Source organism: Pygocentrus nattereri, chromosome 9, assembly GCF_015220715.1.
Source record: "Pygocentrus nattereri isolate fPygNat1 chromosome 9, fPygNat1.pri, whole genome shotgun sequence".
NCBI classification, from domain to species: Eukaryota; Metazoa; Chordata; class Actinopteri; order Characiformes; family Serrasalmidae; genus Pygocentrus; species Pygocentrus nattereri.
The window spans coordinates 40124744-40196832 of NC_051219.1; the positions used below are offsets into that span (position 1 = coordinate 40124744).

At 40.2% G+C, this 72089-nt stretch overlaps 4 protein-coding genes across 4 annotated transcripts in view; 2 read left to right on the plus strand and 2 right to left on the minus strand.

Moving 5' to 3' along the window:
• Positions 1 to 6397: 6397 nt before the first annotated feature.
• On the minus strand, positions 6398 to 22748 carry slc17a9b (solute carrier family 17 member 9b). Its single transcript, XM_017710924.2, has 13 exons — positions 22618 to 22748; positions 21437 to 21634; positions 19522 to 19661; positions 18647 to 18746; positions 17395 to 17525; positions 14137 to 14233; positions 12866 to 12962; positions 11190 to 11277; positions 10844 to 10878; positions 10633 to 10748; positions 10472 to 10527; positions 10330 to 10359; positions 6398 to 9028 (listed from the first exon to the last, which is right to left on the minus strand). The coding sequence occupies exons 1-13, from the start codon at positions 22746 to 22748 to the stop codon at positions 8850 to 8852; spliced, it is 1398 nt and encodes a 465-aa protein (XP_017566413.1). The 3' UTR covers positions 6398 to 8849.
• Positions 22749 to 23654: 906 nt separating this feature from the next.
• On the minus strand, positions 23655 to 27601 carry gid8b (GID complex subunit 8 homolog b (S. cerevisiae)). Its single transcript, XM_017710925.1, has 5 exons — positions 27529 to 27601; positions 26812 to 26939; positions 26517 to 26713; positions 26040 to 26237; positions 23655 to 24664 (listed from the first exon to the last, which is right to left on the minus strand). The coding sequence occupies exons 2-5, from the start codon at positions 26930 to 26932 to the stop codon at positions 24491 to 24493; spliced, it is 690 nt and encodes a 229-aa protein (XP_017566414.1). The 5' UTR covers positions 26933 to 26939; positions 27529 to 27601; the 3' UTR covers positions 23655 to 24490.
• A 2362-nt stretch (positions 27602 to 29963) lies between these two features.
• dnajc5ab (DnaJ (Hsp40) homolog, subfamily C, member 5ab) lies at positions 29964 to 52087 on the plus strand. Its single transcript, XM_017710922.2, has 5 exons — positions 29964 to 30124; positions 46515 to 46688; positions 47486 to 47699; positions 48197 to 48368; positions 50722 to 52087. Exons 2-5 carry the CDS (start codon positions 46579 to 46581, stop codon positions 50823 to 50825), a joined length of 600 nt encoding a protein of 199 aa, XP_017566411.1. The 5' UTR covers positions 29964 to 30124; positions 46515 to 46578; the 3' UTR covers positions 50826 to 52087.
• Positions 52088 to 60288: 8201 nt separating this feature from the next.
• trim101 (tripartite motif containing 101) overlaps positions 60289 to 72089 on the plus strand; it is a 16871-nt gene continuing 5070 nt past the window's right edge. Inside the window, exons 1-5 of the mRNA XM_017710884.2 lie at positions 60289 to 60586; positions 67856 to 68004; positions 68188 to 68362; positions 68453 to 68548; positions 70270 to 70503. Of these exons, the coding sequence (XP_017566373.1) occupies positions 60422 to 60586; positions 67856 to 68004; positions 68188 to 68362; positions 68453 to 68548; positions 70270 to 70503 (819 nt within the window). The 5' untranslated portion in view covers positions 60289 to 60421. The remainder of the gene's footprint in view (positions 60587 to 67855; positions 68005 to 68187; positions 68363 to 68452; positions 68549 to 70269; positions 70504 to 72089) is intronic.

Consider the following 72089-nt stretch of genomic DNA (forward strand, 5'->3'; position numbering starts at 1 on the left):
TTCACGTTCGACCTTAAGTGGTGCAAAAGTTAGCTACAATCTGCCGCCTCAGGCGTCATTTAAGGTGGAATAATTTGCACAAGAAGCTGGCGGATGAGAAGCTGCCTTCAGCTTCGTAAAAAGTCCAATGTTGAAAGACATTTTACAAGGAACTGTTCTACTTCTGAGGGAAAGCGGCTATAGCTGAGCTAAAGCTTAACGCAGAGCAAAGTAAGTCTGCGCCTTCGTTTATATTATATCTTTAGCCTGTACTAGTATATCAGCACATACTGAATTACTCTTCTTAACATTTAGGTTGCTGACACTTGCACTTGACACTATGTTGGAATATCTGGATCACTACAATCGCTGTTGTCAGGACAAAACCTCATAACTCCGTTTCTGCTGTTTTTTCAATTTTTTGACAGAAACTGGAAATGCCTGTCGGCCTTTACATTGTGTGTAAATTTCATTATGAACGGACCAAAAGAAGCGGCCCAAAAATACATGGAAAAAGTCTGGTTCCATTGACTTACATTAAAAGTGAAGTAGCTTTTTCCGTTCTCCTGTAAAGTTACCATTTTGTCCACTATAGCAACTGAGTTTGACTGCACACATGAGAAGAGCTCACTTCCATCTGTAACAGGTCTGGAGAGAGCTCAGTGGAGACGCTGCCATTGTAGCTGGGATGCACTATGGGATGGTGTATCTACTGCATGTTTTTAGACACCATTATAAAACAGCGGAACCCCAAAATAGTGCACTATATAGTGAATAGGGTACAGCTACATATTAGCGTAATAGCTAGTGTTCTGGACGCACTAGCTTCAGTTTGCTGTGTTCCTCCACCTGAGCGGAAGGAATATGGAAAGCGTGACCTGTAGAAACGCATCACTAACTACAGAAGCAGTTCAGTCGCAGGCAGGTTATGAGATCACATGTGTTCAGTTCTTTATCAGGACTTATGAGATTTTAATCAGAGTACAAACGATAGAGAACACTGTGTTAGTGTATTAGAACTATAGTGTTTAAAACAGCTTTCCCATGAGACGTAGCAGTTTTCCCACTATTAAATACTACTGGACAAGTCTTTTGAAGATGAACTCAACTTTACATGTAAAGAATCCTTTTCGCAGCAGAAGTCCAATGGGACCGTATGTGTGTTTGGTTCATTAACATGCAGCTCACTCTGCGCAAGGAAAGGACATTGGCTGAGACGGCGGCGACACAGTGACACTGTCATTAGCTTGATGTTAATTAGTAATTAACGAGGCTGTTTCTTTCACACGCATCTTCCGTTCCTCTGACAGGCTCTTTACTGCTCCATCTCACTGAAAACCAATAATGTTCGATGGGGGGGTGTGCGGGGGGGAGGGGGGGCGTTCTGTCCCTTTTTCATTTCCCTGGCTGGCTAATTAAGTGCTTCTCCATCACTTTAAGGATGTTTAAGGGGCACAGAGTTATGATGTCATAGCGAGCCAGCTGTGTCCACTAATCTAAAAAAGTTGAAGAGGAATTCCACCCATTTATCAAACTCTCTGCCTAGCTCAATGGTCCAGATGTTAAAGTTATTCAGAGTGGCTTGGTTTGAAATGGCTCACTGTAGAGAACCCTACCGGCTCGGATTGGTGGTGATGGGAACCAGGAGTTACAGTGTTTACACTGCAAATATGGTGATTTCATTTCCTATCCAAAAACCACTATTGAACCATTTCAGTATTTGAATGCAACAATAAATGATGGTAAAATAGAGGTAAAGCTGGAAAACAAGGTTATCACAAAACTATCACAAAACAATTCCTCAGATATCTCACCATTGTAATTACTTGCTGTGTGGGAGCTGTGGAGGAGATAAACTCTTCAGATGTCTGGTTCCTTTTAAAACTGCTCATCAAGTTTCTCTACAACAGAACATTTAAATTGCCCTTTAAGGTGGAAGTTAGCTTAGCCTAGCCAGGGGTTGGCAACATGCAGCTCTTTTATTGTCCCGTTGCAGCTCCACAGCAGAATTCGATTTTTAGGTAAAATTAAAATAATCCTCCTTTGCAGGAAAATAAAGCTTTGCTGATTGTTCAACAGCGTTGGTCTTAAATGCTGGAACTAATGTATAATGTACAGTACTGAGCGAAAGTTTTAGGCATCTAAGCAATGTTTTAATACTGTACCTCAGCAGTGAGTTTATCACAATATACATTAGAATAAAGTCGTATTCATAATTCAAATAAACATAACAATAAAAAGTAGCAAGAATTTCTTGGGTCCATATTTTTCCTGGACACCTTCACAGTCGCCACAGAGACTCGTTAATATCATCAATTACATCATGAGCTCAGTTTACTGAGCTCTGATTGGTCGAACCAGGAGCTGCTTTTTAACTACATATAATACTGGGCTTCCTCGAGTAGAGGCTTGGAAATGGGTAAACAAACACACAAACATCCAGAAAATCATATATATATATGAGATAGATAGATAGATAGATAGATAGATAGATAGATAGATAGATAGATAGATAGATAGATAGATAGATAGATAGATAGATAGATCATATGAAATCTGTTAGCCTACCCTAGTACATTAACACATACTGAGACATATTTACAGCCTTAAGTGGCTCTTAAGATGGTTTGATTGTTGCTGAAATCAAAACGCAAAACGGCTCTTCTTAACATCTGGGTTGCTGACCACTGGCCTAGCATGACTGGACAAACATTGTCATTAGCCTACAAGACAGAGAGGTTAGTCTGGGTTTAGTTTGATGTGTGCAGCTATCAAAGCTCTCATTTTAATGCAGATAAATTAATCTTAGCATCTTGTCCATGAGGCAGTCTCAATGGCACGCTGTAATGGGTATTTATGCTGACCACAGTCTAGGTTACAGCATTCAGAAGGAGGGAAAAAAAAGACTTTTGTCCACGTTTGACCTCCGCGTTGGCCTACTGCAGTAATCCTCCTGGCACAGTTTATTTATAAAATCAACTGTGCTGGCATGAAGACCATGACAGAAGTGTGGGCCTGGTCTGAGGGATGTGAGTCAGTGAGCATGTCCACACCAGACGCTTATTCACCATCCATACTGGCCCTTTTAACCTGAATCCTTGCGACTATTCTTAGTTATCTGCTATTTCTGACCACTATCTGCAAAAAAATCTAAATTTGTCTTCAGGTCCCCTTTTATGTGCTCAGCTATGATGATCTTATTCTCCTGGCAGTGCTTTTACTTCAGATAGTGAGTCTAATATGCCTGGACTGCTGGAATGCACCCATTTTAGCAGTACACACACACACACAGACACAGATACAGACACACACACACCTGTGTCAGGAGAGGTCTGGATATTGTCGCCTGTCCATCAAAAATCGCCGGGGACGTTAACCACATCAGACTCAGAAGGCCTGGGGAAGTTCTTTTCCACAGCAATTCCTTTAACGTCAACTCGAGAGCGAGACACAGCCGAAGAGAGAGAGGGAGAGTGAGAAGACAAGCATGGCAAGATGAGTGTGAGAGTGTGTGGTGTACAACAGCTTGCTAGCCTTGAGGGCAGCTGAAGACCTATGAATACCTCTCTTCTCTTTCTCCACCGCTCCGTCCCTCTCTCCCTCTTTCACACCTTCTGCTGATTTATGCTTAGTGGTTCTCATCTTATTATTGGCCTGCTGTTCTTAACTTACATCACTGGAGTGGGTGTTTGGGTGCATGGTTTTAGAGCTTTCTGGAACACTAATTGTCCGCACACCTATTAACCACAGTTTACTGGCCAACGTGACGTCTTCTATATTATTAGACATTTTAACACTTATTAGCAAAACCAGTGCAAATGCAGGTGTGACACGAAGTTGACTTGAAGTGCTTCTGGCATTGCTCTACACTGTTAGAAATAAAGGTTCTTTGCAGGTACATTTTTAGCTCATCAAGGAACAAACACTGTAAATGTTCCCTCAAAAGTACAACAATGGTTATAAGGTCCAATTGTGCACCTTAACTAATTTTTTCCAGGTGAAAAGTTCATATTTGTACCTTTTCATAGCCGAATGTTTTCAAACGACATAGACGAGACGGGGTGTGTGGAGTCAGTACAGCTTAGAAAATATCATTTCAGTGGACTATGGTTCAGTTCCGTTCCCTGACTGAAGGTACTGAGATGTACCCTTGAGGGTCCCACCCCAGTGACAAGAGGGGTACTACCTCAGTGACAGCGTAGTACCTTTATTTCTGAAGTGTAGGATTTCTGGGAGTTTCACTCCAGTTTTTAATATTGCCGTTCTGCCCTTAACTTGCATCATATCTGGAAGTGTGTGCTTCTGAAGTTTCTGGACATCCTTTTAAATACTGATTTTCCATCTATTTACCACACTTTTATTGGCCACAGTGACATCTCTCCTATAAATTTTATACATTTTAATTCTAAAGTAAAACTTACACCGGGGTGCCCATCCTTTTTGTCTTGGGGGACCAAAGTGCAATGTTTGTCATAGGCTGAGGGGCCAAAAAGGCAAAACTACACACAAATAAAGAATTGTTTTAAATGAATTTTAATAATGCATTTTATAACATTGCATTTGAGATTGTTGAGATTGTTCTGTTATTAAAATACTTGAAAGCACATTTCTAAATGATATTAATAATCATGTACGTAATTTTTTTTTTAATTATGAAAAGATGCTTACAAATGATGTATAGTACAAAAATTGTTTGATGGGGTGCATTTAAGGTTTGGGCTCACTTTGGGCAGCCCTGACTTAAGCACTTTCCCTATTAAAGCTTATGTAAACAAATAGCTCATTTACAGCTGTTTAGAAATATGTAATAACTTATTGATTACAGCTTCTTTTAAACCATATAAAACCTATGAAGCAGCATCATATCAGAATAATTGATTTTATTTATATTCAAAATTGATTTATATAGTTGAATACAATGACATGACTTTTAAGCAGTAGTAAAGCTTTAACTGTCTTACCAGGTACTTCAAGTTAGATCATCAACATGATTTAATTCCAGTGTATACCTGCATACTTTTTTGCAAGTCTGACAGCAATAATTCTGGAGTGAATTACTCTGTGACGCTTCCACACAGAGTGGCCTGTGTAGTACCTATGTTTAACACTAGGATCCCACAGAATAGAAAGTGCTCATTTTTCTATATGACAGCTCATTATCAAAAATATAATGGAAATGTTATGTCATGTTTTGATTTTTTTGCATTTTAGTTACTGCTTCCTGTCTAATCCGGACTGTTACAACATTTTGTAATATGCAGAACCTGAAGCTCACTCAGTAACCATAGACATAAGTGATATTTCAAAGCAGAATTTCTCAGAGAATCAGACAACTCCAGTCAAGAGTCAAGCCTGTACAATTAGAAAAAGTAAGGAAGATTCCTAGACTGTGCTCACTTTGGGCCTTAGTTATCCAGCTTTAGTGAGAGCTTTGTGAGCATGACTGCTGTGTGACCTTACAGCAATGTAACAAGAAGATCTGTTAATAGACACAGACATGCTCTGTGTTTTTATTGTTATTGAGCACTGCGCCCATGGCGCAAAACAATGTTCATGCACACTTTATCCTGTACAAAATCCCTTACAAATTACAATATAAAGGCTCCCCTGGTAGAACTAATCCATTTTCAACAGTGCTAATGTCAGAACCTGGTCCTCAATGCCAGTGTCTCTGCTTGTCTTGGGTGATGACACAGGTTTGCCCGTTCTGCCCTGGACTCCTGATCTCGCCCCCCCTGCCTGCCGTTACGGTAACGGCCACGGCCATCTGTCTTCACGCTAACCTGAGCGAGTCCCGTGAGAGGGGTGACTGACGCCTGGCCCGTGGCACACTTGCCCACTGCCAGCTCACCAGCATGGCACACAGCGGCCTGCCATATGGTGCCACCCCATACGTCCAGAGAGTGAGAGGGAGAGATGGAAAAGGGGAGACCTGCCTGCCCATTCACACTGATATGGATCGTGTATAGTGGTACAGTGAGGCTGCATAGTTCTGCATAAGGGGGTACAGGTTATTACCTACGATGAGGTCGCATCACCCACTGCCCAGAGGTGGAGGAGAAGACAGCAGGACCATCACTAAAGAATCAAACGGCAATAGCAAACATATATAATGCACATACACAAATGCACGCACACACATGAATAGCATTTGTTGAGATTATTGGATAAAAGCTTATTTAAAACCTTTCCACAATAAGGGTTTAGTTTTTTGGGACATAACAGTTGTTGGTAGTTCATGAACTCTTCATGAACCGCTGAACTACAAATCTAGCACACTGCTGCCACTATGTGGTAGATGCTCAACACTTCACCCTCAGTGTCCACTTGCTTCACTGTTACTACATGAATAAACTGGAGGCACAATCGCTATAGTACACATAGGTAGTCTCTCGATGATGAAAGCAAGTCAAAGAAATTCTTAGGCTTGATAAAATATAGTTTTTATTCTTCAACAAAATATGTTTACAAATATCTGGTTCTACAGCAAGAGAAAACTGCATTCACCATTCCATTCTTTTTGAGACAAATTAAACATGGTTTTCTTTTCAAAAACAAGAATACAATCAGTACAGTTTTCCCAAGACTTCAGAAAATTGTACTGGTATAATCAGGATGGTGTAACGGGTTAAAGCTATGCTGATTCATATTTACTTTGCATTATCTGTGAATTAAGAGATCATTCACGTGATCACTTCTACAGTGAAATGAATATTGTAATTACTCACTGCTGCAGGGACAGAACCTTCCACCCAAATCTCCAAACCCCAAACAATCCTCACAATCACCATAAACAGTTAATCAAATTCAGACATACCACTAATTATGATTTGGTAATGAGTAATTCCAAAACTACTGTCACTGTAACGGAGTAGTTGGAAGTAACAGCAGGGTAACATGAATTCACATAAATGTTTGCAGTACTACACTAGCTAAGGCAGATGGATAGGCTGTGAGAAAGACGGTCCTCCTGTGTGAGCCTGAAGCTGAGAAAAGAGAAATATCTAGGGCCTGTGCCAGTCGCTTCTCAAAACATTTGAGCACTTGTAAGTGAAAATACTTCGCCAATGTAAAAACTATTATTGACATTATTATTAACTAATCTGGCATATAATATCTCTATATAACACACGCCCGAAGACTGCTGGGATAGGCTCCAGCATCCCCCCACGACCCTGTCGGAGAAGCGGCTTAGAAAATGGATGGATGGATGGATATAACACACAATCATGTCTAATCTATATATAAAACTAAAAGACTGCATTTAAAGGTCTCTGTGAACAATGCACGTTTACATTAAATAAGTATAACAATATTAATGATGTCCATCGCAATGCACAGTATTTAAAGCAGAATTCAAGTTATTTCTTATTTCCTGCCTTGTCTAAAACCTGCACTGGCACTAAGCAGTGAAATTTGCGCCATGGGTTGTAACACAACAAGAATAATGCTTTTCAGGACTACAGCCCTACTAATGAAATGAGTCACTGACCTCTCTGTCCACAGGAATGCTCCTTTTCTTCCCTACAAGCTAAGCCATAAAAGAACCAAAAATGTTGCTGAGATGTCTCACTTCTGGCATCATGTAGCATATAAATAAAGTGATTATCAGAGATCTCGGAGAAACTGTTCATTTGACAGTTCTTGGCTAAACGTGATCCCTTTGGTCCATTTTCTTCCACTGATTATTATTATAAATAAGTCCAGTCGCTAATCACCTAAGTAATAAATACGTCAGGCCGGAATACATTCAAAATATATTTGGTCTTAACAGGTGGCTCATTATAAAGCTCATCACTGACATACAGGATATTTACAGTTCTCACACTACTAAACTAAGTCCCAGTGCTGAGACTTAACTCTCTCCATCAACAGTAACTTTACCAGAGTAACACAGAAGTGAATTTAGAATGAACTTTAACAGTAACTTTAAGAGATCTTCATAGCTCAATCACTGGTGCATCCCTCGCTATCCTAGAAGGACAACAGTAGGACCTCAAACTGATTCCTCTCCAAACAGCATTGTAATATCAGGGTTGTTGGCTGTAGCATTGTAATATCAGGGTTCTGAACCCAGTGGCAATCTCTGAGGCCAATGTTGCCAGACCTCTATAAATGGTAGGAACAAGTAGAGCAAAACATGATGGAACTGCTTAAACCAATGGTCACCAACTCTCCTCCTGGAGATCTACTTTCCTGCAGATTTTAGTTCCAATCTGCACCTAACATGTCAGCCCCCCTTGCCTAACACTCGTGTACCTGATCCAGTCAAGCAAGGACTTCTGAGGATGTGAATTACCTGGAGCAGGTGGCACAGACGATGGTTAGAACTAGACCATGCAGGAACGTAGACCCCCCCCCCCTCCTCAGGATAAGGCTTAGGAGACCTCAGGATACCTCCAGGATAAGGCTAAGGAGACCACTGGCTTAGACAGTTATGATGACGATAATGAAGATGATGACCATGTTCAACAACAAACTGTGAATGTAATGAAGGAAATCATTGCATTCAGACCAGGCATCCTTACATGAAGTACAGACGTTACATAGCTAAAGATTTTGCCCACTGCTGGACTAATGTATGGCCACAGCCAACAATCTTAACACGTTCTCTAACTGGTCCTATTTCAACTGCAAACCACTCAATGTGGTGGTAGAACATGAAGAGTTAATACTGATGGGTTCTGAACCCAGTGGCAATCTCTGAGGCCAATGTTGCCAGACCCCGGTGGACACAGTCACCTTGACAACAAAATGGAAGTACAGGCGTACGTGTTTCTCTCACTTCCACAGACATTACCAAAAGTCCATAGTGTTCTCATCTGTGGAAAAGGCTCATCAGTAAATGTTTATTGTACTTCACTCGAAGCTCAGATGTGGATGTTGTGATAGCGCCCCTTTGTGACGTCGATGTCCACCCTGCGCGCCTCTGCGAAAGTCAGGAACGTTCCCAACCCCAGCAGGTTCACCACAGTGATGAGGGCAAAAACGGACGCCCATGAACCAGTGGCCTCGATCAGGTAGCCCGAGAAATACACCATAATCACTCCTACAGAGCACACAAAATATATATAATCAACACACTGCGCATATTACATACCACACAGGCACATCCAGTGGCTCCAATAAGTATTAGGACATTTGAGGTTACTTCTTAAAAGTTTTACCAAATTTTTTTTTTTTTTCAGAGAAAACAATTTAAATATAACAGCAAACTGACGGTACACTCTGTGTCACGAAAGCCTTGAGAAGAATTCCAATCACACTGCACTGATACTGTAAAGGGTACTGTAAAATCACAGTGGTGGAAACCAAAGTCTGGTGTTGTACTTCTTACTCTGAAGCATTTTGGATGAAAACTTGCAGACGTCTGCAGAGAACCTGCTCAAATGACAGGGGTGTATCATTCAGGAGGAAAACTATCTGAAACTTATCAGCTGCCTTTGGAAAGGACTTGGAATGGTCTGTTTAAAATGAATGCCACCAAGTTTGAGGTTTTCCTAACATAACAAACTTACTATGTATTTTAATTATGGCCAATTACTGTTTGGGGTCACTGTACATGCATAAAACACAAACACATAATCAAAGAGCAAAGCTGGTCCACATTATTTGAGACGGTGATTATTTGATATATGTACCACAATTTAGTTTCTGTGCAAACAAGCTGGAACAGGCAAAATGCACCAGCATTACAGTGGAGCCATTCTGCAAGAATTGATCAAAATAAATCAGTAGAATTAGATAAAGGCTACTTGTTACTGTGCAGTTTACACAGTTATTATAAACCCGTTGTTTACAGGCTCTTTTCTCATGATGCGCGCAGTTGTTCACTCAAAAGAAGCCCTGAATATTCTGTAATAACTCTCTCTAGGACAAAGCAATCTGAATGAAACGACATGCAAAGTGCTCAGGAGCTGCTTTTTAACTACATATAATACTGGGCTTCCTCGAGGAGAGACATCCACAAAATCACTATTTATTATTTATATGACTTATATATATATATATATATATATATATATATATATATATATATATATATTCAAATATTAACACTTTTCTCAGCAAATAAAAACACAAACTACACAAATAAATAAATTTTGAAAATGTGTCTTGGGTGCCTAAGACTTTCACGCAGTACTGTACATCAAGGTATGTAGCTGATTTTTTTGGTTCGGATTCTAACGGTAGTTACAACAGAATATTCAGGGCCTCTTTCAAGAGACTCCCTGTAGAATACAGGTAGAGAAGCAGGGATGCACTGACTTAAGCTTGCATTACTCCAGAAAAGTATATTGTCACACATAACATATATTGCCCACCCATAACCAATAGGCTTATTTTTACCTGTAAATGCACCACAGGTGTTCATCACACCTACAAGACACAAACATAACAGTATTATTACAACACCCTATGCTTGTACCTTTCAATTGTCAGTACAGGTTGTCTGGCTGCGAGTGTGAGAAAGTAAGAGAATATTACACACCAAACAGGGCCCCCGCACACGATGGCGCAAGATCCTGGACATTCACCGATACCCCACTGCAGAGACAAAACAGTTATGTTTCCATGTGACGTAAATCCTTAATATTTTAAAGTACGTGCATATAAGAGTTGCTAACAGCTTAAACAGAAGAGCAACCTTACCTATGGCTAAAGGTGGTGAGGCCCATAGTAGCAGAGACGAAGGCAACAGCCATCGAGAAAGTGGTGGTTCCACACAGAAACAGAGTAAACACACTGGATACACCCATAGAAAAGAACTGAGAAGAGGGAAAGAGAAATCACGTATAAAAATAGTGCCTTTTTACTATTTTACTCAGTGCCAAGTGTATAGGCGACAGTGTGCGAGGCCTACCTGCATTAGTTTCCTCACTACAGCAGTATCGAAACCTACAACAAACACAGAGAGAGGACAGAGGGGGAAAGAATGAGCCAATGGATTATGAGAGGCATATTTAACACCTTTATGAGACTATTAAATTCACAGCATTTACAGCACAATAAAAGTCAACCAGACTCTTACTATTAGTCGAAAAGGCCTACAGTCAGCTGAACAATGTGGGCCACATATTTAATGCTAATTACAAACCACAACACTGACACAGCACAGAAGGAATGACACAAACAAAGTGTGTTGATCTTCTGCTCCAGCTGAACTGACACATGGCACTGTGTGTGTGTGTGTGTGTGTGGTCTCGTACCCTGACTGATGAGATGATCGGACAGGCAACCGCTGAACAGTGAGGAGGGAATAGCCACAAACCACGGGATCACGTTAAACACCCAACCCTAGGCATACAAACACACACGGGTCTTACATTTGGAGATGAAATAGTGGACATGGAGGATCAAGAGCACAGAGAAGAGCTTTAAAAGATTTAGTGATACTGTAACTGTGTGAAAAGGGTGTAAATAAGCTGAGGTCTTCTGCTGGACCCTGAGCCATATAAACCCGCCACACTAGAGCTGGGAGCACCTAGCAATTTATCAAACTCGACACTGCTAGCAGTAGCCATGTTTACATGCAGCCTAACCCGTTGATAATCAGACTAACCGCTGAAATGGAATAGAATACATCGTCTGTGGTTTTTATCATAATTTAACATTTTTTGTCATAATTTAACATTTTTGTCCCAAAACTGCTCATCGTCCCAGCCCTAACACACATACACACACTTCAGATGGCCTGTATAAGGATTCTTGCACTTTTGGAATTAAAGGAAGTATAAATACTGCATAATATACTAATTCTCTCCCTAGTCCAGTCCATTGAGCCCAGTGCTGCTACTTTTGTCCTGTGTTGGTAAATGTTAACATATCAAATGACCTTAAAGGAGACACTTTGACAGAGGCACTTTTTCAATTTTTTATTATTTTTACATCCCGCTCTGTTAATAGGGGCGGGGTCAGCAGCAGCTTTGGGCATGCGCAGTTCATTTGCAGTGTGGCCGTGTAGCGGCGTGGGTCTGCTCTGACCGTGAGACCGAGCACTGAGTGCTGTGGGACGGGGCTCACGGCAGCGCCCGCTGCTCGCTGAGGACAGTAACTGAAGAACATGTGTTCACCTCAGAGTCTCCATCATGGTTGTGAGGTTACACCCATTAACACATTTACATATGATGACAGTTTAGCCTAACAGTTTAGCCTATTCAGATTAAAGTAATAAGGATCATTTACATGCACTAGTCTTACAGGCAGAGTAACAGAAACAGTCTGTTTAATTCTAAGAGATAAAGAGATGAGCTATTTTGGTAGATAAAATCACAAACCTTGTAAGTGGATCTCGGGGAAATTTAAAAATATTGAATTCGCTTCAGAACACTTACATAACGTAAGCAAAATGCCTAATTCACTAGCACTGAAGTGATGGGTCCCCCTGCTGGCACCTGATTAAAACTGCACTTCTGATATGTGACCCTCCGTCTCTGCTTTTGCAAGAATGATAGTTCTCCAGTTTTATAGATCCAAGTTTATGTCCTCACCACCAGGAGAACATTTCTGACTGAAAAATAATGATTTTAATACACTATGGTAGAATTTTGATTTGAACTAGCTACCAATGCAGGCAAGGTTCCTGGAGAACAATGTCTGGAAGATAAAAGTTTAATGGTACTTCAAAAATTGAGCTAGCAGTGTGAGTAATAGCAAAGAGTTTACTGGGACAAAAAATGGCTGTAATATGTCTCTTAACTTGATTTTAACTACCCTTTTTTCACAAAGCCTAAATATCTCGATTGTACTGGACAGAGCAGCAGTGAATCATCCCTAAAGGGAAGAGACGTACAGCATTGTGTGGAGAACAAAGAAGGATCGCTACTACTATTACAACATGTCATGTTTTCTCCCCTCAGGGCATCACGGTTTACCCACAACTTACCTTGGAATCAGGGAAGGTGTCCTTGAAGAATGTTGGTAGCCATGACAACAGGGTGAAGAAGGTGCTTGCAGTGCACAGGTGTGTAATAATGACCGCACTGATGGACAGACATTAAAGGGAAAGAGAGAGATAGATTAAGAATCCCTGTGTAATCTATCAATCACATTAGAAATGAGCAACGGAGCTACTGCTGAGGAGCTATCTGTTCAGACGAGGGCATTGAATGTTTTGAGGTGACCACCAATTGAGAGTCCTTAACGTCAACCAAAGTTACTTTTGTTTAGTATAAATAACTACAGGAACACAACATTAATAATAACATATTTTTGTGTATTATTGTGTATTTTTCAAGAAGTCAGAAGTTCAGAAAGAAATAAAAGATTCTAAAAAGACGTCAGAGTCACTGCTGGACTGAGAATAGTCCACCAACCAAAAATATCCAGTCAACAGCGTCTTGTGACCACTGATGAAGTACTAGAAGATGACCAGCACAAACTGTTCAGCAACAGATGAGCTATTATCTCTGACTTCACATCTATGAGGTGGAAAGACAAGGTAGGAGTGTCTAATAGAGTGGACAATAAGTGGACACAGTGTTTAAAATCTCCAGCAGCACTGCTGTGTCTGATCCACTCATACCAGCGCAACACACACTAACAGACGGTGTCACTGCAGTGCTGAGAGTAAATAATACCTGCTCAGTAGTGGCCCTGTACAGGTCCTGACCAATGAAGAACAAGGTGAAATGAGGCTAAGCAGTTGGAACCAAATGGACTACAGTCTGTAATGTAAGTGCACCTATACAGTAAGTGGAGTTTTAAAACAGGCGATGAGTGTAGATGTGTACCTATGGATGTGTACCTAATGAAGTGGCTGACTGGTGGATAGGAACACCCGAACATGCACAGTGTATATATTGTGAACGTATGAGAAAAAGTAATGTGGCTAGCACTTCTTTTTTCCTAGAAAGCAAGAGAGATCTGTAAATAAACTCTGGGAGGAAGTGACTAAAGCCTTTGAAGCAACACAGGCACTTTTATACCGAGCCTCCACACTCAGCAGCTGCCTGAACTAAAGATCTCTCTCACACACAACATAAATGTTGGCAGTTGGGGATTTTTAGCTATTTCTTGCAGGATCATAGCTGCTGTGTGCTGAATCACACTGATAGATGTCCTCTCTCTCTCTCTCTCACACACACACACACACACACACACACACACACACACACACACACACACACACAATCATTGTTCAGGTTCTTATCTCACCACACAGCTGGTTGTCTAAGGAGGCGCAGCCAGTTTCTGCGGGACATTTTGGACTGGGTTCCAGCGCTGCCCAGAGACTCCAGAGTGATGATGGGCCCTAAACACACACACACACACACACACACACACACACACACAGGAAACATCTACAGTTAATCCTAAACTAGGCCATTTTCAGTCTTTTAACAGATAACTGATTACCACTGGTCTGCAATTAATTATTAGCCAAAATGCCAAAAAACAAGGATGCAAACCATCAAAATATCAATTACAAGCCAAACAGTTCCACTTTGATATCTACTTGTCTGAGGTATGTTTGAAGGTGTTCTAAATGACTTGATACACACACACACACACACACACACACACACACACACACACACACACACACACACATCAGCTAATTTCTGCTTTAATGCACTGTGGACTACTGGAATACTATGGACTACTGAAATAGTACTGATAAATGAGGCCAGGCATAAGCATGATTTGGCTAGCTTTGTCTCAGTGTGTCTCAAAAGCCCTCACTGTCCATCACGTCTTTCAATAACGCTACTCGATGTGTGACTTCCTCAAACCAGCATGCATCACACTTTCTTTCAGTCTGTCTAATCGCTTGAGGAGCTTTGCTTTCACTATGGCACATTGTCGTAGTTGTGCTATCATCCTCCTGAAATATTTTTGGGCAGCATGCTTCATTTTCTAGTAGGCCTATCTAGCAGAGGTAGAACTTAAGAAAATGCCTAATTAAACAGGAAGTGCTGTTTATTGGAAATTAAGTTCAATTAAATACATTTTTAACCAATAGCACTGGTTGAACAATTGCTTGTTATTACACCAATTAATTAGTTAATCACCGACATCCCTACCCTAAACTAAACTATTATAACTGCTAGATTAGTTTTACAAATGACTTTATTTTTTAATATCATTTCCCCCAAATGACCACAAACAGCCAGGAGTGAAACGTTACAAAGCCCAGCTGTACACATCAGCATTACGTGACACATGCCACATTCAGGGCAAAACCAGACTTGTAAAAACGACAGATGTTGCAGTTTAATGGATCTTCTTGCTTATCACTTACGTTACAATACTTCCCCAGGTAAAAGTAATCCAGTTTAAAGGGATTAAGTTTGCCAAGTGGAAACGATAAAGGAAAGGTGCTATTTACTGCGTTCCCAGATTCTGAACACAATCTCCTTTACAGAATCGTCATTCACCACAGCACCTCAACAACAACATAAATTCATTAAATAATATGCTCCATGTGTTGCACTGGGGTTCAGGTCCACAGGCATCTCTCCAAATGACCATCTCACTGAATCAGACCCAGAACAGACACCTAAATACCTAAACCATACACACACACACACACACACACACACACACACACAAGGTCATCTATGTACCTACAAGTGTTTACAGTACACTGACATTATAAGCACTGTCAACACACATGTATACTGTACACTTCGGTATTTAGAGACACATGGCCTCCATGAGCACATGCAAGTAACACTGTTTGCTGTCATTAATGTACATATGGTTACATTTTAAACTACAAACTAACGTTTCCTGACAAAACACAAAACAACGATTACACTCAGTGTCACCTAAACAGATCACAGAATCCGAAATCACAGCATTAAGATTATTTTACAGGTGTAGGGCAGACAGCCAAACTCATTCCCTGGAGAGCCACATCAAAGCCTACAAACTGTCCCCATGTTAACACATTTGTTTCAATCAAGATGTTCTGGAAGATACAATGATCTTGATCTGGGTTCCAATAAAGTGCTCATTGATAACACTAGCCACATTTACATGCAGTCTAATAATCCATTGATAATCTGATTAATAGCTCATTCGGAATGGAACACGTCCATGTAAACACCAGAACAGTCCAGTCTGACTGAGGCCATTCGGAATACATTTCTATCTGATTGAATGAGGTGGCTAATCCTGTAAATAATCTGTTAAATAGAAGAATAATATCCATGTAAACCCCTGTATCCGAACAGATTCCCAATCAGAAGTTTAAGTACGTCCTGCGCATGTTCATTGCATCATAGTGAACGTTTGTAATGTTGAAACTGGTCTGCAGAGGAGACGAAGTTTATGCTATGATCATTAAAAGACGGCGGTGGGACGAACGTCCAGCTTGTGTGTCTCAGAACACGACGTCTTCCTCTCGGCCGACATGTGAAGCATATTTTGAAAGTAATTAAAAGCACAAGCGCTGCTCACTGCTGCTCATCTCACTCCGACTGGACTCGTGATGCTCGTTGTCATGGTAATGTTTACACTAAAAAGTTCTCTATGCATGCATATAATTTTGAATCAAGATTACTTGTAGTGCGTGTGTAAACAGAGACTTTCATCAGATGTTGAATAGAGTGAGCAGATAAACGGTGGAAGGTATTCATTCAATCGGATTGGCAACAATCTTTCCATGTAAACACAGCCAATGACACGCTTGAGGTATTCCGTTTAGATAAACTCATCGTTTTTGTTGTAATTATCAAATAGACAACATTTTCAGCACATCAAACAGCTCACAGAATAACACACAAGCCAATCATGGTGCACACTGCTGAACTGCACAACCCATTCAGAACAATCACACTGCAAATAACATAAACATGGTTATTAAATGAAACAGAAAGTGGTACAGAAGGATGTTTCTTCTTACATTGATGTATTTTTGATTAAACGATTATGCTGTTATTCGCTCTAACCTCATTTTGGCAGCTAAGGCTTGATTCCTTCTTCAGTACACTTGGTTTTCCTTGATAGTGGCAAGACAAGTCTAGCCATTCACTCACAACAGACCACCCAGTGTAGCAGTTAGGAAATATAGCCAACTATTCTCACTGCTGAAATTTTGACTTGGGTGTGTTTGGACAGCACCGTGGCACTCCAGGACTAGGACTAGTTTGACATATTCGAGGAAACGGGGTAGAAAAGCAGCATAAATAATGCACAAGCATAATTATCACAAGTGTAATGATAAACTTGCTTTCTGTTTATTCTGTAATTTGTCAGTAGGCAAGAGGAAGGAGAGACTTCTGAAGAGGTACTTTAGAAGAACAAGAGCTACGGTGATGAATTATTAAGAATTCCTTCTGAAGATGCCAGCCCCTGTATCAGAGAGCATGTTCAAAGCTTTACTCTTTCGGCTTAGACGAAGCTCTGAGCTGTGACTTTTTGAGCTGCAGTGTGGAAAACATGACGGTGAACCAGGCATCAACTCACCTTCTCCCTTGAGCAGGTACTTCCACATGCAGTAGGCCCACAGCACAGACAGGAGACCAGAGACGTAGAACACACTCTCCCAACCATACATGTCCAACATGAGCGAACCCACTCCTCCTATCACCAGCGTCCTGCACACAGACGGACACAATAAAGCCAAGACATGTTTGGTGTCTGAATTTTGCTTCTCAAGTATCAAACTAGAGTAGTAAATTAAATGAAGCTTACAAGTAATGAAGATAACAGCCTCACATTAACACAGTTTGCTTGTCAGTGTATGACATGTTGTGTGTTTGACAGTGTATGACATATTCTTATCTTTGAAAATAGCCAGTGTGACATATATAACAGCACGTCATACAACCTCAGAAACCACACAAATAGGTGTGTACACCTTGGTGATGTAGAAGTTCTCAGTACTTGTTTTTTTGGGGCATCATTGGGCAGTGCAGCATTTAAGACTCTTTCCATTACAGTATAATGGAAACAGGCATAACATTATGTCCTTGTTTCTACGCTCATTGTCCATTTTATCAGCTCCACTTACTCCAGTGCTGCTGGAGTTTTTAAACACTGTGTCCACTCTATTAGACACTCCTACCTGGTCAGTCCACCTTGTAGATGTAAAGTCAGAGACGACAGCTCATCTGCTGCTGCACAGTTTGTGTTGGTCATCCTCTAGTCCTTCATCAGTGGTCACAGGACGCTGTTGACGCGATATTTTTGGTTGGTGGACTGTTCTCAGTCCAGCAGTGATTTAAAAACTTCAGCAGCACTGCTGTGTCTGATCCACTCATACCAGCACAACACACTGACAACACCACCACCACGTTAGTGTTACTGCAGTGCTGAGAATGATCCACCACCCAAATAGTACCTGCCCTGTGAGGGTCCATGGGGGTCCTGACCACTGAAGAACAGGGTAAAAGGGAGCTAACAAAGTACCAGAGAAACAGATGGACTACAGTCTGTAACTGTAGAACTACAAAGTGCAGCTATACAGTAAGTGGAGCTGATACAATGGACAATGAGTGTAGAAACAAGGAGGTGGTCATCATGTTATGCCTGATTAGGAACAGGAAAGTTGAATAATTAACAAATTTGTCAAATCCAAAGTCATTTGTCTCATATGTGAGTCTACATTATCTGATGCGGCTGACAGAATCCTGCAGCTATTACTTTAAGGGATTTGCTGCATTTATTAAGAACCCCTTTTCTGAAATCCTGAATTTGCCCAGGACCAGCCACTTACCCCAGATATGAGCCACTCCCTACAGTGCTCATAAGGAAGCCCCGCTCACTTTCCACCACCTTCTGAGAGCACAGGCTGGCCAGAGATGGGTAATGCACACCTGAAGAAAAGACAAAAACGGAAAGAAAAAAAACAAAACAAAACAAACCAGTGATCCAGGAGTCTACACTAGCATCTGGACAAAAAGACCAGCCCAGATGGTATAGTCACTTCCTGACAACAAACATCTATCAGATGTGGGCCAATTTACAGAATGTAGCTGCAAATGCTTTCACAGCACAGAGGTGCTTGATGAAAGACAACCTAAGAAAGAAGAAGCATTTGGTACTTGCAACTGGGCCAATGTTTCATTATATCATTAGCAAGCAACCACAGAGCATCAGAAAGACTGGACTTCCACAGCTAAACCAACTCTCCAGAGAAAAAGAGCAATGTCACAACAATGTCACTCATTAGCCCTCCACAAACACCCTCCTCAGAGAGAGCAAACCATTTCTCATTTGCAGGGAATCTTCAGCTATTTGCTCACAATCTGGAAACAATCTTTCACGGTTAGAAGCAGCTTTGCTGTAACAACAAGACCTTCAAATAATTCAGAACACTTGAAAAACATACTGGATAAGACTGTATTGTTTTCCCACAAAGAGGATTTTCAGTTTCTGCTTCTGCTAAAAAATATATTATTTCATAACTGCTAGCATTATTCCTCTGGGTACTCTTCAAGGAAACGGTGCCTCAATGGCACTGATGCATTAAAAAGTTGGAACTTTGCTGAAGAATAAAAACTCTATTAACAGTATACCAGATGTCAGCTGTGCAGTGGGGTGGCATGCTGAGAGACTCACAGACATCTGACCTTCATCAAATCCACTCACCCTGAAGGAGGCCCATGAGAAAACGGGAGATGGTCATGGAGACGATAGGCTGAGAGCCGAAATGAGCCAGGATTGGCGTGAACGCGGTCATTGCTCCCCATGCTGCGGCTGACAGCAACATCACTTTTTCTCCTCCAACCCTGAACATAAACAACATAAACAAACCATCAAGACAGTCCACCCAGAAGACTGTTAGGGCCTCTGAGATTTATATTTAGGTAGAATGAATGGTAGACTCTAAGTGTTACCAATACAGCACTAACCGGAAGAAGATAATAAACTTAAACAGGTTTAAATGGTCAGATGTGACAGATGCACATTTAATGCTGTTTTTAGTCAAAGTTGTTATGAAAGTGCAATTTTATTTACAATCATAGCCTGTCACAATTATTACATAATGGCGTGAGCATAGTTATTTCAGCTGGTCACAGTTATGTCAGCTTTCACAGTCATATGTCACAAACAGAATGTCTACTGGGAACATTGCCATGTCCATGTTCATGCATGTAAATAAGGGGAAGCAGAAATAGTGTTTATTGAGACTTGTCCATGAGTCTTTTAAAAAAAAAATTATATATATATATATATATATATATATATATATATATATATGGGGGGGCGTGGCCAGTGAATAATGTTGTTGGTTTTTTTTTTTTAAAAGGTCTTCTCTTCACTTAGAGAATCAACAATTATTGTGGTGCCCAAACTTAGGCAGACAACTGTAACTAAATGGTTGATTTGGTTACGCAAGGCTTTACATGGTGAACAAAAAAAGCACAATTTAAGTGTGAATCACAATTATTTATATGGCAATTCATCATCAGCTAAAATTCATTTAAAAATTATTGTTAGGGCTCATTATAAACCTTCTAAAACAATACCATTAAAAACTGTATAGTCCTAAAGAAGAAAATCTAGTGCATCATCATCTTTGCTATACCTGGGTTTATGTACTCATGTACCTTGCCAGCACAAAACACGAGTGCTTTGGCAGACAACTGGCATCAGATCGGTACCCTGTGTTCAGATGCTGGAATCAGCATCAGGAAGGCTGGATTGGTTAGTTCCTAATGTGTTGTATGTTTCTAGTGCAAACATGTAAAGGCTAAACTGACTAACGTGCCTTTAGAAGGATTCACTGTGAACCAGGACAAACAGAGCTAAGTTCAGATGCATTTGCTTAAAGCAGCTGAAACTCATCTTTGTTTGCACAGCCTTGGAAAGGTCTTGACAAATATTCAACCAATCAGATGGTCTTGCACTCTTGTGCAGACAGCTGACTGGCTGGCAGGCACTAAGTCAATGTTATATACTTCACCTATTTAATTGATTTCTCTCCTTTCTCTTCAGCCATGGGTCAAACCCAAAACTCTCCTTCAGTGGAGATGCACAACAAATCAGCAACAACACAGAAAAACTCAGCTGGCCTACCAAACTTTGTCAAGGCTGCACAAGCACTTGATTTATTCCAGAAACTTGTCCTACACCTCTATGTCAACTCCTTAGACTAGTTCAGCTTGTTTTTCCTTGGAAAAAGTTAGGATATAGCAAACCTGCTTACTTATAGTGAACCAAACTGTCGCCAGCCTACATCCTTTTCACTAGCTGAATTTGCAAAACATTCAAGACATACAAACTTTCTCAGAACAGGGAGCCACACCCTTTGTTCATGCCCTGTCCTGTCTATGCCAAAATGGATCTCATAAACCTACGTAGGTGCCAGGAGTTACAAGCTGTCAGTTACAATTACCACCCCAGAACACAACTTGTTCCAATTCATACCTTGTGATTACAGGAGAAATGGGTCCAGCCTTTGACCAAAGACTAGACGGATGAAAAACATCAGGCACTCCCTTTTAATTTACCACTGTAACACCACCACCCCAGGGGTCTGTCTGACCACCACTGCGCTGACCTGTCACTGACGTAGCCTCCAAGGACCTGAGTGAAGCAGTAGCCCCAGAAGAAGCTGCCCAGCACCATACCCGACTCCCTCTTCGACCAGCCGAAGCGCTCTGCCATGCTTACCGCGCAGATAGGCATGGCCACGCGGGCGCAGTAAAGCAGGCACGTCCCCAGTAGCAGCACCACCGTCCATACCCGCGCTACTGGCCTGTAGATGAACAAGGAGAGAGACTTAGACTTGTGGACAGCACTGGTTGTACATACACCTAATATGAGCTTATAAGGTAGGGGACTGGATGGGACGACAGCTGTTTCTTCCCTCCATTAGTGTTGTCACAGCACCCATCAAGATGTGGTTTGTAAAACTTTGACATCGAAGTTGCGTCATACAAGAAGGAATGACAATTATAGTTGGTCAAACCCTCCGCCTACATGCCAGCAACCAGTTTATGATGCCTGTGAGCCAAAGGGGTTGAGTTTCTGCTTTGTGCATTCTTCATCTGAAGTTCATGGGAAGGGCTGCTCAACAAAATCAGAAGATCCAGCGCAAATGAAAAGTTCCTTTTATCAGTAAACAAAGTCACTGGCATTGGCAATGATCAGTAAGCTGGAAATCTAGTCTGTACTTGGTCAGAGTGGGCTGTAAACCTTGGGACAAAAAAAGTCTTGTGCGACTAAGACTGATCACCTGACACACAACTGATGCAGTTAAAGGACTTTAGCAGATTTATTTGAAGCGCTGGCAGTTGACGGGTAGGATAAAAGTAGCAGAAACTCAGAGACAGTTAAGAAGCCATGTGTTTGGCTGAAAAACGGTCCTTGTTCAATTATACAGGCAAAGTCATACATCATTTGAAAGTTGGGTTTAGCATCAACATTCCCTTTCAGCATGACAGATAGTGATGAAAACAGAGGCTGAGAAGAAGATAAGATCCTGGGATCATTCAGGCCAGCACCTTTTTTTATGGTGATCACATTTAAGCACACAGTGGGGAGTCTAACATGACTCCTCTACCTAGTTGAACATTACCCAACTCCCTCTCAGCGTTAGACTTCCAGATCTGAGAGTTCATCAGTAAATAACGAGCTTTTTAATGAGAAAACTCTACAACAGGGCTACGGCGGGGTCGAGACTGGCGTAGGCGAAGTTAACTTCTCTGAAGAAGTAGAACAGAGCAGCAAAACACTCACCTTGACCAGCTCTGACTGGACTCTGACCACTTTTTCTGAGCGCCCACCGGTCCGAAATGGTCTGTTGGACTGTCTTTAATACTTGCCAGGTCCGCACTGGGGTTCTTCCCATGTTTTTGTAGAATTGCCATTCAACGACAAATGACTGGCTTGGTTTTCCTGGAGTCTAGAAGAGGTTTGTTCGCTGAAGCGTGACAGGCGAAAAGACGAGAAGACGAGAAAGTAGCTCCTATCTCGCAGAAGCATCTCCTCCCGGACGGCTACGCGGCGCTCACTGGATCCTGGGCCAGCAGAAAAAGGACCCGGGACGAAACGGCTTGGCCGCTGGAAGGCTGGAGGCGAAATTCAAGCTTTTCCTGCTTCAAGTGATGATAATCCACGTGTCAGTTTTTTTCACCCCCCTTCTTCTTCTTACAGCCACGCAGTTCCTCCGACCGACGCTAGGCTACATCAGGAAGTAACGTGACTCAGCCTCTTTCAACCAAAACAATGCAATAATCCGCCCGAATTAGCCAAACGTGGCTCTGCGCATTATATCTGTTTCCGCGGATTGAAAGCGTTAGAAACGAAGTGTTAGAAGAGCCGAACGAACATTTTTGAAGCCAGAAAGGCGACTTAAGGACGGCAAAGGCAACGCGACTCCTTCCTGTGTTGATAAACTAGACGCCAATCCAGGTTCAGTCACAAACGCTAAGCTTAAGTACGGGAGCATCCCTACAGCAGACGCAGGCGACTATAATCCGAAGTTATATCTCGCCCAGCAAGTCCATAACAAATGAACCCGGTATCTGCTGCCATGCCATCCATCGATGAACGTGCTGCTTGGGCTGGAGCATCGCAGGGTTTGTTTCTCTCCACGTGTCTGGAGGTTGTGTGTGAGAAACGCAACAGCAGTCCAGCATTATGTAAGACCAGCTTTTGGCCTTCCTCATCACTAATCATTCCTTATGACCCTAAATGATGGATGTGGCATGAGCAGAGGTGCTCTGTCTTACATCAGGGCATCACCCTTCAAATAAAAAGGGATGTACAAGAACTTCCAAAAAGTATTTAATACCTTTGTAAAGCATCCGACTTCAAAAAAACTCACTAATTCAGCTCTGCATGGCCTATAAATCACATTATCGAGTATGTCAACGTTAGCAGGGTAACTACGGTAAGATGCAACAGCAGAAAACAAACATTACATTGCAAATGACATTCACAGAGCATATGATCAACACCTTGCACTCCCTCTAGCACATTTACAAAATGGTTATCGTTTTTTTGCACTGCAAATAAAAAGTGGAAGCGAACACAGTTCCACCCAGTCAGTCCACTGTTTGGCTGAAACTCGGATGTGTACAAGGCATCACGATCCAACGGACGCAGACCCTCAGAACGAGATGTCAAGCCTAAAGAGACAGTTTTCTTACACTTAAATCGTGCCGTTTAAAGAAGATGCACCTTAAAGTCCCAGGCTAGGCTTGAACTACATCCAAACCTGGCCCACAGCCTTGACCGCTTTATATAGTTTCCGAACAAAACAAAAGACGAAAATAGACATGAAAGTAATTCTCTGCAAAACACAATGGAAAAATTCAATCCACCAAGTCAAATATAGAGGTAACAAAACCGTAAAATTTTCTCTGCATTAAAAAGTGTTCTTATTTTGGCCATAAATAACTTTTAAAATTCAAAACATTCCCATTTGCACAACCCATTTAATGCAAAAAGTCTCTGATAAGCAATAACAATTATGCTAAACAACAAAAAAAAAAGTATATTTAAGTGTCAGTCACTGACTGAGTATAAATAGTGAAAGGAGGAAAGGGGAAAATGTCCGTGTCGTTTCCCACAGAACACTAGCGGCGAGCTGCTCTGGTGTTCCTCTTCACTTGGGGTCCTCGATGGTGCCCTTGCTGAGATCAGTCATTTTAGGGTACTTGACTTTCTTTTGGTCCAGTTCATTCTGAGCCCACAGCAGAAGTTTCAGGAGCTTAGCCAGTTTAGGTGTCGACTCTCTGTTCTCATAGTCCAGCACTGCTTGGTTTACCTCACTCCATACCTTATTTAAAAAAAAAAAAAAAAAAAAAAAAAAAAAAAAAAAAAAAAAAAAAAAAAAAAACACACAACAGGTGGTGAATCAGTGTTAACTCAAGTCACGGCAAGCACATTTTCCTAAAGTGACAGTTCAGTGAAAAAGTTAATCTTCCTTTTACCCCAAATGTGTTTATTCAGCCAAGACTTTGCTATGCTGGTTTTGAACTGGAGCTATTAAAGCTAATGTGGCTGACAATGAATGGAAGCTTATACCTCACTAATCACCATCCTGCAAACTGCATGCCTCAGAAATGAAAACTCTACAGAAGTCATTTTTTTAAAAAAAAGAAAAAAGCAGGGTCCAGCTGCACTGCTCCTAAGAAAAAACTTGCCAATGTAGCATTCTTGTGCATGATATTAAAATACAAGGGTAACTACTATGAAATCATTTAGTTAATTGAGTTCTATGCAAACACAAGTTGTGCCCAGATACACTGTTCTCTAGGTATTTTGCTTAAAATATGTGTCAGTGTGTACGAAATCTGGCAAACGTCTCATTTTGAGATCCCATGTTTATTATACTTTTCCCCCATAATTTGTGTTCTGCTGGCTCCACAATGTTTCGTAATACTTGGACTCTGATGATCAATATTTCTGCCATAATTTGTTGACAGCTGCTAAGTTCTCACAGCAGTTATAGTCCACAAAAATCGACTTTGCCTTCTTCAATTTTAGACAAACTTTGTCTAGGTTGCCAACAATACTAATACTAAAGAAACAGGAGTGCAAAAGAAGCCAACCTCACCACTTGGGAAATGCAGCCCTCTTTTCATGTTATTCTAATTCTGATCAGCCTACAAAAATAAATGATTACATCTGTGGGTTGGCTGAAATATGACCATGAGCTGCTGCCCCACCTTTTCTAAAACGAACAACAAATCTACACAATTTACATGAACGGCTTATTCAGCATTTAAAATGGTGAATTTGGCCAATTTTGCTTTAATCCTCACACACTTGCCTCAAACCACATCAAGCTGTTAAATAATCACAAACAGACTTGTTTGTGTGGACTCTGAGATGGCGTGGCATACTACTGTTGTCCATATATGAGCACAAAAATATCGAATAAAATATGATTTTTTTTTTTTTGCTATGTGACATGGTCACCAAACAAGCCTTGACCACATCCATCGAAAATTGTGACTACATTTTTGAACACTGAACTACAAAACACGCTACAACATGTACAGAGCGCAATGTTATTTCTCAGCACTTGTCACAGAGGAACCGTTTAAGGCTGTAATAGATGTGGCCTCAAATTTATCCGCTATTGTCATCTGTTTGTGAGCAGCCATGAACCACAGAAGCAGTTTTCTCCATGCAAACGAACAACCTACCTTCTGTCGCTGCATCATATTGAGGAGGTCTCCGAAAGGCGACTCCTCTGGGTTGTCAAACGCCAGCAGCGCCAGCGTGCGCTCCATCTCAGTCAAGCACTCTCGACTCTCCTCGCCCTGCTCCGCCAGCTGTGTCTGCGCAAACTCCAGCGCTGCCTCCGTCTCCCGCAGACGGATCAACTCAATCAGGTGCTGCTGCTGCAAAGGGAACAGAAGGTGGTGTTCATTTCATAAAAATTCTAGACTGGGAATGTTTTCAGATGTGGAATCTGGTGAGTGGTACCGCATGTCACCTTACATGAATCAGCTGTTAATGTTTTGATGTCAATTTTTTTTGCAGTGAAATGTGAAAGTGAAGGACAGTCTCCTTAGAAAACAGTTTTAAAGTGCAGCTTCCATAACTTCACTCATAACCTGTTCACATACATGCGATGAGACTTCCTCTTATAATAATAATAATAATATTTATTTTTTTACCTGGAGGTGGAAGTAAAGGTAGCGATTAGTGTCTAACAGTTCCGGATGCAGGCTGTTGATCAGTGCGATGGCCTCCTGAATCTGTCCTTTCAGAATCATCTCTCTGATCTTTATCCTCTCATCAAGCGAGTCCAAGTCCACACTCGGTTCGATGCCCGATTCCAGCCTAAACTTTTCTGCTGCTTCCTTAAAACCTTCTAAACAAACAAACATGCACGGATTCAATCTACAGAACATCTATTCTTCAGCAGACCACCACGGCAGACAGCGAATGAATGCAAGCAGTACTGCGTACCTGTCACCAGGTAGTTCATGATGAGCCGGTTCATGTCTGCACGTTGAATGTGAACATTGTTGAGCTTCTCCATCCACTCCTCTCGAGTTATATCCTCTGGCTTTTCAGCATAACTCATCATGAAGTGTCTTGAAGAACAAAGAAATAAACAAGCAGGCAAAAGTTGCATATTCTCCTGAGCTGTCTTCCACAGTTCTTCTACCCTAGTGGTCATGACATTTTTGGGAAGGATGCATATATGAATATGGACCTTTTTTTCACGTTTGTCACACCACGGACACAGTTATAGTGCATTATAAGTCACGAAGCAGTGCTGGCTTATGGGAACATTTCCAAGTTTTATAACTGAAGCACCGTTTCCATTAACATTATAAGCTGCCTGCGTTCGTTTGTGTGTTAAGAAGAGTCTAGCACAAAGTCTGGAAGAAACAAAAGCTGTCATAATGTGAAGAAAAACGTTAACAGAGCTAAACTGGGAGTCAGACTTTAATTCAGTGAACGCTGAGGATGAGGACCAAAACGAGCTAATTATTCAGGCCTGCCCGAAAACCACAACACTGAAGCCTAAACGTTCAGCAAAGAAACACACAACGCATTTCTCACGCTGGACCGACTAAATACTGACGACTAATGTGCTGACCGTGCACTGGCCATGCGGACAGTCATCCAGAAACTCAAAAAAAAGTCATTTACGAACGGAGTGTGAGCAAATTTTACCTGAAACAGTCACTGCTTAACAGCAGCTTGCAGTACGGGCGAGCAGGGCCGCAGAATGTATAGTCTCGCGATACTTCACGACAAACGAGGATTCCGTTGTTGCCAGATGCGTGTTTTTTACCCCCAACTGGTGCACTAAAATCCCTCATTTCAGGATTGCATAGGATTTTATTTGTTTGTTTGTTTGTTTGTTTACAGATTTCAAACATGAAATATTTGCTTTCTTTATTTGTTTATTTAACAAAAAAACACACTTATCAATAGCATTATTTTATGATGTAACATCAAATGTGCCAGCCAAGTTAGCTAAATGGCTCATGTTCACCTGCAGTCGCTGGACAGCGCCGCTCACACTAAAACTAAAACCACAAGACACCATTAAAGGGTACATACAGGTGACAGGGCACATAATATAAACGCGTAAACGCATTTATTTAGAATAAAACAGTCGGGTCGTATTCAGCGGGTAGTGCGTTCTCTTCATGTACACACAGAGAAAATGAGCACACACCAAATAGAGCGCGGTTCCTGTTCCTTAATGGTATTACGGTCACCTCTTGTAATGGCCCTAGTCAACCTATTTAGTGCTTTATGTGTTTAACTTGCTCACTTCACCATCGCTACAACCTCACTGGCAAAAGCTTGTATGTGTAGGCATGATTACTGGCCCCGTTTCAGTAAGGGCTTTTTAACATGTGCTTGACGACTTTGGCTCTCCTCTTATGTTAGCCACGCAAACTTTGCAACTCAAAACATTTGTTTAGTAAGTCTAACATACATACACTTAAGTGATTTGTCTGGCTTGGTTTAGAAACGTGGTATATGTCATTAATTCATTCATTTATTTTTTGGTGTTGGTGGTTGTTGTTGTTGGTGCTGTCGCCTCACAGCCAGTAGGGCCTGGGTTCGATTCCCCGGATAGGTGTCCAGGGTCCCTGGTCAGAAAGTGTGGAGTTTGCATGTTGTCCGCTTGGGTTTCGACCCACAGTGCAAAGACATGCTGTCTTTCTGCTATGCGATGGACTGACGATCTGTCCACAGTGTTGCCAACTCCTCAGTAAGGAAAGTAGCTATTGGCTGTCCTACAAGTCGCTAAATGACGCCATCGCCTACTTTGCATAACTGTCCATTTGCGTGTATTTGAAGCAGTAGAATAAAGGAATGACGTTGTGGGAGAGAAAAAAGTGAGTAAAAACCACCCTGAATATGTTAGAACTACAAATGAACTCTGAATAAATGAACTTCTTCTGTTGATTCTTTTCTCTTTTTTGCCTTTGAAATAGGCCGTCACTTCTCAAAATAACTTCATGACTTTAATGCTTTGTCTAGACCTACATTGCATAAATCATTTTTACGTAAATTACATAAATCAATTTTGTCCTGTGTTGTTAAATGTTAGCATATCAATTTTAATCAAAAGACTGCTGCTCTACGCTCAACCCTCCTCCTTTATCCGGGCTTGGGACGGCACACTGATCTTAAAGGAGACACTTTGACAGAGGCACTTAGTTTTTCTGTTTTGTCTTTTTTCAGCTTTTTAAAAAAAAAAATTTAATATATTTTTTAATTTATATTTACATCCCGCTCTGTAAATAGGGGCGGGGTCAGCGGCGGCTTCGGGCATGCGCAGTTCATTTGCAGTGTGTCCGTGTAGCGGCGTGGGTCTGCTCTGACCGTGAGACCGAGCACTGAGTGCTGTGGGACGGGGCTCACGGCAGCGCCCGCTGCTCGCTGAGGACAGTAACTGAAGAGCATGTGTGTTCACCTCAGAGTCTCCAGATGTCTCCAGTAACACCAGAAAAAGTCGCTAGATTTGTCGCTAGTCGCTTAAAAAAGTCGCTAGAGGGGTCTGAAAACTCGCTAAATAAAGCGACAAAGTCGCTAAGTTGGCAACACTGCCTGTCCTGCCTTCCTCCCGACGATGACCGATGGGATAGGCTCCCGCACCCGCCACGACCCAGAAGGAGAAGCGGTTTAGATGTGTGTGTGTGTGTGTGTGTGTGTGTGTGTGTGTGTGTGTGTGTGTGTGTTAGCTGTGCGCCCTTTAGCAAAGTAATGAGGTTGTATTAATTGCATGGACTAGTTCGTTACCTAAAACCTATGTGAGCATAGCAAACCTTATGGGTTTGAAATATTAAGCATTTTGTCCCCGTTTTTATTGGGGTTTGTAAGAGGAAAGTGTCAGTTTAGCGTTTTCAACACGCCCTCGTCGCCTGACTGGCCGCTGCCTCTGTGGGGGGAAGATTATTATTTTAATTATTTTTCTGTACGGAACGAAATCAGAGCACATGAAGTATAACCGTTTTATTACAGCAGTATTGCTGAGGGCGATATTTAAATTAGGCGATGAACTCCGCGCTCCGATAGGACGGAACGGAGCGCATTCGAAAGCCTACGTCATTCCCCTAATGGATCCCCTCGCTGCACGCGCCTCTTGCGTCACCGCTTGACTCGCTCCACTCGCAGCCGAGGAGCGGAGGATCTGCGGAGCTCCGGCGTCCCAGCGCGGCCACCTGCCCCACTCAGCTCGGTCTCACAAGCTGGGAATAAGAAGTCTGTGCCGACCACTGGACGGTTTACGCCTCCTCCGTCAAAGGTAAGAGTGAAGGAAGTCAGTGAAGTGACTCAAATCTGTCACTTCACTAGCAGCGATAGCTTGTATGCTAACACTCGGATTACCGCTGACGGCTAGCCGAGCGAGCTAAGCTGGCGCTGACCGGCGAGCGAGCATTAGTAGCCGAGCAACATGGATGCTGAGGGTGAGTTAGTTAGGTGAGGTTACTCTGCTACGGAACAGAGCTTAAGCCCTCTAAATCCAACCGGTCGGGTCGCGAAGCGTCCTAGATGTCCTCACTGGTCTCTCATGTAAAGAAACGAGCCTAAATCTTTCACACAGTCATTGTAGCTGTTCAGTGTAGTCAGTAATACTGTCTCTAATAAACAGTGAGAGCCGTGACTGGGTAATCCTGTTGACACGGCTCCTTCCATGAGCCAGTCTGTAGGCTGTGTATCGTTTATTTAGCCCGCAGCTCTGTGTTTCTTTCGACCGGTGTTTAAGGGCGAATGTTAATATCCTACATTTCACATCTACGCGTAAAAGTGGCTTTTGCCCCCCCCCCCCCCCCCCCCCCCCAATAGTGGTAGTTAACTGTTCTGGTTAAGTGTTTGTTCTAGCTATAATACCTGTATAAGACCAGTGTGGGTTTCTTTATTCATGTCTCTTCTTTCTTTTCATTTTCTTCCTTGTATTTTTACCCGTGCACTATTCTTAACATCCAAAAACAAAAGTGAAACTTCAGACACCTTTTTTTTTTTTAAATGAAATAATAATGTTTTTGTTGTATAGCAAACCTACACACTTCCAAGGACCATGAGTGCTATATATATATATATATATATATATATATATATATATATATATATATATATAATGTAATGTAATATAATTTCATGCTTGAATGGTTCTTTGTATGGTGAAATCATTCTTTAGATTGCTGGAGAATGTGTTGAATACCGCTGCTGTCAGAAGAAAACCTTGTATCTCCTTTTTTCAGTTTTTCACATAGTGCGAAAATGCCTGCTGTCCTTTACATTGTGTGTAAATTTCATGAAGAATGGAGCAAAAGAAATGGCCCAAAATGACTTGGATAAAACGTCTGGTTCCATTCACTTACATCAAAAGTAAAGTAGGTTTTTTCCTTCTGCTGTAAAGTTATCATTTTGGAGATCCACTATATTGCCAAAAGTATTCGCCCGTCTGCCTTCACACGCATATGAACCTGTGACATCCCATTCTTAATCCATAGGGTTTAATATGATATCGGCCCACCCTTTGCAGCTATAACAGCTTCAACTCTTCTGGGAAGGCTTTCCACAGGGTTAGGAGTGTGTTAATGGGAATTTCTGACTGTTCTTCCAGAAGCGCATTTGTGAGGTCAGACACTGATGTTGGACGAGAAGGCCTGGCTCACAGTGATTATTTGGATGGGTGGCTGAATACTTTTGGCAGTATAGTTTATGATGTTTTCTTCCGACAACAGCCAGCATCAAAAAGGGTCCTTCTGTTGTTACAAGCTTGACAGCATAACAATAGCTGAACTAATTTTGGTGCTGTATAAAACCATTCAAAATAGTTCTACGTAGAACAATATGTAGCACAATTTCCATCAGTCTGAAGAACAATTTCACAACGTATATAACCTTTTAAGCCTGCAATGGCTCTTTATGGATCTCGTGGTTTTAAGTATAACCATTGCCTTTCCTGAAGAACCCTTGAAGAACCATCTTTAAGTGTGTACGCCTCTCTGCTTCAAGTTACGCTCCTATGTGAGGAATGTTCACTATCCATGTGTTACAGTGCATAAGCAGAAGCATGTCAAAGCTGGTGTCTTGTGTCACACAGCATGAACTGAATCAGTTAGTTGAGGTCGTATTCTGTTTTGTTCTGTCAGTGCATCAGACCGCCTCACCATGGCCTGACTGACTAGCAGGGTGCACACAGTGCCTTGTTTCTAGATCAGGAGGCTTATTCTATTTTGTTAAGCATTAGTGAGCTTGACCCAGTCATATCGTTTAGCGCTTTACACAGTATGGTAGTCGTGGTTTGCGTGTTTGTCAGATGATTTGTGGCATAACAGGATGCTGCTACCACAGTGCTGTGTAAGATGCAGTGCCGAGGCCTGGACATCTTGTTTAAAAGTCAGTGCGGACTGTATTAGCTAATTAAATTACAGTGTTTTGAACTGGACTGGGATTTTGGGATTAGTGAAATTTCACTTTGTCCTGGTCTCAGCAACTTTGTGATCATCCAATATGAATTTGCATTTTGCATGAAAGATATGAGCTACTGTGCTGAAACGTTTGCTTTTTAATCATTTCATTGCATTTGTAACCTTACAGGAATACATGTTATATTTCTGCTAATTCAGGTAGATGTAGTCCCAATTTCTACATTTTACCAATTCTGTATTGGCATCAGTGGACGTGGACTGTTAGAAATAAAGATTCTGTGCAGGTACATTTTTTTGTTCATTAAGGTACAAACAATGTAAATGTTCCCTCAAAGTTACTACAGTTGTTTTAAGGTCCAAGTGTGAACCTTAAATAAGTTGTTCCAGGTGAAAAGTATGTATTTGTACCTTTTCAAAACCGAATGTTTTTAAAACAGAACAACAAAATAGAAAGCCTGGAGACGAGGCGGGGTGTGTGGAGTCAATACAAGGATTATGGTGCAATTAGGTTCCCTGACTAAAGATACCCTTAAGGGTACATCGCAGTATCACCCCAGGGACAAGAGTGACAGTTTCCTATGTTTTTTTGCTGATAATGTACGTTTCAGCGAGTGTTGTCTTGCTGATTCCTTAGTCCTGATTCCTTTAGTCATGTGAAGTGCTGTTGGGCTTCAGTAGCTCAGCCAGCGAACCTAAACTGTAATTATATAGCCTGAAAGAGGATGTAAGTTAAGTGATACTTTTTAAATCCCACAAACGGGGAAATTCCACCACCCATCCATGAAGTGAAACACCACATACACACTAGTGAACACACACACACACACACACACTAGGGGGCAGGGAGCACACTTGCCCAGAGTGGTGGGCAGCCCTATCCACGGCACCCGGGGAGCAATTGGGGGTTAGGTGTCTTGCTCAAGGGCACTTCAGTCATGGACTGTCAGCCAAGGGAATTGAACCGGCAACCTTCCAGTCACAGGGCCAGTTCCCTAACCTCCAGTCCACGATATGTACATGGCATGTGTGCTGAATGAAGTGCATGTGATGAGCATTTGGGGCAAGGTAGCCCCATAACCTTTAGAATTTGGGAGTTACTTTCATTTGGCTATATTATTCAAATCATTCAAAGACATATCTTTTTAGGAGGACGTATGGACAATAAAGTATCATATTTTATTAGTATTATTTGATTATTATATTTTAATTAATGTTTTATACTGTGAGCACTTTGAGATTTACTATAAATGAAAAGTGTGTGTTAAATCCAATCTATTATTATTATTATTATTATTATTATTATTAAATGTAATTGCATAATTACATACATGAAAATATGTTGTCAAGAAATGATGAAAACCAAGCAAAAACTGTAAAGGGTGTTTGTTCTGAAGGCAGAACTTTTCATTAAATTCAAATCTGTCTAATATAATATCTCCTCTACTGCTTACGACCACAAATGTGGCATTAATTTTTTAGAATTCATACGATCAACAAAACCTCTCCACATGTTCCACTAAAGCGGCATGTGATATTGAATTAATATTGTTTTACATTGTTCCTTTATTTCTGAGAGTGTAGATAAAACATGTGGGACATATTTACCTACCAGCCTGGAATTCCCATATAGGTGCATTCCTAATGAAAACCAGTCATTGACAATTGCCATGTCAGGAAAGGTGAGCTTTTTAGTTTGGTGGAACCTGTTTGAGCGCTTGCATGGTTTGAGGATAAGCTCTGAAGACGTGAACTAGTCTATTATTAGATTCTGTCTCATGAAGTTGGACCCATGCAAATGAAGTTCCACAGTTTGAAGAGCTTTGATTTTAACTATGGAGTTCATAGCACAATCATATTCTGTCATCAAAGGAAGATGACGATGCTGAGGACGGCTTTGATCTTACACAGATTAAAGTTATGAAATATTGATGGGGATAGTGTTATGGTTGGAAGGTGGGTTACCATGGTAGCTCAGTCATGAGGAAGGGGACACATCCAGTCACATAAGTGAAATTGATTTCCGAAAGGTTTGAGGAATAGATAAGGAGAGAAGTGATTCGCTGTGAATGAGGAGAGTGATAGAGGAGGGTGAGAAAGAGTGAACGTGTGTGTGTGAGCTCAGCACAGGCGGACAGATGCTCCATGGCAGGAAACGAGGACACAGCTGGAGGAGAGCCGGTGTTGATGAGCCATGTTTGTGTGCATGTGCGGTTTCCTCTGAATGTGTGGCTTATAAATGTGTTGGTTCACATTTCGCACTGTTTTATTACATTTTTTTGCAATAGATATCAGACAAAGTGGTGTAAACAATAAAAATCACAAAGGTAGCAGCTCATACATGGGTATAGATTATATAACAAGTAGTGATGGAGCTGATCTTATACCCAGTATTTTGACTGAAATGAATAGAATAGAATAGAATAGAATTCAACTTTATTGTCATTGCGTATGTCGCAGGTACAAAGCAACGAAATGCAGTTTGCATCCATCCAGAAGTGCTTAGCAGCAATATAAATATATATCTTACAATGTACAGTAAGTATAGTATATACAGGTTAAAAAAATATGAGGGGGTATGAACATGGAGGGGGTTATACAGGTTATAAACAAGAATGTACAGGTTATAAATATGATGGGGAGCAGTGAATGCTGAATCAGATATTGTTTATATTGTTATTTTTTTATGAAGGATAAAGTTTTTATCTTATTCTTCACCTTTAGTATTACATATGTTGTCTGTGTAGTAACAAGTAACAAACCATAACCTTGTTAAGTAATTAACAAGGCTGGTCACCTGCTTTTGTTTTAACAACCATTGGTCACTGTGTTTGCATATTGTGAAATTAGACCTCTGCGTTTAACCCATCCGTGCAGTGAAACACCCACATACACGCACACACTAGTGAACACACACACTAGGGGGCAGTGAGCACACTTGCCCGGAGCAGTGGGCAGCCCTATCCACAGCGCCCGGGGAGCAATTGGGGGTTAGGTGCCTCGCTCAAGGGCACTTCAATCATGGACCGTCAGCGCTGGGGATCGAACCGGCAACCTTCCGGTCACAGGGCTGGTTCCCTAACCTCCAGCTTGTTGCTTCTCTTCTTGAGTGCCTTGCTATCCTTTTGCTGCTGTAACACTGAGAATTTCACAGTTGTGAGACTAATAAATGATTATCTTATATAAAAATTTGATCTGCTTCCAGTTTTCCTCATAGATCTGAAATAAACCTGGGTGCGGCACCTTGTTTATAGCAATATATATCACAGGATTGTTTATAGCGATGTCATATTGTAAAGTCAAGTGAAGTAGGTCTCATAACACAGTAGCCACAGTTAGTCAATCATTATCATAAGAACAACAAGAAACCAGTCGGTTTCCTGCTGTTATACTGCAGCTTTGGTCTCCTTATATTCAGTAGCCTCATTTTTGCACATTGTTTGACTAAATACTGTAGTTTTGCTGCTGATGTCATTGTTGGTACTGTATTTTTTTTTAGAGCGCTTTAGCAGTTTGAGTTCTGCTTTCTAGTAGATGGCTTTTATCTTACATGAAGTGCTTCAGGTAAAGATGGCTAATTTCAAAGTTTAGTAGATTTTTAAGGGGGAAAAAAAATCTGATTGATTTTACTGTTGGTTCATACTCAGAGTTTCAATATCATGGTATTGTGCCATCTCTAATACCAAGCATGCGCCTAAGAAGGAGACAGAACTGCCGGAGAAAGTCTTCGGTCAATGAAACTGTATGGGGGAAGTCAAAAGCACAAGACGGTCACGCTCATGTCACATTATAACTAATCCCTGTTGATAGGAAGGTACTTGTGAAAGAAGGAGTAGCTACTGTTTCACTGTCATATTTTTCTGTCTAAAGTAATACACACATTTTCTTGATATGGTTTTCGGTTCTGAAGTCAAGATTCCTTTCCACAGTAAAAGCAGTTGTGTAGCTGTGAATTTATCAGATTCAGAAACTTCATGTACTGAAAAGTCGTCAAATTAAGGCAGCGTCTGGTAGAACCTGGTAAGAAGGAAGTAGCAGGTTGAAATTTTATGATGCAGGAGGAAAATATGATGAAATAATGTTTCGTCATTTACCCAGCATTGATTTGTCGGTTAGACTGCAGAAACACTTTACTTGAAGGGTAACACGTTCATAACATCTTATATAAACACTGCTTAACATGTTCATGAATGTTTAAATAAACATTCATAACGAATATGTATTTGGCATTATATTTATATGGACTACTGTGACATTTTACTGAGACATTTTCAAATTAGAAGTTTTTATTTAGTATAAAAAGTGTATAGTTTTCAGTGAAATGCCTCATTTCTGGACAGACAAAAGACAAATGCGTCACTTTACCCCTTTAGTCATCAATTATTTGTTAGCATTTGTATTTTGGGCTTTATTCTTTCTCCTTTTTTGCTCTGTTTTCTTTAAAAATGTACTGTGCCAAAGATTTCAACCATCTGTCCATCTGGTTTTGTTTTATTTGTAGTGATGTTCTTTCATGCTTGTGGTATTGGAAAAGGCACGTGTATATTTGTGTGTGGAGTATCACATTTAATTGATACTCTTTGAGGTTAAATGTTGCACTGTTACGCCAAGAATTGATAAATTCTGTTTTCTCTTTACCTCAAAACTGATGGAAGTTAACCAGACTGAACCGCACACCATGTGGATCTTTAAATTGCAATGCACAGTAATTTACTTACTTTCATGTGGCTAACTAGCATCTAGTCCCACCACCGCACTAAGATTCAGTCAAGTGATTGTTCATAGCATATTTATGACGATTTTACTGTTTGTACAGTAAAGTGATATACAAAACAACAAATGCTCAAGAAAAATAAATAATTAAAAATGAGTTGAAAGTCTAGGTGAAACGTGCCTAAGTGTAAAAGCACTTAATGACCATAGCGGTAAACTGAGGTCATTTTTATTCTGGCTGTCTAGAAATGAATCATTTTACTAAAAATAATATATGCACTTAAAAAGAAGGTTCTTCAAGTGTTCTTTAGTAAAGAAATGGTTCTGTGTAGAACCATGAACGCTCAAAGAAAGCTTTGCATCGTGAAAGGGTTCTTCAGGTTGATGGAGAATGAGCTGTAGATGTATAATATAACATATAACTTTTTTCAAAAGGTTTGTACATAGCCCCAAAAACGTTCTTCTGTTACAAGCTATACATCATAACAATAGAAGAACCCTTTTTGGCGCAATATGAATTGCTTTTCAGAAAGGTTCTATATTGAACCATTTACACCACATCTGAAGAAGCCTTTCACGACGCAAAGAACTCCAAAGGGTTCCTTGATTGTTCATGGTTCTATATAGAACCATTTTCTATATAGAAACTATTTTTAAAAGTGTAGTTTTTCCAAAATAAAAATGAGGACTTTTATTTTGAAAATGTCTCATAAAATGATATAGTAGTCCATATTAAGATCATGTAAAAGTTGTATGCTTTATAATTGTTGATTTAAACATTCATGAAGATGTTGTGAAGTGTTTTTTGTAAGATGTTGTGAATGTGTTATGTAGACAACCTTCAAGTAAAGTCAGTCCTTACCCGTCCTTCTAAGCCGGTTTTGTGTAAACAGGTCACCAGTTTCAAAACTGTGCTGTGTTGCTTCATGCATGTGGCAAAAGATTCTCGGAAACAACGTAAGAGCGGAGATGCCAAAGTAGTGAACTTGATATTTTTTTCCAGGCCTTCTCCATCGTGGGACATTAAACTACACTTACATATTAAAACCTTGTATTATGGATCAAAACCTTGTATCTCCAAAATGAGAGCTTTACAGGAAAAGGAAAAAAACCTTACTTATAATGTAAGTCAATGGACTTTTTCCCCAAGTAATTTTGGGTCATTTCATCATGTTGGCCCATGCAGTTTACACACAATATATAGGACCGTGGGTATTTTCAAATTATGACAAAAACTGAAAAACAACAAAAATGGAAATACAAGGTTTTCCTCCGACAGCAGCGGTATATATTGTATTATACAACAGTTAGTTCCAGCCACGCAAGCTGATTGGTTGAGAATTAGCCAGAAATGAACCGAATACCATTCGCCAAACAAAATGTGCTGTGAGATGTTTTACAGACTGGCTGGAACCAAACGACATTAATATTGATCTGGCAAAAATTGACAAGACTGAGCTAAACTTGATATTGAAGATGTGTACATGTTTGGCGAATGGTATTGGGTTAATTTCTGGCTGATTCCAGGTTGTTTAGTGGTTCTTCAGTCACAGCTGCCGACTGAAAAGCTCCTCAGTGGTGATGACACTTTAGTGAATTTAGTGTAAGGAGCTGGAGAACAAACTGCCGCCTGTGCAGCGAGTGGGCGGAGTTCATTATTCTGACGTAGCAACAAGCTTGTTAAGGAACTATAATTTGGAGGAAGGAACTGCGAACATTAAAACATATTAAATGCTGCGTTCACGGCCAGTTTATTAATTTCTTACTCCCATTTATTTAACTGTTGTATAAAAGCAATAGAACGCTCGAGATCATGTGTTATCCCGAATAACATCACGGCTATTATAATCTACGGCACAGCGTGATGTTATTTCATGATAACACATTGCTTAAATAGTATACATATTTCTCTTGCAATTATGGCAAATTTCAGTGTGGCTGGCCCTAAACAGGTTTGTCTTTTAATGTACATACATGATGGTTTAACATCCACATATAGAAGTGAGCAATGCTGCTTTTAATCACTATAGTCAAATCCAAATAATGGCATAATCCGTAGTTACCCTACTGTTGTTAGTTCTAGCAATGTACTTATCATCCGTTTAGAGTTGTATTCAGCAGTCCAGGCTTCATCATACCCAGACACAGTGTTGAGGCCACAGACGTCAAGTCAGTGATGTGTAAATGAGGTCATGTTAGTGATGGAGGTAGAAAGAAAGCAAGGGAACAGCTCACACTGTCCTCCTTTCTGCTCGCTGAAGTACTGTCCATGTGTTGACTGATAAAGACTGATTTCCAAGGGCCAGTTTCAGGTTTAGTGAGATTCGAGGTGGACTGCAGAATCTGTTGGTGTACAGGCAGACATTTCATGACCATTAAATCTGATTGCTTACCATCAAAGTGGATAATAAAGATATCACCAAATGCCCATAAATTAACATGGCATCACACATTTATGATAAGAAGTAGCAATTTGTGTTTGTTTTTATGTCGTTTTACATAAAAAGCCTTAATTTAAAAATATATTAATGTTATTATTTGCCTTTAAGATTAATCAGCAGTGATCGGTTGTATTAAAATTTAAATTTAGTTTTGTCACAGTGGTTTTATACATTCATTTTTTAATGAAGTCGAACAGGTTTAGCTTTTTACCACTGAGGTATGTTGGAAATTTTGAAAGGTGGTTTGTTGATGGATTGTTGTTGTTGTTCTTTACAAAAACTCTGATTACTCATTTATTTGCCAAACTAATTGGTGGATTCCAGAAATTGGTGCCATCTTCTCTGGGCCTGAGTTAATTTACAATGGACTGAGGTGAAGTGGAAAAGTGTCCTGTGGTCCAACGAATCAACATCTGAATTTCTTTTTGGAAATCATGGACGCTGTGTCCTCCAGGCTAATGACCACTCAGCTTATCAGTGCACAGTTCAAAAGCCAGTATGGTATAGGGATGCATTAGTGCACATGGCATGGGAGACGTGCACACCTGTGAAGGTGCCATTAATGCTGGACGATATATACATGTTTTGGCAACATATGCTGCCATCCAGACAACGTCTTTTTCAGGGAAGGCCTTGATTATTTCAGCAAGACAGTGACAAACCACATTCAGCTTGTATTCATATTAAGAATCTGGATGCTAAACTGACCTGCCTGCAGTCCAGACCTGTCACCACTGAAAACATTTGGTGCATTATGAAATAAAAAATATTGCAAAGGAGACCCCGAACTGATGAGCAGCTGAAATTCTATATCAAACAAGAACAGGAAGACATTTCACCTTTAAAACTTCAGCAGTCAACATACAGAGATGATGTGTTTCTGTTATGGCTTAGGATTACAGGAAACTACAGTAACAGCCTAGTTATGGAACCTGATAGCAGTATTTTAGTTATGGCCGTGGTAGGTCAGCAGACAGGGAACTTGGCTGTTGTGCAAAATGCCATGAGTTCAGGTTTCTTAAGCAACACTAAACTGACTAAATGTACAAACAGTATGAAACCGTTTGACTTGTTTGGCGTCAGTATATGTATGTATAGATTATTGATGTGACATTGTGTCTTTCTTTGTAAATCTTAGCACCGCCGTCTTTCCCCCCTCTGATTTAAAATGATCCAGGAGATCTGAACAGAGCACAGCATAGTCCTATTGAAAACATTGAAGGTATTAGTTAGGAGTGGGCAATATGACTACATTCATTGCTGTTATGATAACATCTTTTCTGAATATGTCATGGATGCTGTCAGTGCTTAAAGAACACAGTGCAACTGCATGTGTCATTACAAAGAGAGCATCATTAGTCCTGGTTAACTGTATTTATCTTAGAGCACTATGTGAAGTGATCATTATTATTCAAATCGTGAATCATGAAATCATTCTATGCATAATTTTGACTGTATTTATATGTAACTCTTGCTTCTTTTTTTTTTTTGTCTTTTCCTACCTCCGATTTTTCTGATCGACACTGTTATTTAAATTGCAATTATTTTCTGTTAATTGAAGTCCAGTCTGTGCCAGCCTGCCAGTTAGTTGTGGTTGTGATGTCGCAGCATGTAGTTGTTTGGTTCCTTCTGATTGGTTTAAGGCTACGTTTACACAGCAGGTAAAATTGGCCCAAGTCTTCATATGTGACACAGATGTGTGTCTGTGTCACAGTGTAAACAGCAAAAAACACACTGAATCTGACATTTTCGAGTCCAATTTGAGACGCTTTCATATGTGGCTCTAAAATCCGATACGTATCCAATATGCGGGAATGCAACTCAGTCTGAACAGCCAGATCAGAATTCATGCGACTTTTACATGAATCCAGCTCGACATTTGTCATCATTTCGCACTGCTGAGACCTCATAAACATTTTGGGGTGATATTTCTGGACAAAAATTTGAAGAGACGCCTCCAAATTCCTCCATGTTTGAAGAGATTTCGAAAGAAATGGCCAATCGTGGCTGTAGGAGAACGAAGCTGCAGTGTCAAAGAAAAGTTAAAAAGTCTGAAAGCAAAGTATAAAAATATCTGAGGACATGAACCAAAGAGGTGGCTGTGGCCGAATAACGTGCACTTTTTACGGCAACCTCGAACACTTCTGGGTGATGAGCCCAGCTGTCAGTCAATGAAGCTTCATGATGGCTCCTGAGATGCTGGTGAAGATGAATTGAATTGAGTTGAATTCAGAACCATTAGCCAATTGTGTTTGCATGCAGAGGAATTAGACCTCTGCATTTAACCCATCCATGCAGTGAAACACCAACATACATGCACACTAGTGAACACACACACTAGGGGGCAGTGAGCACACACTTGCCCAGAGCGGTGGGCACCCCTATCCACAGTGCCCAGGGAGCACTTGGGGTTCAGTCACGTACTATCGGCCGAGGGGACTAAACCGGCGACCTTGCGGTCACAGGGCTGGTTCCCTAACCTCCAGCCCTCGAATGCCCCTCATGAAGCAGATCCTCCAGTTGGCAGTTATGATTGTTTACCTCTGGATGAGCCCCGTGAAGAGGCATGACGCTCTGTTCTTTTGCGCATCCGAGTCAGTTTAGGAGCTGATCTGTTCGGACTGATGTCGCATACAGATCACATTTAAAAGATTTTGTTAGCAGCCAAATAAAAAAAATCGGATTTGGTGAGAAAATCAGATTTGGGACACTTTTACCTGCTGTGTGAATGTAGTCTAACTCATTTACAGGCCGTTGGCAAGCCCTGTAATTAGGTTAATATCCCCCAGTTAAGACATTGTTAATAAAAAATGGCTATAAATAATATTGCAGCTCTTGCGGTTTGAAAATTGCACTCTTAAATTGCAATTTCCAAATAAAAACGATTAATCTTTCAGCCCTATTATGATGCATGTCACGTATCATGAAAATACCTATATTGCCCATCCACAGCATTATTACATAGGTTAGGACATTTGAATATTTTATTAAAAGTGTATTGTTTCTGCCAAGTTTCTGTCCACAGTAAATGGTTTTAGAGCAGAGAGGTAAATGGTGGTGGAAGGTAAAAAATGGCCACTTAAACCTAAATTAAACTTACAAGAAAACAGTGACAAACTTATTCGTTAATCGGTTATCATAGAAGATTACTGGGTCAAGATGCTCCTCAACATACAGACTTTTATGTTTTCAAAGCTAATGAACTCACTTCTCTTTGGGTGCCGTTACGAAGATGATCCACTCTATAAATTCTGCATAGAATATCCCAGTTAGCATTAGACGTGTGAATACATTTGCTGCGCTACTAACAGATAAAGAATAAGATTACTTCCCAAAATGTTGCTGCTGCCTATAAATTATATCTTAGAATGTGCTAATTGGGCCTTTGTAGATTTCCCCTTTGCATTCTCAGCCATCTGTTTAGAGCTTTGCATCTTACACACACACACACACACACACACACACACACACACATACACACACATACACACACACAAAGACAAAGAGAGATAAATACACTCATGATGGTCTGTTTGTAGCCATGGAAACAATTAGTATCACTACAGAGAGACCATGTGACTTCATTCTTTTGTTTCTCATTTCTTTTATAGCCTTTTTTTTTGTATTGTCACTGCTGTTCTGGCTGTTAATGTCATGCAGGTATTGTTTATTGGTGTATATTATATGGTTATATGGCATATTGTGTGTTGACGTGATCATAATATTGGCTTTCGCAGTAACAACATCACAGCAAATCAGCCGCCTAACGAATTTGTCATGTTATATTGTCCTCTGTGGCTTTAGATGTTCCTGATGAGTTTCTCTGGGTGTTTTAGACCAATCAAGGCATTCACCAAACATGATCCAACAAACATGCCTATTTATTAGGGCTGCATTAAGGGTGCTAGAATTGTGAGCCAATGGTGACAAAATGGCATTTTGGCCCATCATTCTGTTCTTCCAGAATACAATAAATACTTCATTATATATTGGTTTGAACATAGCATTAACATTTATTAACAATAAATGTTAATAAATTTCCTTTAAACAAGTATTTTCCTTTACTGATATGATTCTGTTGTCATTGTGCTTCACTAATAATTAGGAGTACAATGATGCATTTAGCCTGTGATTAGATGTGATTCACGATACTGACTTCACAATTTGGTATTCTCACAATATTTTAAACAAAATGAAGAAAAATGATGGTCATAAATCATGTTGTTGCGCAGTTTACTAACATTAACTAACAATATCACAATATTACAATGCATTGTTAAATGACTAATTATGGTCAAAATTAATGCAGGCCAATCTTTACCCCATGTTCACCAATGAGTTAAAAACAAACTAGGCATATTGTAATCACATTGTACAAGCATAACATTATGACCACCACCTTGTTTCTATGCTCATTGTTCATTGTATCATCTCCACTTACTGTATAGCTGCACTTTGTAGTCGTACAGTTACAGACTGTAGTCCATCTGTTTCTCTGATACTTGGTAAAAACTCCAGCAGCACTGTTGTGTCTGATCCACTCGCACCAGCGCAACACAGACTATCACGCCACCGCCACATCAGTGTCACTGCAGTGCTGAGATTGATCCACCACACAAATAAGTACCTGCTCTGTGAGGGTCCATGGGGGTCCTGACCACTGAAGAACAGGGTAAAAGGGGGCTAATAATGTATCAGAGAAACAGATGGACTACAGTCTGTAACTGTAGAACTACAAAGTGCACCTATATAGTAAGTGGAGCTGATAAAATGGACAATGAGCGTAGAAACAAGCAGGTGATCATAATGATATGCCTGATCGGTGTAAATAGTAATAATGCCAAAAAGAATACATCATGTAATACGTTGTGTATTATTTTTTCCAATTTTTCAATCGAATAATTCTTAATTGTACTTATTATATCTGACAATTGCATTCATTTTTTTGATATCTCAGATTCAAAGAACTGTGCCAGTCTCTTGGGTAAGAAGCTGCCCCAGTGAACAAAAAAACCGTGTGTTGAAATTTCCGATGTGCACACACACATGTGCTTAGATATGACCGACCATTCAGGACCATTGTTCCCTCTCAGGCTGCGCTGGTACTGAGTAAACCCACCTTTTCAAAGTAGGCACAGCTCAGCCGAGGACACAGCTCTCCTCTTTCAGCAGACACAGACCTGAAACAGAGTGGGAGGAGAATGTAAACATGGAAAGACAAGCAGAGACAGACAGATCATAATTCAATAGCGGACCTATTGGAGAATAGAAGGCCACTCTAATATTAAGGTTGGTCTCTAACTGCGCTAATTTGCTTGATCCTCAGAAGATTAGTAATTTTGTAGAGAAAATCTGACCAGAATAAGTCAGTACAAACTTTAAGTTATGGTATCAGAAAAGAAGTGGTATTGTGTCATCTGTAGTGTTTTGCCATTCTAACCGCAACACATCTCTGCCTCGACTGAGATTAAGCTGTAGAAGCGAGAACGATTTACAGAGCGCCACAAAAGATTTAGCCTGTCCATATGGCCAGGCAGATAGTGCAACTAGGAGGAGAGAGGAGGAGGAAGAGGAGGAGGAGGAGGAGGAGGGCATGGTAGAAAGGGGGAGGGAGCACTGGTGTGTTGCACTGAAGTATCTGCATAGAACACACAGGGAGGTCCTGTGAGATCAGCCTTAAAGAAACCAATATACCACCCTAATACACAAACATTCACTGAAAACTGCCTGAAAAGTTCCCCGGAGATGATTGTTCGCTGGGTTTGCAGTTTGGCTTTAATGCTGTTTAAAACTTTCCAGTCCCTGACACCTGAACCTGCAGTTCATCTCGTTCTCTGGGTTATTTCGACAGTTTGCAGCAAAGCGCCATGCAAGGTTTGAGAGGTGACAGAAATAACTCCTTGCTTTCAGACGCTCTGCTAAAGCTAATCCGCTAATGCTCTCTGACAGGCCTGCACGATTAGCCTCGCAGAGCAGGGAGCCGTCTCGCTCCGAACACCGGAAGGTCCGAGGGTGGAAGGTGACTTCCTGTTTTTGTTTTCTTAAATGTTTTTCGTAGAGGAACCGTTTTTATTCATTGCCTTTTACTTTGAGGGACTTGGTGAATATGACCCAAAGATGTGCAGGAAAATAACCACAATCTTCGTGTTCTCAGCGTAACCATTTGGGGTGGAAGTGTCCTAACTCGAATTACTGTGAGTTAATGGATTGATGGACTTTGCTGAACACTGGAGGGCCGGACCACTAACAGTCTGTGTGTCCATTATTCTGCCTTACTGTGATACGCATGCTCTGTAATCCAGTTAACAAGGCAGATTGCTTTATTCACGCCTGCAGTGTTATGAGGATGCAGTATGGAAACACTTCGTTTTGAGGGGAAGAAGTTAGAGCTGCATTAATGACGTATAGTCTCACACTCATGCCGTGTGACCTCTTCACGCCATGACTTCCTGTGGTGGATCACTGGAGAAGAGTTCAGGGCAAGCTAAGCTCGTGGATGAAGTGTTTGATGTTATAGTATTAAAGAAAACCGACTAGTGAGCAGATCAGTTGTGCCTTTACACTATCAGAAAGTGTTAGAAAAAGAGTGAATAAGAATGGATTCTATCTAAAAATAAATAAATGTATAAAACACTATATATATGCATTTAGGCATGTAGAGGTGGTCAAGACAACTTGCTGAAGTGCAGGCCGAGCAGCAGAACGGGGAAGAAAGGGGATTTAAGTGACTTTGAATGTGGCGTGGTTGTTGGTGCCAGACGGGCTGGTCTGAGTATTTCAGAAACTGCTGATCTACTGGGATTTTGCGTGTGTTTTTATATATATATATATATATATATATATATATATATATATATATATATATATATATGGTGACTTCACAAGAGAAGAAAAAACATTCCTAACTATCAATCGAAGTTTATGTAACTTTTTTCAAGTAATTTTGGATCATTTCTTTTGGTCCATTCATCATGAAATTTTAACACAATGTAAGTGGGTAAATTTCAAATGATGAGTTTTCAAATACAAAAACAAATTATGAAATAATACATTAAATAAATGTCTCTCTCTCCCTTTTTGCTCCTTCTTCTTCTTTCTCAATCAGAGGCTGTGGTGAGGAGTGTGTGAGGGAGTCCGTGTGTATGTGTATGTGTGTGTTTGTGTGAGTCATGGCGGACCAGCAAAGGCAACGCTCTCTCTCCACGTCGGGGGAAACACTATACCAGGTCTTGGGGGTCGCTAAGGCTGCCTCACCAGACGACATCAAAAAGTGCTACCGGTAAGAAACACTGCATAAACACTGACCAGGCCAACTATTACCCTAAACCACCTTTATGATTGTTGCTCATTGGAAGGTATAGATATCAGAGAAGTCTCTGGCCTGTTTTCTCTGAGCTGTCTGTCACTGATTGGTATTTTAGTACAACTTCTAAAGAGTGTTAGACTCTAGTCCACTAGAGGGCAGCAAAGAGTTGAATGTTAACTGTGAGCAACTTTGTATGTGCTTATATACATACTCAACGTTTTTAGATGTTACATGTATGTTGGTATTGTCCATTTGTGAAATGTTTTCAGTAAGAAAAAGAGAACAGAGGGGTTAAAAAGGGACATGGAAGTTAAAGGGGAATCCACAAATTTTTATTTAAATTTTTTGCTTAATTAATAAATGTTTTGGATGTAAACAAATCATTCAGAGTTGTGCATTGTAGAGAAACTGTAGACTCAGATTTCTGTAGTACACTCAGTAACTTTGTTTACATCTTAAATTAATTATACTGAAATTTTAAAAATTCTACTGAGTACCAGCCCCAGCCTAAGCTGGCTCATTTACATTCAGAGCACTTGGCTGACACTCTTATCTAGAACGACTTACAATTGGATCATTTTTACACAGGTAGGCGAATTTGGGTTAGGTGTCTTGCCCAAAGACTCTCATCGGTATAATGTAGGGTGCTTACCCAGGTGGGGATTGAACCCCAGCCTACAGCGTAGTGTAGAGGTGTTACCCACTACACTACCCAACCCTGTCTCCTGTCACTCTGAACATCATTCTACCACTCTTGTTTTGCATCACAGGAAACTTGCTCTGAAGTTTCATCCAGACAAGAACCCTGACAATCCAGAAGCAGCTGAGAAGTTTAAAGAGATCAACAACGCTCACGCCATTCTCAGCGATCCCACAAAACGCAACATCTATGACCAGTATGGCTCCCTCGGCCTCTTTGTGGCTGAGCAGTTTGGAGAGGAGAATGTCAACACATACTTTGTGCTCTCCAGCTGGTGGGCCAAGGTGAGTCCGCACACACATATACTTCTAGACATCTACTCACTGAATAATCACAAGATTTCACAAGACTAATGTTTGCCTGTGTTTAGTGGCGTAACTACCAGCAGTGCAGGTGTAGGCTCGAGGGCCCATATAAGAGCCCTTATATCTCTTCTATCCCTAATTGTGTTTACACCATGATTTATGCTTAGCTGTGATAAGGAAGCAATATAATTCAACCATTAGTTTACATTAGACCACAGAGTCATTTATTCATGCAAGATATGTTTCATTAAAGGGGGGGGGGGGGGGGGGGGGGGGTCTTTCTTTTTCAATCCAGGTAATGCCACTGGCTGTAAATAGACAGTGTTTTTTTGTTTGTTTGTTTGTTTGTTTGTTGTGGTTTTTTGTTTGTTTGTTTGTTTTTGTTAAACTTGAATTCACAGCATAGGTTTACCGTGGTCTTCCTGACTTGTTAAAGATTTGGTTGAGTAAATCAATCTCTCTCTGCCTCCCTCCAGGCCTTGTTTATTTTCTGTGGGGTTGCCACAGGTTGTTATTGCTGCTGCTGTCTGTGCTGCTGCTGTAACTGCTGCTGTGGAAAGTGTAAACCCCGGCCCCCCATGGACCACGAGCACGATTTTTATATGTCCCCTGAGGACCTGGAGGCTCAGATGCAGTCTGACGAAAGAGGTAAGACTGCAGAACTGCTGCACTCAAACATAGAGTGAGGAGTTCAACCATGATAAGAAAAGGAAAATGCCATGTTGCATTTGCACAACAAGGCATCAACCACCTAGCAAAGATAATATCTCTGTATAAAACATCAGAATAAGAGGGAGCGGCAAATTGCTCCTAATGTGGCCAGCAGAACATTAGCTAATGCTAGCAGACACGTCAGGTGAATCTCAGACGTATACAGTCAAGACCTACACAGACCTACAGTGCTAAACTAAAAGGCTCTAATGTTTTAAACAAGTCGTTATTTTTGGTAGTTTGAAAATGGCCTGTTGTGCCAGTTGCTTGTTAGTTTTGGTCACTGTTTAGTTTCTTGTTTTGATCATGGTAACTCTTCACTCCACACTTAATGCCATAGAACCTACAGCATCACTGCCCATCTATCGACATTGGAAGCAGCGCTCATTCTGTGATGCCATGTGTGACTTCTAAATCTTGTGTTTAGCCTAAAATTACAGAAATATTTATTCTGTTTTTTAAGCATTTCGAAAGTCAAAAATATATTTTGCTCCTGGTTTTGTGAACCTTCTCCACCTGTGTTGTCTGTGCTATGCCAGACCATACACTGCTTCTACTCTTTGGGCATACAGAGTATGGATGCCCATCGGTAATTCAGCAATTAATTATTTCTATTTTGGCTGATCTGTGTTGCAAATTTATAATGTCAGTAACGTGAGCCAGGCAGATGCACTCATGCTGTATTTGAATGCTGCTGCAGATGTGCAGCTCATTAACCTCTTATGCTCCAGGGTATATTTTGGTTTTTCCATCTGAATTTACATGACCAAACATAAGGCAAATTATTCAGTAACTGCATGTAAAAAATGCAAATTTTAATTTTATGTATTTATTTTTCTAAAAGCTTAGCAGAGAATGTGTTTTATGATCTAAATATATTGCTCTAAGCTTACAATTTACTGCAGAAAGCCAAAAATCTCAGACGCTCTTTGTATTATTTTATAAAAATATGTTTATAGAGTTTATCACTGAATAGACGCCGTCTGTTTATAGTTTACAGCCCAGCTTTGTGGAAAAATGGGTCGACTTTCAGTAGAAAAAAACAACTTCTTCTATTACAAGGGTTTAAAATTACATTACCCATCTGTTTGACTGGAAAGAAAACAGGTCCAGCCTCATACGACACCCGCTTTTTGAATGTCGCTTATAAAATATGAAAGTTATGACAAATTTGATGAAGTGCATTTTGGAACCAACAGCGGTTCAAAGGAGGGGGCTACACCCCCAATACCATGACAGACCCTGACTTTTGAACTTTACACCAGTAACAATCTGGATGATCTTTTTTTTTTTTGGCCTGGAGAACACAATATACATTATTTCCGTCTGGAAGGTTAATTCATCAGGCCAAATTACAAATCAATGCTGTTTTTAATTACAATTCACATACAGTCCCATCTTTTTTGGAATTGGGTTTGTATGATAATGCGTTATGCATAATGCTGAATGGTCTGTCCCCTTTTACTTTGGATGTACCACTTTTATTTTAATTTAATTTGTGTTATTTAAGGGCCCATATTATGGATAACTGGATTTCCCTTCTTTTTGATTGCATGTAAACACTGTTAAAGTTTTAAAATGTTTACAGTCCACATGTGGAAATTTGACTGCAAAACCTACCCATTTTGAATTCACTGCTTTAATGATGTCGTGGAAATGCATTCAATTTTACATTATAATTTACAAATATCCACCTATTCTGGCTACAGAAGTTTAGAAGCTGATGGAGTAATTCAGACCAGACTGCTTTTTTGAGTGAGAACAATAGAGGGCAGCCGATCAGCATGGAAATGATTTACATCAGCCCCACCACACAATCCTCTCCTGCCTGCAATAGCATTCCTATTTTCTATTAATAGTAGCCCATTACTCAATTACATCACTGTCTTGGAATATAAAACCACATAAATTTCATGAATGGACATTAAAGTGAATAAGAAAAGAAAATACAAAATAAATGTATAATGTGAGGCAACACATTTTTTGTTTAATTATTTATAAAATGCCTGTTTAGCCCATTAAAGAGCAAATAATCTTGTTTATATTGTGGCTTTGGCTATTAGAAGGTATTGGTTGGTGCTTGTGTTTCGGGTTATTAAAAAAAAATCAGCCAATTTGGAATCAGAACTGGCCATAAAAATCAAAAACTAGGTCTATTGAGTTGTGAATTTTTATGCTTGTGTACATTTGTGTCGAATAAATGTGTGTGTGTGTGTGTGTGTGTGTGTGTGTGTGTGTGTGTGTGTGTGTGTGTGTGTGTGTGTGTGTGTGTGTGTGTGTGTACCCACAGACGGTGACCCAATCATGGTGCAGCCCTCTTCAGCCACAGAGACCACTCAGCTGACAGCAGACAGTCACCACACCAGTTACCGGACTGACACCTCCTATAACTAGAGCCCTCTAGAGCCTTCTCCTCAACCACCTCTCCCTCTCACCCTCCTCTGGGACCACCTGGCCAGCAGAGGGAGCTGTCCTTTTACACCCTGTGCAACAACTGCCGAGAGAATGAAGGAGAGAATGAGGGGCTGAGCGAGTGGACAGGTCTTTGTCTCTGATCTCTGCTATGAAATGTGAAAGATCTAAAAGTTCAGGCATGCCTCTGCACAGACAAAGAAACAAGATTTTCTTTTTCTTTTGCCTTTTACCTCTCCCAGACCTAGTATACCCATAGCCTGTCTGACACACTTTCTCACATACAGTCTCACAGACAGCCCTGCTCAGTCTTGTGTTAGTTTCTGTTCCATGCTATTAATAGAGATCATATTTGAACTATGCATTCTTCTTGAATATATAGATAATTAATATTGTACAACACATTTGGAAATCTACCCCATACTAATTTTCTTTTACCTGGAATGACATCTTAATCTACACCACCCACAAAATCGTATGATGTTCCTTTATCAGAGTTATGTTTTTGCATAATTGATTTTGCAATGTGCAGATATATTCAAGCCTATTCGTTTTGCTCTTCCAGGCATGTGTACTGATCATAAACATGGCAAGGGTGGCGAGGTAGTCTGAGTTTTTACTGTTTTTAGTTTAAACGTCCTTTGTTTGTCTGTTTTATGTTATAACATACACGTTTTAGTGAAAGCAACAGTCGCATGTGTCTACTTTCTCTCTCTAAGTAGTAGATCTGCACCAACAGGCCTGTACAAACCCCTATGAGGTGTATCCCAAACCCCAGAGATATACCGTCAAGCATAGGACCCACTTGAAGACATTGTCACATATCAGACTCCCTGTCATTGAAGTTCTGACAGGAAATGTCCATAGTCTTAATGATGCAAGTGTGTTTTTCGCAAAAGAAAAGCAGGATAGTGTAGTTTAGAGTAGTTTTTAAATGTAGTTATTTTTGTTGTCTCCATGTTTTGAGAGACTGTCATGTCCTTTGTTTTTTCCTAAAGATAAAAAATGGCATTTGGGAATTTGGATTTTTATTGGTGGGCTCTACTGCAATCTTTGTGTCTATCCTGTGTAAAGTAATACAGAAATACAGAGCCATCCATGAGTACAGGTGCAGATCTCAATGTGTGTTTTTGCTGTATTGTTAAATCTTTTTGTAAGCATTTTATCATATTCGAATTACAAATCTCTATTCCAAAAAGTTGGGAGAGTATGTGAAATGCTAATAAAAAGCAGTGGTTTGTAAATTTTGTTTGATCTGTATTGAATTGGAAACAACATAATATTTGATGTGTTACCTTAAGAATTGTATTTGCTCATGATCATTCTAATGTTGATGCCTGTGACATGTTTCACAACAGTGGGGACAGGAGCTTGTTTAATACTTTGTTATGCCACCTTTGCTTTTAACAACACTTCATAGTCGTTTGGGGACTGAGGCACCAATTGTCTAAGATAGAATCCAGTTTGGAAAGCATTTTTGCCATTTTTTTTTTTGCGAGACGGATGTCTCTTAAAAAAATTAAGACATCTAGTGCAGCATATATTGCACCAAAATGTGAATGTGTCTTTCAGCCTTAATGATGACTTCACACATGCGAAAGTTACCCATTCTGTGGGCTTTAATAACCTCCATACCATGGCAGACAGCTTTTACACTTTACACTGGTAACAATCCCCATGACCCATTTCTTCTCTGACCTGGAGAATATAGCTTCCGTTATTGGAAAGGTTACCTAAAAGGTCGACTTGTCAGATCACAATACGTTTCCACTGTGCATTAGTCCATTTCAGATGAATCTGAGCCCAGAGAAGTTGGTGGTGTTTCTGGACATTGTTGATCTGTGGCTTCCTCTGGACAAAGTACAGCAGCGACAAACTGTGTTGTTTGACAATAGTTTGTCAAAGTATTCTTGCGATTATCTGATGCTTGCTGGTTTTAATGATCGTCCTTGCCTCCAAACTCCCTGATATTGTCGGTGAAGTTCTACACCATAGCATGGTGAAATGCCTGAAAACCAGGCAGTAACTTGTTGAGGAACAGTGGTCTGAGCATCCACCCAGCCTTGCTCATGAAGGACTAGGCATTTCCTTTTATACCCAAACATGATTGCATCAGCTGTTTTAAGAGTCTCAAATAGTCTTAAATTCCTCCGTCTCCAGTTGTCTAGAATGTGTCGCAGGCATCAATTTCAGAATGAGCATCTTTGATCAGTTTTCACTTTAAATACAGACCAAAGTGGTTGACAAATAACTGTCACTGTCTCAATAGTGTAGTTCTGCAAAATGCTTGTTTCCTTCATAGAAATCCATAACTAACAGAGAAAAGAGGATTACCAGGTCTGTGCGTTTTAACAGCTACTTCCTTACAAACATGTTAAAAATAGTCATTTGTCGTCTTATTAAATTATTGATCCTTAAAGCATTATTCACTGTATTTAATGTAACACTGTTCAGCTAGAAAATGACTTAACTCAGGTAGGGTACCAAATTGCGTGTCTATAGAAACCTTTGGGTCACTGTAACATTTGGTATAAATTCTGTAGTTAATATAGAGCAGGTATGTTTTTGTGTAATTGCGCAAGATAATCCTGAGTGCGTGGTTGGTGTGAAGGATCCGTAGTTTATGAATATGAATAGACAGTATTATCATTACTGCAGCAGAACCTTGTTAGCCAAACCCTACAGCTCAGCCCTCTGCCTTCCTCATGTCTTACACTACGTCAGTGTTTTCTGTTCCATACTCCTTGGATACGTTTCATTCTCTGGGGGTTTTATATGTAACAGTATTTGTAGAAGTGTATATTTCGCTGTTGTCGGAGCAAAACCATGTATCTCCATTTTTGTTGTTTTTTTTCAGTTTTTGACATAATTTGAAGATAACTGCTGTCCTTTATTTTGTGTGCAAATTTCATGATGAAAGCATCAAAAGAAATGTCCCAAAATGACCTGGAAAAAAGTCTGGTTCCATTGACTTACATTAAAAGTAAAGTATGTTTTTTATTTCTCCTGTCAAGTTACCGTTTTGGAGATATGACATTTTGTTCCCGACAGCAGCGATTTACTCTGTTCAAATCTGTACAGTATTTCCACATCAATAAACGTTAACACATTACATCAACACTGTTACTGCCACAAGTAAGTCAAATTCATGTTGATGTGGAAATTAGCACAAGTTTGAATTAACTGAAGTCACATTTTTGGTGCAGACACGCTTTTGCGTTAGTAAAAGGCACAACCTGTATATCAGTTGGGCAACAAAATCAGGTGGTTTTGTGCTGCTGTGGTTTTAACTGTATTGGCGAAAATTTCATTGATATTGCACCAATAAACAGTAACCTTTTTTGGCCGTAGCATCACTGGGATTGGAACTCATGTTCTACTGATAACCAGACAAAATCTCAGATGATTGTGGCACTTGGGGACCCTATTTAACTCTATTAACAACAGTTACATTACCAGATGAACTGGTACATTTAAGCACAAAACACCATCATGGTTAGGATGAAAATGTTGGAATTTTAACAATTCCATTTTCCAAAATATGTAAAATGCTTCCAAATCTAAGCTTTAAAGTTAGGCTGTCTAAAATCGGCCCATGAGGACCTGTGATGTGGCCCACCTGAAAGTTCCCCGAGCCCCACCCCTTTACCCCAAAACTTATTTTTATGTTCTGTGTAACTTATTGAATTCTTATTTTCCTTTTAAATTTTAATTTCTGAATCATTTTAGTAACAACATAGTGTTTTAGTAATGTTATAAAACTCAATATACTAATATTATATAACTCAATTCAGAATTTACCTACCATCATTATTTGACAAAGTTTGGGCACCCCTGCTTTAGAGAGTAATAACATGTAAAAACCCAAACTTATTTAATTTCAGTTATATTTATTTTATATAGAGAGTTCATGCTCATGCCACAGCGCTACAACATTTGTTATTTAACACAACATTTTTTGGAGGTTCTTTATAATTGAGGTGTGACAATTGACAATCATATGTGTCAGTAATGTACTATTTAGCTATTCAAGTATAAAATCAAAATTCATCCAAGTCTGAAATCGAAAGTATGATTAAAAATTGATATCTGCTGATATTATGAGAATTTTTAGCCCTCAAATCGTTATGGTAGTTCGCTATGGATGGTAAATGGTAACATATATCGTTCTGAGATGCTTTCTGATGTGACGAGCATGTTCATGCGTTTTCGCTCACACTACAGAAGAAAAAACTTTAAAATCCAAACTGTATTTGAAGACCTGCTGTTTCATCTGTCTATGGATGTCTGATCTCTGAGGCTGCCTGTGTGTGTATATGCATGTTTCCTCAACACACATTGACTCTCTAATGTGAATCAGTGGGTGAGATATTAAGTTGAAGTAAGACCTATTTTTTTGTAGTTTCTCTGCTTGAGCAAAGACAAAATGTATTTGTTTAGATTTTAAGTGTGTGTGTGTACATTTACATATCACCATTGTTTCTTTGTCTTCTGGCTTTTTATTGAGTATTTAGAGGGAACCTTGAAGTTAAAGGAATGATGTTCTTCGGTTATTGTGGTCTCTGAAGCAAAACCACTGTAAATTATGACTCCTAATGTGACAGAATGGAGATAAAGTAGACCTCTCAGATCTGTGTGCTCTGGGTACCAGAATGATGTCCGCTCTTCGCTCTTATTTTTGTACATTGTTTATTTTTCTTTTGGTAGTTTTGATTGGGTAACTACTGGTAGCTCTACAGTCTGGAGGCTTTAGCTCAAAGTTGTCTGTGTGAAAGCGATGTCTAATTAAAATCCTGCAATCACCTCCAAATATTCTTATAGAAATGTTGACGATGATAGTAGCAAACTAGTGATACAGTAATATAACTAATTAATTTTAATTTATTTTCTTATGTTTTTAATAAATGACTAGTTGAAATGATGTGTAAGTGGATGTGGCCATTCTGCTGAGTGGCTGAATTCATTAGCACTGTCTGGATATGTCTGTTCAGTCTGTTTTGTTTTGTTTGTTTTCTTCTTTTTTTGTTGTAGCATGAATACTGTGTGTGAGAGAGCAGTGACATGGGTAAGTTATCTTGCTGTTGTACAATAAATGTTTCTAAAGTGAAGTGAGTGGTTTGTCCTCTTTTTAATATAAAGGATCTTACTTCCCTTGTTTGTATTTTAGTCTAATGCACACAATTACAGGTGTATATATGTAGCTGTTACAGCAGCATACATGAAATCCAAGGGACAAAGGTTAACACCTTTGCCTTTCACACTGTAGACTGGGGTTCAATGCCCCACCTGGGTGAGCACCCTACACTATACCAATAAGAGTCCTTGGGCAAGACTCCTAACACCACCTTGGCCTACCTGTGTAATGTGCATCTTCCAAAATACAGAATATAGTATAAATTGATATGAAAGGAGCATATGAAACATAATTTCCGAAAAAATGGGATGCTGTGCAAAATGTAAATGAAAACAAAATGCATTGACGTGCAAATCATTTAAACCCTATATTTATTTTGAAATGGTACAAAGACAGCATAGGAAATGTTGAAACTGAGATTAGTTTTTTTTAATATGTTTATTTTGTATATTATATCATTTTGAATTTGATGGCATCAATAAGTTCCAAAAAAGTTGGGACAGGGGCTGGTAAACGCAAATCAGCATGCAGTTCAAAAGCCAGCATCTGTGATGGTTTTAGGGGGACATTAGTGCACATAGCATGGGTGGTGTGCACATCTGTGGAGGCACCGTTAATGCTGAATGATATTTATAGGTTTTGGCATCTTTTTCAGGGAAGGGCTTGATTCTCTCAGCAAGACAATGTCAAACCACATTCTGCTTGTATTACAACAGCATGGCTTTCAGCACTTTATGAAACGAGAAATATGAAACCCTGAACTGCTAAGCAGCTGAAATCCTATGTCAAGTAAGAATGAGAAACCTTTTACTTTCAGAACTACAGCAGTCGGTCTCCTCACATCCCAAACGCTTACAGAGTGCTGTTAAAAGAAGAGATGATGGAACACAGTGGTAAACGCCCCCGCCCCCACTTTTCTGGAACGTGTTGCTGCCATCAAATTCAAAATGTGCATAGGCTCCTGCACCCCCAGCGACCCAGAAGGAGAAGTGGCTTAGAAGGTGTGTGTGTGTGTGTGTGTGTTTGCGTGAAGTGTCGTAACTTGAAAACCGTTGAAAGTTTAAGGATTTTGCAATTGCAAGTCTAACAGAGGGAACCTGAGGAGTTGAAGAGAGTTTGATAAGAAGAATGAGCAACAATGCTGTTATTATTATTATTATAAAAGTTATTATTCTATCTTAGCCTAGCATCTCAAAACTGCAACTGCCAACATCAGCATTGCAACAAAGTTTTAATGTTTTCCCTCTGATTTTTTCACCTCTTTTATTTATGCTTCTGTCAACATACTTTTAAAAAGACATCGGGCCTCATACACCAAGCGTTCTTAAGAAGAATTTGCTTTCTTAAAACACACCTACACAGTTTTCCCAAAGGTTCTGACTCTCACCAGCGTTTTCTTATTTGAGATTAGTTCTTACATGTCGTGAATCTAATGTGGACTTTTTCCTAGAATTGATCTCAAGAACATATTTAAGGAATAACTTGGTGAATTAGATTAGATTCAACTTCATTGTCATTGTGCAGAGTACAGCTACAGAGCCCATGAAATGCAGTTAGCATCTAACCAGAAGTACAAAATATAGTATTATTTACATATAAAGTGCAGAAGGACAGAATAATGGTAAAAAATATCTAGATATGCAAGCAAAAATATAATGTCCATATATAGAGAGTGAGTGGAGAGCATAGAGTGAGGTAGTATGTCCTGTGAGAGCAGCATATCGCTGCTGGTAACTTTGCAGGAGAAGGTAAAAACGTGCTTTAATGTAAGTCAGTGGAACCAGATTTTTTTCCCCAAGTTGTTTTGGCCGTTTCTTTTGGTCCATTCATCATGAAATGAATACAGTGTGAACAATAACAAATTATGCCATAAACTGTAAATTGACAAAAATGGAGATACGAGATTTTGTTCCGACAGCAACAATAGTAAAAGATAAGTATGCAGAGTAAACCCATCATCACCTCTGATCAGACCTATCACTATCACCGTGGTGATATGAGGTCCATATTTAAAGTGGATATATGCTTTGGTATGTACATCATATTAATATATATTAAACTACAAAAAAGCATCTGAATATTTGTTTCCCCTCACCGTACAAAGACCTTCATTTATGCATATTAGAGATGCACCAATCATGAATTTTTAAGGCTGATTCTGATTCCAATTTCTTTACCTAATTGACCCTTTTTTAATATGCAAATCTCACACTGTATGCACTACGTGAAAGCAAGCAACAAAACTAGTTCCAAAACATAAATAAGAGTAGAGGCCTCATGAAACTGCAACACAAGTCGGTCACACACACACACACTTTCTAAGCTGCTTATCCTTTTAGGTCACTGGGTTTGTTGGAGCCTATCCCAGTGATAATTGGGCAGAAGGCAGGAAACACCCTGACAGGTTGCCAGTCCGTCACAGGGCAGACAGACAGACAGACATACATTCACACTCACACCTAGGCACTACTGAGCATGTCTAATTGGCTCATGTCTTTGAATCTGGCCAGGGAACTCGAACCCAGGCCCTTCTTGTTATGAGGCCGCATCGCTACCCACTGCACCATCAATGCAGGTCAGCCAATGTCAAAATAATAAGTCAGCCAAATGAAATTGCTTGTTTGGAGTAAAAATGATCCTGATCATTCACCTTAGTACGTATATATGTAAGCATGAGCTGTTCTGATGTACAGTCAAATGCAAAAGTTTGGGCACCCCTGGTCAAACTGCATGTTTTGTGCAGGAAAACGCTTCCTCTGCAGAGAACAAACTACTGCACATTTCAATGCACAGTTACTGTTTATGTGCTGAATGTGACATATCAGAAAATAAACCCCACAAAATGTGGCCTGGGCAAAAGTTATGGTATATTTAAGCAATAGAACACGAGAGGCAGAGTGTTACCGCGAAATAACATCACCCGCCTTTGGCTCGTGCCTCGAGTGTACTACTGCTTTTACACAACAGTTAAAGAAAGAAAGAAGGAAAGAAAGAAACTGGGCCATAAACATATCATTTAATATGTTTTAATGTTCGCAGTTCCTTCCGCCAGATTATAGTTCCTTAACGAGCAGCTTGTTGCTACGTCAGAGTAACGAGCTCCGCCCACTCGCTGCACAGCCAGCAGTTCGGTATCCAGCTACTTACACAGACAGTTTGGGAATTTAGTGTCGTTTCATCTTCAAAGTCTGACCAAATCGGCTGTCGGTCAAATGTGATCTTAAAAGTCTCCATTTTCTGTTTGTGGCAAAGTAAGAAGTAAAAACATTCAAATAGCTTCAGCGTCTCCTACAGCTGTCAAAGTCGTTGCTTAGCAACGGCGTCTCAGCGAAGTGATATAGTGTTTGTGAAAAACCTGTGATGTTACGGTGAAATATCAGCACGGTTAGAGCGCCTCTCAACCAATCAGCTTGCGTGGCCGGAACTAACTGTTGTATAATTTATATGTTTTATTCTTTTTCATGGTGTTAAATAGAATAAAGATTAGGCACTAAAATTTGCAGAGAAACACCATATCTAGGTGTGTTCTCTGTAAAGGATATGTTAACATATTTTCATTTAGAAAATCAACAAAACATGTCATTTAAATGAGGGTGTTCAAACTTTTGCCTACAACTGTAGAGATGTGCAGGTGTACAGACGTACCTGAGCAGTGCGAGGGTCTGGACAATGCAGATGTGCATGAAAAAGTAACGTTTTGCCGGAGGAATGGTGTTGATAAATACTATAAAGGAGGGTAATCTGTATACATGGCTCAAGCAATTGCCAACACTGTATAAAAATTGGACTCTACAAAATATATTAAATGCAGTGTAGTGACTTTTGTACAGCAAAGGCCTGGAGAAAACACAGGAATAGTGCAAGTACACTTTCCATATTTAGACAGCTGTAGTACGGATAGTATTGTACAGTCAAGGAGGAAGAACCTGTGGAAAGAGCTCCCTGCTGCACCAAGGCTGTACAACCTACTGTACAGTACACTGCCCACACGTTTAACCCAGGCTGTACCTAGAACATTTTGCACCTGTTTTAGGTACATATGCCTGTTCTCTGCACACTAGGGCTTCCCAGGTCTGGTCCCGGCTGTGGATATGTATGATTCAAGTAACAGGAGAAAGAAATTTTTACCAGCACTCTGCCGGCTCCATATGGGCAAAGCTTGGGGGACGGAGACGAGGGGGGGCGGTAACCAGACACCTCTGCACACACAAATACACACACACATTTACAGTTTGACTATCAGAGCCCTACTGCCCTGGAGCGGCACAGGGGGCAAAGCAACAGAGAAACTAATGAGAGTTGAGGGAGAAGGCCAGAAACGCAAGGCTATGAATTCTGAGGATGGTTAACCACAGTCTGGTCACTGAAAAGGTTTAACAGCCCACTCACACAGAGTGCTCTTACAGCTTAGTGCTTCGTTTTAGAACACCAGTGAGACACCATCATGTCTCTTCCACTGGACCTGAGCTCCTTCCACAGGGACACTTCGCTGGACACTCTGGAGAAGCAGCTCATCTGCCCCATCTGCCTGGAGGTGTTCACCAAACCAGTGGTCATTCTGCCCTGCCAGCACAATCTCTGCCGGAAATGCGCCAGCGAGCTCTACAGGGTACGTTCCCGTGTTTAATAAGTGGACCTGTGAATTGAAGTGTGCATGTTTTTACAGTGAAGCCAGTCTAACTGCTATTGTAACCATGCACTCTTAAAATAGATGGTTCTTTAAGGGTTCTTTAGTATAGAAAATGGCTCTATGTAGAACACTCAAAGGGTAGAACACCAAAAAGGGCTCTGCTATTGTTACAATGTCAGGCCTATGACAATCAAAGAGCCCTATTTGGTGCTATATAGAATCCTATTCAAAAAGGTTCTATGTAGAACCATCTACAGCACATTCTCCATCAATCTGAGGAACGATTTGCACCATGCAAAGAACCGTTTAATCATGCAAAGGGGTCTGAGTTTTTGGGGTTCTGTATAGAACTATCTACAGCACATTCTCCTTCGACCTGAAGAACCACTTCAGCATGCAAAGAAGCCACAAGGGTTTGAACGTTCTTTTCTTTGCTAAAGATCCCCTGAAGAACCTTCTTTTGTAAGTGCATACTCCACACCAACACACTTAAAAATGATGGTTCTTCAAGGGTTCTTTAGTAAAGATAATGGTTCTATTTGGTATTTGCACATTAAATGGTTCTTTGCATGATGAAATAGTTCTTCAGATTGATGGAAAATGTGTATATGGTTCTATATGGCACTAAACAGGATTTTGCTACAGTTGTGGCATCTAGCTTTTAACAATATAAGAACCAAATTTTGGTGCTTTATAGAACCATTTTCAAAAAGGTTCTGTACAGGAACATATCCAACACATTCTCCATCAGTCTGAACCATTTCACCATGCCAATAACCATTGAAGCATGCAAATAGTTCTACCTAAAACTCATGGTTCTAAATAGAATCCCTGCCTTTGCTAAAGAACCCGTAAAGAACCATCTTATCTAAGTGTGTAGCTCAAACCCCTGTTCAAGGAAAAGTGCTGTTAGTCAACAGCAACCTGGGTGAAAAACAAATCAGGAGTTGACGCCTTCAAGTATTACGTTTCCTACAGAGCTGCAGTGGAACCTCTTAGCACATTCCACATCTGTGAGCACAAGAACTGAAGGTTGTAACGTCCTCTTCTTCTCTTTTTTGGGATCCTTTTAGTCTAGAACCATCTGACAGAGCTTGAAAAGTGAGAAGAATGAGCATTTCAGGAGCTGAACCAACAGAACAGAAAGAAATTCCACTCAAGGAAAGCAATTTGGAGCTAAATGTAAATGGCTAAAGTGGAACTGCGTAAACAGGAGATTGTCAAATTACTTGACTAGTAGTAAATTAGAAGAGGAAGTACATGGAACTGGTTATTTAAAGCCTAAAACTAATCTCTTACCTTCTCACAGTGAGATTCTGAGTGATGGATAAGTAAATAAACCTTCTGTACACATTCTACTGTGAGTCATTACTAGACTGTCGAACTGAGTGAGTGTATTTGATCTGCTCACTGAGGCAGTCGCTGCATATCAGCTGATCATCACACCAACAGATAGTTAGCACAGTCTATTAAGTCTCTTATCACCATCTGTGGAGTTTTGTGCTTGTCTGCAAAAATGTGGTTATGTAATAATAGTAAATCAATCAAAATCAGTGTGCTTTACTCAGAAATATAAGTAAAACATAAAAAAATAAAACTTTGCACTAAAAATGAAAATAACAGCACCATTCCTAAATAAATGTGTTTTTAATTTAGACATATATTTAGACACTGCAATTTCCCCCTGGGATCAATAAAGGAATCTGAATCTGAATCTGAATATGTCGCTGCTGTCGAAATCAAACCTCATACTGTATATATGCATTTTTGTTGTTTTTCAGTTTTTTATATAATCTGCAAAGGCATGTTGTCCTTTACATTGTGTGTAAGTTTCACAGAGAATGGACCAAAGGAAATTGCTCAAAATGTCTTGGACAAATGTCTGGTTCCATTGACTTACATTAAAAGTAAAGAAGGTTTTTTCCTTTTCCTGTAAAGTTATCATTTTGGAGATAGGAGGTTTTCTTCTGACAACAGCAATATATTACATTGATCTCTGTACATGTGTATATACATTTCTGCAAATATTTGATTATCTTTTCATGGGACAACACTAGAAATGAGCAGTGCAGATTTACTGTCCTCTGAAAAGAACTCACAGCCATTAATGAACACAGTGAACATGTCCAGATTGTGCCCAATTGTGCCCAACTGTGTCATGTGACTCATTAGAGCTACAAGGTTCCAGGTATGAATGGGGAGCAGGGCTGTTAAATTTGGGTGTTTTGGGTACAATTCACTCATATGGGCCACTGAATATTCAACATGGCACCTCATGGCAAAGAACTCTCTGAGGGTGTGAGAAATTGAATTGTTGCTCTCCACAAAGAGCCTAGCCTATAAGAAGATTTCTAACACCCTCAAACTGAGCTATAACACGGTGGCCAAGGTCATATAGCGGTTTTCCAAGACAGGTTCCACTCCAAACAGGGCTCGCCAGGGTCAACCAAAGAAGTTGAGTTGAAGAAGCCAGAGGTTGGCTTCAAAAAATAGGCTAGGCTATAAGAAGGCCTGGAAACAGTTTGCTAAAGACAAGCAGTCCAAGAACATAGATTACTGGAACCATGTCCTGTGTTCTGATGAGATCAAGATCAATTTCTTTGGCTCAGATGGTGTCCAGTATGTGTGATGGCGCCCTGGTGAGGAGTACCAAGACAACTATCTCTTGCCTACAGTCAAGCATGGTGGTAGTAGCATCATGGTCTGGGGCTGCATGAGCGCTGCTGGCACTGGGGAGCTGCAGTTCATTGAGGGAACCATGAATTCCACCATGTACTGTGACATTCTGAAGCAGTTCCCTTTGGAAATGGGGCCGCATGGCAGTTTTCCAACTCGATAACGACCCCAAACACACCTCCAAGATGACAACTGCCTTGCTGAAGGTAAAGGTGATGGACTGGCCAAGTATGTCTCCAGACCCAATTGAGAACCTGTGAGGCATCCTCAAGTGGAAGGAGGAGCTACGAGCTCACTTGTGTTGCCTGTTCTTTAGACATTAATTAGACATTAATGGCTGTGTGTTGAATTATTTTCAGAGGACAGTAAATCTGTACTGCTATACAAGCTGTACACTGACTAAATTATATCCAAGTTTCATTTCTATATTGTTGTCCCATGAAAAGATATTTGCAGAAATGTGAGGGGTGTACTCACTTTTGTGAGATACTGTATGTATATATATATATATATATATATATATATATATATATATATATATATATACTTTGTAGTCAATGCAGAACTTAACAGTTATTAACTGAATAAGGAATAATATGCTAAAATTTCATTGTCCTTTAAAGTAGTTCGAACTAGTTGGAGCCAATTTAGAGAGACAGCAGTGTAGCCAGTCAGTAAAACATTACAGTAGTTTTATTTAGTAGTTATGAAAGCATGAACTAATTCCTTGGAGATATTAATGATTTGGGCCTCAAATGATATATTAATATTCAGTGTTAGATCACAGTTTTTAACATTAGCTTTGGTTGCATTAAAAACCTTTTAGACTAGGAATAAAATGGGCGAACTTATTTCAAGTGGACTGTGGACCCAGCTGCAATACTTCCATCAGAGGAAGTCTCTGGTCCTCCTGGCCTTTACAGTCATATGCAAAAGTTTGGAAGTTGTTGATTATCTCAGTGAAAATAAGTGGACACATCATCTACAAAGAACACATAAAGGGATTCATTCATTCATTCATTCATTTTCATTCATTCATTTTAATGCACAATTACTGTTTGCAGAATTTAACATATTGTAAAACATGAACAATAAAAAGTGGCCTGTGCATAAGTTATGGCACATTTTTATTTTTTATGTTTTATTGTTTTCCAATATGCTAAATTACTCAAATATACACTCAAATGGTACAGCAGTTACAGTCTGGTGCCTCAGGCACAATTTAAGGTGAAATGGGAAAATTCGATCAGGAAGCTGATCAGCCTGAAGTTTCAGCCTGGTAAAAAATCAAACATCGAGACATTTTACAAGAAATTATTCTAATTTTGTGAAAAAGTTTCCTGCTGGAGATGTGAGAAATGCGACTATAGTTGAGCTAAAGCTTAAAGCAGAGCGAGTCTATGTTTTCATTTATATTATATTTTAGCCTATACTAGCTACATTAGCACATACTGAGACGTACATTTTTACATTTACAGCATTTTGCTGACGCTCTTATCCAGAGTGACTTACAATTTGATCATTTTATACAGGTAGGCGAAGGTGGTGTTAGGAGTCTTGCCCAAGGACTCTTATTGGTATAGTGTAGGGTGTTTGCCCAGTGGGGGATTGAACCCCAGCCTACAGCCTGGAAGGCAGAGATGTTAACCACTACACTATACCAACCACGCTTGCCAAGCCCTGGCCTAAAATAAAGTTTTTTAAACAACATTTTTGGCAGAGAGGTACTGTACAGTAAAATATACCAGAAACTACATAGGGCTGGGCTTATATCAGGCTAACAGAGAAAATGTAGATGGAAATCCTGCGATTTTGCAAAACATTGAAGTGTTTAACACCTATGAAATCTGTCTTACAGTAAACTGTTGCATGGATTAATTATGAAGAAGTTTTTGCCACTATTGTACCATTATCACCGTTGCATATAGAAAGACCTATGTAGGTTCACCAGCCATTTCTGATAGTAAATAAAATGGGTATATTTGTGTTAATGTTCAAAGTTCCTTTCACCACCACTGTAAAAGTAATGGACTGTAAGTTTCTTTACAACGAACCATTTCACATTAAACAAATCTGAATGGCTTCATTTACATCTCAACAATCGAATTATGTAGAAATAAGAAAAGCATGAAAAGTGCTCTGTGATTGAACTTAATTGTTATTATTATTTACTGATAAAGGATTAGGAATGAAAGAATGTAGAGGTGACAGGGGTCATCTGAGCTGTGGACTAGATGCAGGGGGAACCAACAAAACAAGGATATTAGGATGAGATGAAAATAGCTGAGAGGACTTTTTGTTGGGCTTAGAGGCTTCACACATAGATCCATTGTCTGTCCCGTGAGAGATTAGTGCAAAGGGAGCAAATGTAGGGCATACACTATATTTACACTCAAGTTCAGTCTGAGTTTAGGCATTTATAGTCCTCACACCTGTTTGGGATCCAGATATTTACGTTCCCATCAGCCAGTGCTAGTCTGGTGTTTTGATACGTGTGTCTATACACAGTGTGTTGTACCATATTTATGAAGCCATACATGTGTGGCTTCATAAATATGTTACAACACAAACTTTGTACTCATGTGTTTGTGAAATTTCTTCATGCAAGCTGTTTCTGGGCCCTTGCTGTTACATAACGATGCATATTCCCTAAACTCAATGTTGTTTTTCTCTTGTATGCTGAAGATACTCGGTTACACATATCAGCTCAGCCAGATTTAATGATGGTTACACACTGTTACACAATAGAAGACTTTGTTGAAGCTTCTTATTCACCAGCTTCCTGATTGAATTTTCCCATTCCACCTTAAATGGTGCCTGAGGCACCAGAATGTAACTGCTGTTCCATTTAAGGTGGAATGGGAGAATTCTAAACAGAAGCTGACGTCTTTTATAGTGTTTGACAGCTTCTTGTTGCAGATTAAGTGGAAATGCAATTCCATTCGTCTCTAAATAATCAACATCCGTCTTAAATCTTTCTCTTTGCCTTGTTGTTAGGTACTAGATAGACAAGATTGTCTGCATTGCTATCTGACCAGCAGTCTGCGTGCCAACCTTAAGGGTCAAAAGTTGGTGAATTAGCAGTTATAGAATACATTAACCCCCAGGTTTAAGACCATTTATTCCTAAAACTGTGTTAGAACAATCAATAGAGCCTTATTTTAATGCAACGGATGATTATTTTATTTTTACCTTGCCGCGTCTTGCCGACACTTGTTTTAGGCCAAAATCTTCCACAAAATAATGTCTCAGGCATCACACAGCATAACTTTCTGCAATTGAGCTTTTAGAGGTAGTGAACTCTTTAGATGTCTGGTTTCTTTCACCACCAAGTTTCTCTAAAATGGAGCATTCCACATCAAACCACTCTGTGTGACCTAGTATATAGCATAATCTTTTAATTGTATGGAAATTCTCCTTTAATAAGGCATGAATAATTCTAAACTTTTCACCCTGTGGCAGGCACTGTACATGTATATACAGCTTTCGCTTATTTCTCTGATTACTGTGTTGTCATTTTTAGCATTATTTGTCATTTAAGAAGGGGGTCAAGAGAGGGGTGACTGTGCTGGGGTACTATACATTTCAAGTGGTATAACTGGCACGTGAGGATGCTGTAGGGACCTGGAGCTCCAGAAGTCCTCTTTTAATCCTGAGGGAAAATGAATGAATCCCTAAACTGCCTTAAGAAGCCATCTAGAATTCTGGAGACTATGGTGCTAGCAGTGCTGGAGGAAGTACACAAACCATGTACTTGAGTTAAAGTAGAGATAAGGTAGGTAAAATATTACTCCAGTAAAAGTAGATGTTCCTCCCTTTAGACCTCCACTTGAGTAAAAGCACTAAAGTATTTGCCCACTCTAATGCAACTGTTTAGCTCACTGACTGTTTATGTGGAATTTGGACGAGTACTGAACAGATCCAAACAAATCCATAGACAGACTGGAGAGAAAACCACTTTGCAGAGTCATGGCCTTCCAGGATTGGCACAGAGGGCCTCTGATCTAAGCAGGGATTCTGATTTCCATTCGACCCATATGTCTCAGCTGCTGGAGCCTTTTAAAGAGCATGACTATTTCAGGACGTCCACTGTGTCCATTTCACTCTCACCCTCTTGCTCACTCCACATCATGGTCTCTCTTGTGCACCCTCTCTTTACCTCAGAGAGAGAGAAGAAGCAACTGCAAGTTATCTGTCATTATCTGGAATCCAACACCTAATCCGACACTAGAGAGGTGCACTTGTTTACAGGAATTTTTTTTCCACATCACTTATGGGTCAGAAAAGCAGACTGGACACAAGGGGGTTTCTGCAAACTTATGTTTTTCTATCTTCCCTTAGCAACAGAAACATGTTCAGCAGCAGCTGATGGTCAAGGGTAAGATTATCCTCTTGTGGGTCAGAGGCCTCACATCTCCAGTGGCTCTGTAAAAAGCCTGTTATCATTAGTCCTACTAAGCATAACTGCCTTAATTCAATCAAAAACATTCTCATAAGGATCCAATCGAGACAATCAGTAAATAACTTTAATGACAAAAGAGCAAGAACAGCATATTAAGTAAAAGATTTCAGCCATCTCTGTTCCAGGTTGGGATTGGAGGTCGCTTTCGCTGTCCATCCTGCCGACACGAAGTTATTCTGGACCGTCATGGTGTTTATGGACTCCAGCGAAACTTACTAGTGGAAAATATCATTGATGTCTACAAGCAAGAGTGTGCAAGGTCAGAAATGTGGACCATATCTTGGTGAAATGATCTCTATTGTAACCTCATACCATGAATAACAAGTTAGGCCAACACTGTTCGTTTTTCAATGACTCTTAATCTTTTATTTTTCTTTGTTTTTTTTTTCCAAGCTTTTTATCCTCAAGACTTTTATTTTGCAGTAATTCCATGTGTCTCTAGCTCTAGGCCTCCACCAACACCCCTGGCTCAAATAATCTGTGAGGAACATGAAGGGGAAAAGCTCAACATTTACTGCATCACATGCCAGGTGCCCACCTGTTCCCTCTGTAAGGTTTTTGGGGCACACAGCACCTGTCAAGTAGCTCCTCTACCTGAGGTTTATCAGCAGCAGAAGGTAAAATAGACCCAGTAGAAATGATCATACTAACAACATGCTCCAAATATTCCAATGATAAATTAACTTGACTCTCTTTTCTTTTTACAGACTGAACTCAGTGACGGGATTGGTTCCCTGGTTGTCACTAATGAGCGCATCCAGGCTTGCATAAATGACCTAGAGGAGATCTGTAGGAATATTGAGGTTCGACTGGGCCTCATGGGAATGCTGTCACTGCCTTTAAACCTTAGGATGCTGAAACTTTCCAAACTCTCATGTCTTCACTAGTTCATTGTATCATTCCATTCTTTAAAGAGTAACTACACCCCACTATTTATGGAAAACTCTACTCCTGGCTCAACTTTGAAAAAGGCTCAAAAATGAGAGAGGCATGCTGAGAGGGTCAAAACGGGTGGGCTGGGCTACTGGGCTTTTAGAGCTAGCTTATGTTAGCTACCAGAAAATATGGAGAGTGACAGAATCAAACGGCACTTATGTAACCGAAAGTCTTAAGAGGTTGACAATTTTTCTCTACTACCTTCCTCATCTTAGACACTGGAAGGTGTTTCTGATCAGGCAGTTGGTCTTGAGCCTGTGATTCTAAACATGATTAGCAGCAAGTGAGAGAGGCGATTGGTAGAACATTCCCTAAAACCGTGATAGCCAGCTGCTCATCATCTGTTCAGCAGGTCCATAATCAATATAACCCGAGGCCTGATTACTTAGATGCGCTGAATTGTGAATAAATAAGGTGGATTTCTTTGAACACTGTCGAAGTTTCATTCAGTTTGGCATCCAGGCAGCAGACGGCACCACTGGTCAGCCAGAGTTTGCTGCAGTGGCCCTAAATCCTTATGTTCAGCAAGCTGTTCATGGCACTTACATGGTGTTATATTTGATTTAGTTCCCCCCCAAAGCCACATTCCCCTATAAATCTAACCCAAAGTTGCCGCACTTGCTGAACAGAAATCAACGGCAAGCAACACTGGAACTAAGGAAAGGGGGAAAAAGTTAGAGAAAGGCTGTTTGGACGAAAGGTTGTCACAGTCGGTCACACACTTTCCATAGTTCCTGTATGGCTCACTGTTGATGTCTGTTCAGTGAGTTGCGCTCCCGAGAGTTTGAGTTGTGAAGGGAAACATGAATCGGATGCAACAAGGTAGCTTTATAGAGACTTGCAAGAATCCTCACTGAATCGGTCCAACATCTTTATCACAAACTAAGCTTTGATTAACTGGGTTATTTACAGTTGTTACAGACAGCTGGCATATCACAGCCTTGTGAGGTGGTGCAGGGGCTATTTAGCTCAGCGTGTGAGTGTGGTTATCTCTCCTCTGCTTTCATATTTATGAGAGTGGGACAAGTAGGGTGTCATCTGGGGGCTCAGGTGCTGTAGAGAGTTATATAAAGAATTTATGGAATGTATTGAAAGATTGTTTGATGGGCCGGAATGAATTAAAAGCATGGAAAAACTTCAAATGAGGCTGAATGATTATTTTGAAACCGAAGTCAGCTATCCGTTTGCGAGCAATGTTGATGTGGACACTGACATTGTGTTTGTGAAAGAAATCGGGGGAGGAGTCAGAGTGATGTCACAACCCTCATCACGTACTGAACAAAGCCAAACCCCTGGGTCAACAAGTCACAAGGTTTTTGTACTCATAGTGACAACAGATCGACTGCTGAAATGGCTCAGAAACTCTTAAACATGTGCTCTTATAGCAGTGTTTAACCTGAGGGGCGCTGCAGAGGTGCAGCTGTTTACAGTTTGGAAAGATGTGTTCACATTTCAAGCAAGGCTGGTATATTTTATCATTACAGAGCAGTGCATTTCAGCTGTTAGTGAGAAAAGGGTCTTGGGGTGGAGTTACTCTTTAAATGCAAGATGCAAGAATACATGTAAGAATATTTGCAATCCCTAACAGGAGAGCGGCAGAAACCAGAAGCAGACACTGTGTGAGAAGTTTGATCGTATGTGTGCCATCTTGGAAGAGAGGCGTAAGATCATGGTAGAGCAAATCACATATGAGCAGGATGAAAAGACTGGCTGGGCCCGAAGCTTGATCCAAACCTACAGTGAACATGTTGACACCAACTCAAACTTGGTGCAAACGGCCTTGAATGCCATGGAAGAGTCTGAGATGGCTGCATTTCTGCAGGTACAGTAAGATCAAGGTTCCTCAAGATTCTGCGTATGGTTCTGTGACACTTTAAGTTCTAAATATTAACTAGGTAAGTGTCAGAAAGGATAAAGAGAGGTTGGAAACGATTCAGGCAAAAATGAATGATTGTTGTCTGGCACATAAAAACAGAAGTCGGGGAAAAAGTAAGATACAAAAATGATGTAGGCTATGCCCCCTTTAACAAAATGACACTGAAATGCCCAACAGGTTCTAGGAATTAAGTAGCTAAGTGTAGGTCCAAAGTGCTTTCTAACTATTTGGGGTAAAACGATGGTAAGTAAAAATACAATGAAAAAACATCAGGTTCCAGATAGTCAGCTGAAGAAGAACATAGTAAAATCCCTCATAAATTATCATTATTTGGAGCAGCAAGCTCTAAGTACAAATATATTCACACTAAATGTCCCTCACATGCTTATCAGAGAAAGTGAAGAGTAAACATTTCAAAGTAAATCTTAAAGACCCCAAAAAAATCATAGTAAGAATGACTGATTCTTTTATAGCCCAGATTCAGGCATCTTTTCTAGGTAAGAACTAGGCACATAGCTGGTCTTCAGGTGTCTTTTTACCCCATATAACCACCTGGTGTTTCGAGACACACACTTTCTTGCTTAAACATGTGACTTTTTTTAGTGTTTTATTAGTTAAAATTTTTTTTTTAATTTGTACTTACTACCTTTCACTCCAAATAATTATCCACCTTTGATAGATTTTATTATGCCCTTCTCAGGCAACACAAGACAAGCTCAGATAGGAACATCTTGAGCCTGGATTTAAAATTGTCCAGTGTTGGGGCTCTTCTAATGTTCTCTAATGTTCTCCATCTCTGTGGTTCCATTTAAGCGCAGCATAGTAGCTAAATGCTGCTTTTCCATGTTGAGTCTTCACCTTCGGCAGGACTAACTGACTAATTCTTGAGTGAGAGTGAGTGAGTGAGAATTCTGAGAGTTCGGGTCACATCGCCGAAATAAACATGCTGGTCCTGCAAGATTGAACGATTCCTAGACCAGTAATATTATCTTAAAGTCTAGTAAAGACTGGTAGCCATTGTAAAGATTTAAGAATGGGAGGTGATGTGTCCACTTCTTTTACTCCTAGTGAGACTCAGGCAGCTGCATTTTTAATCATCTGAAGATGTTTGATTGTCATTATCGGTTTACTATCAAGCACCTGTTTTAGGCATTTCAGGCATATTAATGTAATTCACATTGACTGACTGTTTACTACTGTTTTATTCAAAATTTCACAGAACTTTGGAGTTTGTACTTCACACTTACACAGTTAAGATCTAGTATCTGCAGGGCATTCACATTTAATTTAGCTAAACCTGGAACTCACCATCATATTACCCAAAATACAGGGTGATTCAAAAAGATTCATCCCATTTCAAAATCATTTATTTCAGTTGTAAATCATTACAGAACAATGCAGTGAACTGTAAATGGTTTAAGTGATAATAAAGTTTATTGCATTATATTATTATTATTTGTTACAAGTGCTCAGTCTGGACCTCCTCCAGCTGTTCGGACATCAACGCCATAGTCAAACTCATCCCAGACTGG

Excerpts from the sequence above, each read along its gene's own strand:
- slc17a9b (XM_017710924.2), bottom strand. The coding sequence starts at position 22,748 with ATGGCAATTCTACAAAAACATGGGAAGAACCCCAGTGCGGACCTGGCA. Across the intron at positions 18,747-19,521 it reads TCTCATGGGCCTCCTTCAGG|GTGTGCATTACCCATCTCTG; the intron begins GTGAGTGGATTT and ends TCTTTTCTTCAG. Across the intron at positions 10,879-11,189 it reads CGATCATCTCATCAGTCAGG|GTTTCGATACTGCTGTAGTG; the intron begins GTACGAGACCAC and ends TGTTTGTTGTAG.
- gid8b (XM_017710925.1), bottom strand. The coding sequence starts at position 26,932 with ATGATGAGTTATGCTGAAAAGCCAGAGGATATAACTCGAGAGGAGTGG. Across the intron at positions 26,238-26,516 it reads ACCTTTACTTCCACCTCCAG|CAGCAGCACCTGATTGAGTT; the intron begins GTAAAAAAATAA and ends TTCCCTTTGCAG. Across the intron at positions 24,665-26,039 it reads ATATGATGCAGCGACAGAAG|GTATGGAGTGAGGTAAACCA; the intron begins GTAGGTTGTTCG and ends TTTTTAAATAAG.
- dnajc5ab (XM_017710922.2), top strand. The coding sequence starts at position 46,579 with ATGGCGGACCAGCAAAGGCAACGCTCTCTCTCCACGTCGGGGGAAACA. Across the intron at positions 46,689-47,485 it reads GACATCAAAAAGTGCTACCG|GAAACTTGCTCTGAAGTTTC; the intron begins GTAAGAAACACT and ends TTTGCATCACAG. Across the intron at positions 48,369-50,721 it reads GATGCAGTCTGACGAAAGAG|ACGGTGACCCAATCATGGTG; the intron begins GTAAGACTGCAG and ends GTGTACCCACAG.